This window comes from Ruditapes philippinarum, unplaced genomic scaffold (genome assembly GCF_026571515.1).
Source record: "Ruditapes philippinarum isolate M1 unplaced genomic scaffold, ASM2657151v2 ctg6172_1_1_1_1, whole genome shotgun sequence".
Taxonomy (NCBI): Eukaryota; Metazoa; Mollusca; class Bivalvia; order Venerida; family Veneridae; genus Ruditapes; species Ruditapes philippinarum.
The window spans coordinates 454-72,542 of record NW_026861442.1 but is presented as its reverse complement, the minus strand read 5'-3'; the positions used below and the strand labels follow the sequence as shown (position 1 = coordinate 72,542).

At 32.0% G+C, this 72,089-nt stretch overlaps 2 protein-coding genes across 2 annotated transcripts; both read left to right on the top strand.

Moving 5' to 3' along the window:
* Nucleotides 1–17,737: 17,737 nt before the first annotated feature.
* LOC132715630 (vitellogenin receptor-like) lies at nucleotides 17,738–22,821 on the top strand. The gene is made up of 6 exons (XM_060698663.1): nucleotides 17,738–17,813; nucleotides 18,796–18,978; nucleotides 19,475–19,579; nucleotides 20,133–20,249; nucleotides 21,296–21,469; nucleotides 22,817–22,821. The coding sequence occupies exons 1-6, from the start codon at nucleotides 17,738–17,740 to the stop codon at nucleotides 22,819–22,821; spliced, it is 660 nt and encodes a 219-aa protein (XP_060554646.1).
* Nucleotides 22,822–37,036: 14,215 nt separating this feature from the next.
* Nucleotides 37,037–58,346, top strand: LOC132715629 (G-protein coupled receptor GRL101-like). The gene is made up of 8 exons (XM_060698662.1): nucleotides 37,037–37,158; nucleotides 45,196–45,714; nucleotides 46,647–47,688; nucleotides 51,061–51,590; nucleotides 51,900–52,027; nucleotides 53,759–53,807; nucleotides 54,145–54,392; nucleotides 55,027–58,346. The coding sequence occupies exons 2-8, from the start codon at nucleotides 45,348–45,350 to the stop codon at nucleotides 55,162–55,164; spliced, it is 2,502 nt and encodes an 833-aa protein (XP_060554645.1). The 5' UTR covers nucleotides 37,037–37,158; nucleotides 45,196–45,347; the 3' UTR covers nucleotides 55,165–58,346.
* The last annotated feature ends 13,743 nt before the right edge of the window (nucleotides 58,347–72,089 follow it).

Genomic DNA, 72,089 nt, shown 5'->3' with positions numbered 1-72,089 from the left:
CAAGAAAGCAATGTCTGACCTCATATACCAGCTATAATCATGTGCTGAGTGAATAATAGAATATCCAAAACTTCAGCATTTGTTGCTGACATATTGTATATCATGTTAAAAATCAAAACACCCATGGCAAGCTTTTATCTGAATTAAATCACGTCATGTGCATTCTGTCCGGACACATGGTACTGTCGTGTAGGCAATTTAGGTAATTTTGATACCGTCCTTGTCTCAGATATAATTAATCGTCAATAAAAACATAAATAAACAAACTAGTTTGTTAGTTAAGAGAAGAACCTAGCTGAACTGCATCAAATTGTAGAGCGGTATAGATGGATACAGTAAATAAATTTCGCGAAAATAAGATCAAGCTACGAAAATAAGATTAATTTTTGAAATAGCTAGTGCATTTATCTGTTTAAATAATTATGTTAATTATATATTTATGCATTCTTTGGATGATGTTACGGCAAATTAAAATTTCAGAACCAAAAATAGCTTAAAAAAGTGCAGTTTGAGCCGAAAATACATATGTACGAAAATAGCTCAGTGTCGTGTGAGCGAAAATAAAATCGGGTTTACGAAATACAGACATTATTTTCATACAGATTTTATTTTAGTATAGATTAATTTTCAATAGGATCTTATTTTCGTACATATAGTATTTCCATACAGGTTTTATTTTCAAATGAATATCAATTCATACAGGTTTTAATTGTTTTTACAGACCTTATTCTTGTGGAGATTATTTAATACATAATACATGTAGATCTTATTTCCGTTATCTTATATTTGTATAAACATTATTTTCATACAGCTTTTTGGCTCAATAGTTCATTGTTTAGATCAGCATGTACTGTGCAATTGATGAAATAGCTGTAATGTTTAAACCTAGATTAATTCAATGTTGTATCCTGCTAATGGTATTGTCGTGTCAAAAATGCTAGCACATTTGACACCTCCCTAGGACCATTAATGTTCGATTCTGATGATAAATGCTATCTAAAATAACTGTTGTTTGGACATTAGTTAATGAACGAAACATGCCGATTTGATGTAAATCACCAGATAATAGACGCCGTGCAGAATCTTAGGTCAATTTCAGGTCATTCATGTTTTATTTTGTTGGGGCAGAAAGCTCTGTACTGATAAGCCCCTAGAACAAGTTTAAGGAGAAATTATTTCACAATAATCATACATTAAAAGTTAAATTAAGCAGTAGTTATTAGCAAAATACATCTATCATGTTATGTATATTTGTGAATTATTTTGCCGTTGTTGTTGTTGGTGGTTTGTGTGTAAAAATAAAGGATAATTATGACCTATACTGTGTCGGTGTGACGACTAAAACCCAATCAAAAACAGTATGCATGACACGTTTTATAACGTGACTAATTGTTTTGCCTCATGATCATTACTATGTTTCATGACATAATTGATTATGAAGTAACTGGTGGGTCCGGTAATTTTGTCATACCACATAGTAAATTAATTCTTGGCAAAAAATTTGAAGTGAGGCTAATAATATCTGTCATATTTTGCGGTTCGGATCGGAATATCCGTCCCGAGGTGACCCGCCCATTACGAGGCTTGCCGAGTTACCGCCCATGGGCGGGTGACCGAGGGACGGATATTCCGATCCGAACCGCAAACATATGTCAGATATTTTTTCTTGCATATTCTACCATATTCCATTATATTTTAAATTCTTTATCTTTATTTTCAATGAAAATTTATATCATTACAACCGTTACTACTTTCATATAACAGCGTATGAATTACAAAATCATTCATAACGGTAAAATGACGTCATCTTTATCGTGCCGTTGTACAGCACGCGACTCATCTGGAACCCCCCATGCCAGATGAAATTTCCGGCATGGGTAAAACTAACGGAAACGCCAGTCTGATATGCAAGAAATTAATTTCTTGACAGGCTTTTCTACAGGAGTCCAATTAATAATATTAAATGACTATGCAATGCATTTCCGAAATCAGAGAATTTGTTTGGATAGGTGTTTGAGTTGCAGTTGTAAAAAGTTGCCCCGTACTTCACTTTAGTGTTGCTATATTTTTTTGTCCTTCGCGACCATTGATGCCAGCACTATTAAGTGTTGAGAATTGAGTACCGCTCAGCCGGTGCTAGGGGCGTGAGGGATGTTGCACTTATCCATTATCCGTGTACAGACTCAATCCAACCGAGTCTGCGATTTTCATGTAATTTTGTTGTGATTAATGCTTCCGAGGGATTACTTTGTTTCCAGATTTTCACACAAATATATGTGTTAAAGCCTCTGTTGTTTGCATTTTCTGTATTCGGATACTTTTTAATAATATCTGAAGTTTTGAATTGTACGTACTTATAAAACTGAGTTTATGCCTGAGGTTACATATATTAAAGATAATATAGAGATAAACAATGACAATTTAGGTTGCATGGATTTGATCAAATTTTTATATTGAAAGCCTTGTCAAGTATGTTTCTTGTACACTGGCGTTTGCTTGCCACTACTTTTATGTTTCTCATAACAGGGACTAGCTGCACATGTCTAAGTACGGTACCCAACCTTAGATTTTTATTATATCATTTGAAAATAATGATAATCATTATGATATTGGTATAAAAGTTTAAAGGAGCAAAATAGTGAGACCAGGCCCGGCTTTCACTAACGTTCTCAAACTGAGATATATCTCAATTTAAGATTGTCTCAATATTGACTGAGATTTTATCTCACTTGAGAAAACTCTCAAGTTGGCTTTCACTAAACTTTTTCTCAACAGTTGAGATTTTTCTCAACTGAGACTGTTGTTTTTTTTTTCTCAAGACATAAGCGCTATCTTAATGTACATTGTTGATGGGCTTCTATGACTAAAACATAGAGTGTTCCTTTTTGTTACGTAGTATATCATGTATATATTAATATAGTTGCTGTTTTGATGTAAGATGACGCAACAGGGAAATGTTTTGTATATTTATTACATTAAGAAGATCTATATTTTTTTGTTTTATTTAAAAAGAACAACAACAAGAAACAATGACAAAAAAAAAACAAAAAGCAATTGCAAATGTGTGAATATTTGAATGCTTACATGTATGAAAATGAGTTATCAAGAATGAATGTACATCAAAAGAAAACAAAAACATTTTTAGTATGATTATTGTGACGTCATAATTTCATGACGTCATGAATTAGAGCGCATGATGTCACCCACAATAATCAGTCAATATATTACTAAATATATGAAAATCATAGGAATTTAATTGCCAAAAAGGTCACATTATGTTTATTTATCAAAATAACCATGCAAAAAGTAAAAATACCCATAAAAATAATAATTTAGCTTCACTGAGACATAATCTGAGACAGCCAAACCTTGTCTCAATATATCTGAGAAAAATCTCAAATCTTAAGTTGAGATTTTTCTCAATATTTTTTAGTGAAAGCCAAACTGAGAAAAATCTCAATCTCAATTTCTGATTTGAGAAAAATCTCAGATTTGAGCTGAGATTTTTACTTTGAGAATGTTAGTGAAAGCCGGGCCTGACTTCCTTGTGGCCTACATTAAAATATACATTCATGTATATACAGTTACAAACAAAACATTTATATAAACAAAACAATACTCCATGTATACAGCATAGACACGTATAGTTATTAAAATGCTTGAAGAAAAAGAATACAAACAATTAATGTATAAATTGTAAATTTTATGAGACATAAATGTATGAAATTATATGTGATATTAGAACATACTAGCCCATTAGAGAACCATCATTTTCGATAATTAATTTTCAATGGTAGGGATTTTCTACAGAAATTAATTTTAGGGTTGGGGAGTAATAGAAGTCTTTGTATATATGATACTTAAATGATTTATTGTTTGTATTTGTTAGCAAAAATCAGGGATATGGTTGTTTGGGGACATGCTGTAGACTTAAATGGCCATTTTATAATTTACTCTTTCAGAAAATTTCATCTAGTTAAATTCAGAGAATAACTTATTAGTGGGCACATTGAATAAAAGTTATATATATCTAGGAGGCCAGTATCTGTCTAGAATTTAGGATCGTTTATTCAAGATTTGTATTATCAAATACTATATGGATCAGAAGTGTTTTGTCTGCAGAAATGGCTAGTTTATCCAAGTAAACAACTTTATATACAGACAAAATATACAGAAATGGTCATTTTTAGGAACTGTAGACTACTATTCAAGAATCTTTTTAAGTAATTTCGAAAAAGGTCTATTTAAATGTTTTGATTCCTCACACCATACTGATCTTAAATGTAAGATATCTTAGAATAATGGAACGGTCATTAAGCAAACGGGTTTCGAGCTAATCGTAGAAACAGGACACGATATTGCTCCTCCTTTTGTGGACAGAAGGCATATCCAAATGTTTAGGGTATTATTGAATAGGTATATCGCTTATTTATACAAATATGTATCTTCTAGAATACTATCCATCATGCGTACATCTAGAAAGGTGAAATACGCTATTAAAGTGACATTATGCCCATCTAAAGGAAAAAGTGAGTGAACAGGTAAGAGTCAAAATAAGTTTTCATTTTGTTATAATTTCTTTTGATTTAATAATTTACTTCGCATAAACAATAAGGATTCCAACGAAATTTCAGTAAATATCTTTTAGAATTTACCTGTTACGTTCAATTAATAAAAAGAGAGGGACAGTTTTTCTATATTTAAGGCAGATATTAAATTTTATCCTAAACATTTTCCAATATAATCTATTGGTCAAACATCATTTAAACAGTTTAATCTTTTGACATACATGTATAGTCAATTCAGCTCAACCTGACAATGAAAATATGAGCACAATGTCACTTTAATAAGTTCATAAAATACCTTTTTTGGCATTTTGTACATATACCGGGCTCCAATTGTTGTCGCTTTGTTAAAGGGAACAAGAAATGTCCCGCTTTTAATGATATAATGTATAGGTATGTCATTTATCTACTCCGATATGTAATTTCTAGTATTCTATCACAATCATTTATGTGACAATACTCGTACAGGTAAAATGCGGCTATAAAGGGCTAAATGCACTTGGCCGGACACGGGGCTCGAACGTTTGCTCACTGTTTACGACACATGGCATACCCCGCTGTTTAGGATAGATGTTGTCGGTACATCCTTAACATATACATGTAATATGCCATGCTAAATTAAGGCTAAAGTGGACGGTCTTTAGCTTATGGTAGAAATGGGCTCGATGTTTTATCCCTGCTTTAATGGACATAAGGCTTACCCAATTGCTCCTTTAATGGACATAAGGCTTACCAAATTGTTAAGGGTATCATTGAGTAGATGTATCACTTAGCTAAACAACTATAAAGATTATCCTATGCTATTACCATAATGCGTGCGCCTAGAGATGTTATGTGCGGTGTTAATAGGGCTAAGAATTTTGGACAGACACTGGGCTCAAGGTGTTGTCTGTCAGTTAACGGGAACAATGCATACCGTGCTTTTAATGATATGGTAGTAAAGGTATGTCCCTTATCTTAAAAAAATGCATTGTCTAGCGTGTTATCACCATAAAAAGGGTGACAATATAGGTTCAATGCGGTGTCAAAAGGGCTGATTTGGTTATTTTCGCACTTTGGTCGGACACTGGACTCAAACTTTTGACCCTCTGTTAATGGACACATGGCGTACCTCGCTCTTTAGGATACAATTTTGTAGGTATTACCCTTACCTACGCAAGTATACTATCATCGTTTAGGGGTGGCAAGAAAAGCAAACTGCTCGGTAAATAAGCTTCGAGCTTATGGCAGAAACAAGGCACGATTTTTTGTCCCTCCACAATTGGACATTAGTCACACCCCAGTGTTTAGGTTATTATTGAGTAGATGAAATTACTTAGTTATATAAATATGTAGAATATAGTATGCTATCACCATCATGCGTGCGTCTAGAAAGGTAAAATGCGCTGTTAAGAGGCCTAAAGTGGCCATGTTCTTATTTTAGACAGGCAAGAAACTCACACTGTTGTCGCTTTGTTAATTATTACGGGAACAATGGATATCATGTTTTTTAATGATATGATTGTATAGTTATTTCCCTAATCTACTCGAATATGTTTAACTAGTATCTTATATCCAAAGAAAGGGTGAAAATACCAATATAGATGAAAGGGCTTAATCAGATATTTTTGCACTTTGGCCAGACACGGGGTTCGAACTTTTTTCCCTCTGGTAACTGACGCGGGCATACCCCGCTGTTTATGATAGGATTGTTTATGTAACTCCCTTACCTACACGAATATGTATCATATGCAAATGTAAAATACTATCAATATTTCAGGGATGGCAATAAAGATAAAATGCTAATAAATAAGGCTAAAATGGGTCATTTTCGAAGCTAAGGTAACATGTTCTCTAACATTTGTTCCTCTGTTACCGGATACAAACTATACTCATGCACAGTTAAAATTTGATTTTTGTCGGATATTTGTAATTTCACGGTTTTTGCGAGGGTTTTCTCATGTTGTTACAAAAGATCATAAGAGTATACCAAATTGTATGGAATCTAACTCCCTATACGATCAGTGTACAATTAAATGTTTTCTGGCTCGTTTAAGTATACTTTTTTATACATTTTCCCTTACCCCTAGCCTACCTTTTTAAAAGCCTTTCTGTTAAGTTATATCAATGCGTTTGCCACCAAAACGAAGCATTTTTCAATACCAAAAGAATGATGTATACATAGCAATATATAATTATATGATACGATAAAAATCTATAAGCAGATTACGGCGGATTCAATGGCGGTGTCGCGTAATTTACGATTTTCGTCTGCCGTGTTATATTTTAAAAATTAATAACTGACGCAGTTTTGATAATAGATAAACGAATTTTTACTGGTAATATGTCTAAGCTAATTTCTATCGTCAGGAAAAAAATAGTATATTATTAACAAGATTCATGGTTTTATGTCAAACGCTTTGGGACAAATGACAAACATGTCAGATTCTAAAATTTTGCTTTCCTTTCATCGTCGGGAATATTTTGTGCGAAAATACTTTTTGTTGAAGAATTGTTAGTTTCATTCCGAAACAAGGGAAAACAAATAATAAAATTCGTTTCTAAGCCTTGAAACATGCGACAAGAGTGGATGTCCAATCTAAAGACAAGCTGGTTAGGTTAACTCGCCGTTACATGACTGGAATACTGTTGAGAAACGTTTACGGCGCTTATCCAAAACTAAACAAACAAAAGAAACACGGAAAATCACACCAATACATTTGATACGTTTGCCAACCATAAAACAATTTCCCTCAAAATCCGTCAGGTAATTGGCTAGTGTAACAAGCCAATCGAAGAACTGGAATAAAAAAAACTTTGAAACATAGAAATGAGGGTTAGTATGGCAGTCTGCCAATCACGTAGGCTATTAGTGGTCTTCAAGTCGTAATAAAATGAATCTAGTCATTAATCCAGCCATTAAATGAACAGATGTGATGATAGGTTAAATCACTGTTACCTGCTCGATCATAATATGTTTGGTATCCATAGGGACAAAGATCTAGTAATCTGAAATGAAACTTGCTTAAAAATGTTGTTATTATATCATCCTACAAACAATTTAAAGGATTTTTTGGCTATTCTATAAAAGAGGAAAGATATATAAGATGAGGAAGATTCAGGTTAACGTAATACCCGATTACAATTCAATTTGATGTATGGTCTAAATCAGTTTCTATCTCATGCCACTAAGAATAGAAAATACAGTATCTGAGATCACAATCAACTTCAAATTTGCATTTACCAAATAAAAGATGTTGACAATAAAATAATACAAATACAATTACAGTTTGTATTGAACTTCAGCTCAGCGTTTGAGTGATGTTTAGGTCCCGACTTACATTCACCCTGAGAACTCCATAATTATGAAACAATTTAAATAAGTAGTGCGCACGAGATGCTATGTCGTGGCCACGAGTAACTAAGTCGTGCGCATGAGATAATTAAGAGGTGCGCACGAGGTACAATGTCGTGGCCACGAGTTACTTAGTCGTGCACAGGAGATATGTGATGCGCACGAGATGCTATGTTGTGGCCACGAGTTACTAAGTCGTGCGCAAGAGATAATTAAGAGGTGCACATGAGATATTATATCGTGGCCACGAGTTACTTAGTCGTGCACAGGAGATATGTGATGCGCACGAGATGCTATGTCGTGGCCACGAGTCACTACGTCGTGCGCAAGAGATAATTAAGAGGTGCACATGAGATACTATATCGTGGCCACGAGTTACTTAGTCGAACTGTACTGACATCAGACTGTCAAGTCCTAGCACTATCCTCTAAGTGCAGAGCGCAAATCCAGGAGGCTAATAAATCGCAATAGTACGATTTTGTTTCTTAACTTACAGGCTTTATAACTTCGTGAACAAATATAACGTGTTACCGTTATTATTTCATGGCAGTGATTGATTATTTGCTGCACTTGTACCTTTCATGCTTTTTTGTTTCTTGCCGAGGTTTGCGTCTGTTATGGAAAAAAACGCATCCAAGTGTGACAATTTTAAAATCTAAATGTCAACAAATATTTATAAACTGTTTATCTGTATACCATATATCTTTAAATATTTCTTAAGCTTTAAATAAACATCCGTCATTAATTGTTTACAAAAAGATCTTTGGCAGCGGAAAATAACTATGAGAAGTAATAAAATACGAGTGTTATATAACTTGTTGCCGTTACTTAATGAAATGGAAGTGATTCCTCGTATGTTAATAACAAATGCAATAAAAAAAACCATACGTTATGATTGGTGAAATGGAACCATTGAATAGTATTTTGGACACTGTGACAATTACTATGTTCATAAATTTTACTTGACATTGGATATTTCTTGACTAGTATAATATATCACATGAATTTGGTTTTCTTTTTCCATCTAAACAAAACAAGAGCTATCGACTTTTTGCAGCGTGTTATAACTTGATGAACAAATATTGTATAACGTGTTGCCGTTATCATTGAAACAGCCGTGGTTGATTCTTGCTGCACTTTTACCTTTGTGTTTCTTGTCGTGGTTTTTCGCCTTTTATGAAAAACTAGCATACAAAAATCACATTCATTATAACAAATGTAATCAAATTAAAATATCATTATATGTCCATCAAAAATATATGATATAAAATCGAAGGGGTGCGTTTGAAATATTTGTGGTATAATAAATGAGGACAAATCTATATGCTAGAAAATAACTTGATCACGTTATTGTTAGCGAAAATGTAAACGAAGAACGGTGTTTTGGACACTGACAATTTTAATTTTCAAACATTTTAATAAACATAAGATATTTGCAGACTAGTATAATAGCACCTTATATCTGATTAACAATTTAATTGAACATTCTTCATCAATTGTTTACAAAAAGATCTCAGCGGAAAATAACGCTGAGAAGATACAAATGAGAGTGGAAGATAACTTGTTGCCGTTTCTTAATGAAATGGAAAATATTCCTCGTGTATATAAATTACACTCATTACAACAAATGCAATGAAATAAAATATAATCAATTATTCATCGAAAATAAATAATATAAAATCGAATATATAAAATCGAAGGGCTGCCTTTTACATATGTTTTTCATTATACTATAATAGATGAAGACAAATCTATAGTTGCATGTAAATAACTTTGTCACGTTAATTTGGCGAAAAATGAAAATGATAAAAGGTATTTTGGACACTGCAATTTCTATGTTAGAACATTTTAATAAACATTAGATTTGTAGACTAGAAAAGTATATCACGTAAACATTCGTTTCTGCTTTATACAAATAGATTTTGAACAGTGAAAATAACGTTGATAAGATACAAATTTGAGTGTAAGATAACTTGTTGCTGTTACTTAATGAAATGCAAAACCAATAACAACATTTATAAACCGTTTGCTTATTTGTTTACGATATAAAATTAAAATATCTTATTAACACTTCAAATAAACATCTGTCTTCTAACTTTGAGATCGGAAAATAACGCTATGCAGTTACAAATTAGAGTGTAATATAACTTGTTTCCGTTACTTCATGCAATGGAAATGATTCCTCGTGTGTTTCAATTATACACATTATAACAAATACAATCAAATAAAAATTATCAATTCTCCATCAAAAATGAATAACTCATATAATACCGAAGAGATGCATTTATATATGTTTGTGAAATAGTATATGAAGACAAATCTAGTTGTAAGAAAATAACTTGGTCCCAGTTTTTTTGCGATAAATGAAAACGATGAACGGTATTTTTGACAAATTCCTATGTTCAAATTGTTTAATAAACATTGGATTTTTAAAGACTAGTAAAACATAATATAATAACGTAAACAAGTATCTTATTAGAACTTAAAATGAACATTCGTCTTTTTTTCAATTAGAATTTTGACGACGGAAAATAACGCTGAGAAGTTATAAATTCGAGACAGTGTAATATAACTTGTTTTCGTTACTTAATGCAATGAGAATGATTCCTCGTGTGTATAAAACATACTTATTATAACAAATACAATCAAATAAAATATCACTAAGCCCCAATCAAACATGAATGATACCAAACCGTAGGGATACCTTTATATATGTTTGTGAGATAATATACAAAGAGAAATAAGTTGTAAGAAAATAACTCGGTCACGTTATTTTTGGCAAAAAATGACAACGATGAGCCGTATTTTGGACACTGACAGAAATACTTTGTTTAAATATTTTAAAGAAACATTGGATTATTGAAGACTAGACATATTACGTCAATATCTTATTAGTACTTAAAAATGAACATGTGTCTTCTTTATTTTGCATTACATCTTTAACAACAACAAAATAACGCTGAGAAGCTACAATTCGAGTATAAGATAACTTGTTTCCGTTACTTAATAAAATGCAAAACATTAACAATTTATTGTTTATTTGTATACGATATAACATTTAAATATCTGATTTACACTTTAAATAAATATTTTGTCTTTTAATTTTTACAATTAGATATTTGACTGCGGAGAATAACGCCGAGAAGTTACAAATTCGAGTGTAATATAACTTGTTTTCGTTACTAAGTGCAATTGAAATGATTCCTCGTGTGTATAAATTACACTTATTATAAGAAATGCGATCAAATAAAACTATTATCAAGTCACAATCAAATATGAATGATATCAAACTGAAGGGAAGACTCAATATATTTTTGAGATAATATATGAAGACAAATGTAGTTGTAAGAAAACAACTTGATCACGTTTTTTAGGCGAAAAATTGAAACGATGAACGGTATTTTGGACACTGACAAAATTCTGTGTTTAAATATTTAAATAAACATTGGATTTTGAAGACTAGAAAAATATATCACGTTTATATCTTATTAGTACTTTAAATGAACACTTGTCTTCCTCTTTTTGCAATTAGATGTTTGGCAGAAGAAAATAACGCTGAAAAGTTACAAATTTGAGTTTTAGATACATTGTTGCCGTTACCTCATACAATGGGAATGACTCGTCCTATGTATAAGAAACACTCATTATAACGAAATGCAATCAAATAAAATATTATCAATTCTCCATCAAAAATGAATGATACAAAATGGAAGGGATGCCTTTGAATATTTTTGTGAGATAATAAATGAAAACAATTCTAGTTGTAAGAAAATAACTTGGTCACGTTATTTTTGGTGAAGAAAAAATGAAACGATGAACGACACTGTGACAATTTCTATCATAAAAGTTATCAAGAAAATGCTGAACTTTTTTTTCTAAAACACGATAAATCGTCTTTTGCAGCGTAGTATAACATGTTGCCGATGTCATTGAACGGCCGTGGTCGATTATTTGCTGGACTTGTACCTTTGCGTTTCTTGCCGGTGTGCTGCGTCTTTTATGTTAACCACGCAGCCCAAGTGTGATACTTTTAAAATGCAAATTATTAATAATCATTTATAAAATGTTTTTTATGTGTATACGATAAAGCAGTATTTAATTTAATTAGCACTTTAGATGTAAATAGCATATGTCTTCTTATTTTTACAAAATAGATCTTTGCCAGAGGAAAATAACGCTGAGAAGTTACAAATTCGAGTGTTAGATAGATAACTTGTTTCCGTTACTTAATGAAAAAGAAATGATTTTTCCTAATTATAACAAATTTGGTCACGTCATGTTTCATGAAAAATAGAATCTTTGAAAAGAGAAACAATGGACACTATTTTGGACACTGTGATAATTTTCTAATTTCAAATATTTAAATAATTTTTAGATATTTGTCGACTGGTATAACATATAAGGTTAGAATAACCATATACACTTCTTTCCATGAAGTACTTTTTCTGAAAAGAACAACCGCTTTTAACATGTTTAAAGATGCTGCACTCACTGATGGACTACTGACGGTAAAAAATATAGTTAAAATGATTTTCATTTTTAATTTCAGGGCCATAGAAATATGATCAAAGACACTTTTTCGAAACAAAAGTAACTAAGAAATGTTTGTTTTGCTATTTTTTATTGTAGAAAAAAAATTACCCAGTGACTTACGCTATGAATTCATTGGTATATAAACATTTTCAACTCGCAGTGTAGCACATTTTTGTAAGCACAAAGATCCTTCCTAGTTTGAATTTTTTAAATAATTTATTTTCCCTTACACTGTTGGCTCCTACACAAAGAAAATGATTTTGACACTCATACATTTAATATACATTGATTTTAACAAAAGTTAAAATGTACTAATATATTGGAATGCAGTCAGTAAGATAACCTGTTTCCGTTAGTATTTAAACGGCATGGCTCATTGGCTTCACTCAGCCAGCCCGCATAGCTCAATCGGTTAAAGCGCGAGACTTGTAATCTCGAAATTGTGGGTTCGATTCCCGGGCTGGCCAACTAAATTTACTAATCAGTCTTTCGGATGAGACTTTAAATCGAGGTCCCGTGTATGAGTGCTTCAACACTTGGCACGTTAAAGAACCAGGAGAAGGTTCTGGAACTGGGGCATCTTTCTGTATCTTGCACTATCCTCCAAAATCTAAAATGACCAATACTCTTCTGGAGGACTCGACCATATGTGCAACCGGTGGCGGGTATTTATAAACGCAAATACACACACAAAAAGATTGGCTTCACTTGTACCTTGCCGGTCTTGTCAGTTTTTACGCCTTTTATGAAAAACACGCATCAGTGTAAAACTAATTAGTTAACACTTTTGTCTTCTCGATTGAATAGACCGAATTAATGTCTTTGAAGTAAATTTGTGGAAAATAACTTTGTGATCGGTCTTATATTTAGTGAATATGGAACAATGAACCGTTACAATATTTTGCACACTGTATTACTACGGACATTCAAACAGTTTTCAAACAATTTTATAAACATTAAATATTTGTCGAATGGTATAATATATTGTGTAAAATGTTTGAGTACTCGTTCTGTAAATATTTGTTGTTCTCAATAGAACAATTGCTTTTGCAGAGTATGATAACTTATACGCGTTAACACATAGTGGGCCAATATTACGTGCTGCCGTTGGCTGTCATTTGCTGATTTTAGTACATGTTGTAGAAAAAAACTTCATCATTACATACACACTGGACGAAGACGTGCCGCGACTGTGTTAATCTATCAAATTGGACGTTGTTTTTATTAAAGTTTTTTTTGCGTAAATTATGCCTTGGTGATACAATATCATAGTCTTGAAGCTCTAATGGTTTTATTAAATATAGTTAATGGCATATACATTTGCAACTACATTAAAATATGGAGTAAATGTTTATTCAAACATGTTATAATAAATAATTCTTGCGGCGAGAGACTTTTTTCCACGGACGCTGCTTTTTACCTATATTGGTGGAACGGATAAAACTACTTAGTTGCTGCCGTCTAGAAATTAAAAAAAATACCTCTACAAAAAATAAGTTTTTAATGATAAGTTTGATAAGTTTATTTTTTTTCAAATTCCATAAGGCCACATGGCCCGTGTGGATACACAATACAATATATATATATGGCAAGACAGTGTACAAAAATAAATTTCAAACAAGTTTTAAACAACAACGGAGAAGGTTTACATTCATTTGCATGTTGAAATATCTTAGTATATTAATAATCCATTTCTAATAATATCTAAATGTTTACAAAATTATGTATGTGTTGTATTCTATAAACTACCCCTGCACTTCCTTGTCACAAAATAACTATGTGTGTTAGATATATGAGTCCTTACATACTAGTCATATCCTGATCTTGTCAAAACGAAACACAAGACCAACATAAATTATGAGTCTTTAATATTAGTTTAGATAGGAATTTGCATACTGTAAGTATCCTGATCTTATCGAAAACGAAACACAAGATCAACATACAGCTTGAAGAGAGATATTCTTTAAATGCTCGAAAACTAATGCTGAGTTAAAAAGAATGCAACAATATTACTCTGTAAAGTATAGTCGTATGAATTACATCGTGACACTAAATTATTATTCTGAAGAAGAGTCGTGGAGTAATTTTTTGAAAACTTTAAAATTTGCTATCATGTATATATGTAATCATATACATATACACATACATATACATACATACACATATATACATACAAAATAAATATACTATAAAAGTTACACTTATTGACATCACGAAGATTGATTACGATTTGTATACAACTTCTCTTTTCTAATTTCAAAAGCGCTATGCACATATTTACCAAACTTACGTGCTACACAAATGTTTTCCGTATTTAATAAGTCTATGAGTTTTAACATATTTGGTCTTTTCCAATAGTAAGTAGGTAAAACCTTCCGACCAACTATCTGGGAAGTACCCGTGTTCAAAATTTTTATTAAATAAACATGTTAAGGGTGAAACAAGTATATTTTTACCATGAATAAAAAATTCATTTAAAAGAAAATCCGGACCACCACTTTTACCCGATTTAAGCTGGTGTATAGCCTTAATAATATCATCTTCGGTAAATTTTACATTTAACTCATCAAACATAACGCTAAATTCATTTTTCTCATATCTATCAATAAAATACAAAATATCATCATCAGGCGTATAAAATTGGCTTTGTGGGTTGTTTACATATTTATTTCGTACATAAATAATTATTCCACCAGACGCCCTTTTACTGTTTTGTTTAATCTCATTTCTATTTAAAACGAAAAATTCGAAATTGTCAACATTTAAGTCAGATGACTCATCTGTCCATGTTTCACTGAATAAAACAATGTCATTATTTTCAAAGATATTTCTAACTTCCGGCGAATTTAATTTATTTGTCCTTTTTGTAGCGATACCCTGTATATTAAGTAGCACAAACCGTAGTGGTACCTTCTCCTGCACATACTATTGACCTAATTGTTTATCGTTCTTGCTCGTGCTGTCATTTCTATTAATAGAAACTGGGGAAATCCTGTTTTGTCTTCTGTATGGACTGGCCGACTCGACACGCTTTTCTGACCTAGACGCCGCACGAATATTTCGTGCACGCCCCCTCTCAGGTAAAACTCGTTTATCGCCGCTATTTACTGGCGTGTTATTGTTTGTTATTGATGACCTAGATGTAACAGCTCCATATTTGGGTGATGTGACACTGGCGTATGTTTCTACGGATTGTGTATCTAGGTTAAAGTACACTGCAGGCATATCTGACTGATTTTGAGCAGAATTTTCACTGTTTTTATTGTTCGTAGTTTGATGTGATTGTGATTTGTTATTGTTTTGATTTGTGTGTGATTCAGATTGGTGAACATTTGGATTACCGTGACTATACATTGGTTGGCTGTGTATTGTGTTCGGACATGTAGAATTGTTTACAGTGTTACCGCATGTGCTATTCATTTGAGAAATAGGATTTTGTTCTTTTTGTGAGGATAATGGGATACTATACTGAGGGCCATTAAATGAGTCATTTAATGCAGGTAAGTCGCATGTATTGTATTGTCTTTGCATGACGTCACCAGTTTGTTGTTGGCTAAATGCGATTGTATCCATGTGTTCCGGTCCTTTTCCATTTTGGGGATCATGCTGACTCTGATACGATGGCTCGGCTAACTGACTTGTTATTTGGTCGTTCAGTCTACCAATGTGTTCGATACTTGACAACCTACTAGCATTTATATATCGTTGCCATTCAGGCATTTCATCATGCACAAGCCTACCATCCTGTATTAATTTAGCTGGGTAAACGATTGTTACTTTTGACCTAGGATTTTCCTGTTTGCACTGTTTATATCTAGGCCACAGGCGAGATCGGGCCTGCTGGATCTCTCTTGGTAGGTCAACACTGATTGAAAATTGGGTATCTTTCAACAATTTCGCTTTACTCAAGATGTACTCAGTATCACAATAGTCTCTAAAATTTACCACTATTGGTCTGCTTTGATATCTTTTCATGCGATCTTTTGCACCGATCCTGTGCGCTCTTGAAATATACACATCTCTTGAGTCAATATCGAGATTATTTTCCAGGAAGTTTCGTATAATGTTCGGACAGTTCTCACCTACATTTTCAACAATACCTCGAAAAATCAAATTATTCCTCCTAGATCTTGCTTCTATATCTATTGACTTGTAGGCTAGGGTTTTCATGAATTCTGTTTGATTGTTTGTGTTATCAATAACTTGGTTAACTTTTATGCCAATATTTTCTACTGACCTGTGTAATGCCATAATACCTCTGCAACTTTCAGCCTGTTCATTTCTCACAAAACGTAACTCGTCAAATATATGTATTAACTTATCGTCATATGAACTTTCCACAAAATTTTGTCTTGTGATATCTGATGAGCGATCCATTTTCAAATTTTCACTTTCCCGCTCTTGCAAAAATTCAAATCGATTCTGAACAGATACACCATATAACTCATTTGTTGTCATATTTCACAACGAAAACATCTATTATATACTCCACTTTAGAAACAACATATATTCCGGTAAATAAGCAACTAAAATACTCTGAATTCCGTCTAAAATTTCAAATAATCAGCTTTTTTTTTAACAGCTCAAAATATCCGTCAACACTGTCCGCCATATTTAATTACATTTAATACGGGTTTTAGACACATTAATTTTTTTTAAAATAAACGTTTAAAAAGCCATGTCGAAAACAATGTATTTAACATTATTTAAGCTGTATATGAAATATTAATATTGATTTCAGTATCGTTTAACTCACTATAAACCCACATTTTATAATTACATTGCAGACAAGAATTTTATTATGTTAAGTAGTAAGAATGGTAGACAATCGGGAATAAAGCCTGATAGGGTAGCAAGAGTTATTTTTCTTGCTTCCCCTTCTTTCCGGAAATAACGCAAAAGAGTTAGAAAGGATTTTGTACTATATTTTTTCAAATGTCCTGCGCACAACTTTATCAGCTTTGCTCACCAAGTCAAAGACAGACATGTGGAAGCTTATTGTTTATACTTTCATAAAAAAATTATCAGAACAATAGGAAAATTTTGAGATTCGCGCAACAGCGATCTCAAAATTAGAAAAAAATGGTCATTTTTGAGCTAAAAATAGCACAAATTTCAAATTAATTTGACCGTGACCTGATTATGAGACGCATTAACCTGTTCATTTATCGGTACTGTACAAAATACGTGTACTTACAGTCACTTTTTGATGTAAACGGAGAACATATACGAATAAAATAAACATTTACAAAGTTGATCCTGTTAGTAAACGGATAAAATTTTATAACGGCTATGGGTTATAAAAATGATAACGTGTTTAAGTTACACCCCTGACTGTACTAGAAAGCGTAGTATTAACGACCTTCAAACTATTGCCCTAAGTTTGAAATTGGCGCGTTCTTTACTTATATCCTCTACAACCACAATAGCTAGATACATGTATATTGTGCATCAAACATAATCAATTTGAACTCAACCAGGTTTGTACATATTCAAGCTAAATGTTACAATTGGTCAAAACACCAGGGTATAATTGTTATAACTTTACGTTTATTATTTATTTATTTATTAAGTTATTCTCAACCCTGAACCAGTAAAGATATTTTGCATGTAACTTCGGATTGACTGCTACAATGGTTACTCAAAATATAGCATTTTTGTAAAATTAATCCCCTCCTGGCGTCACTGGTTTTTCTAAAAAAAAATGTTGTACAAATATCGGCTCTGATCCCGCTCAAGGTAGAGCTTTGATATTTAGCACGAAACAGTTTCGGAAGACCTTTACCAAGTTTGCTCATTCCATAGCGGTTTGATAACCCTGCGTAAGGAGATTCATTTGTTTTCCATTAACATTGAATATATAATGTAGTGAACCATGATAATCTTCACCTCTAAACCCAGAAATAGTAGTTCTTAGATATTTGGTATGAAATATCGTCTAATGGATCTCTATTAAGCTTGTTGAAAATTTGGCCACTGAGAAACTGATGTTTTGGAAGAAAGATTATCATATCAACCGTTGATTTTCTATGGCAATCATTGACTTCTGTAGTAGCAATATTATTTCTATCGCAAACATTACTTTTAAATAACCATTCACTACCCATTGCAGTCAGGGAATTTGGCAGTGGCTGTTGACTATTCTAAGTTAACAAACAATTTGTGACCTTTCTTGGTATCTAGCGACGTAACTGACTAACCAATAACTTCCGTAGCTACAATTGTCATTTCAAATTCAGTACCAACAATTGTTTTTTTTAACAACCAGTTTTCATACATTACATGTATTTAGAGCCGAAAAAGGTGAGTGATATTTGAGGTATCATGAATCGGTTATTGATTTTCATGATTTTTTGTTTAAAGATCACAATCTCACGATTATTGGCAAACCAATGATGCAATCAAATTTGCCTGAACGACTTATTCGCGAAGCATATTTCACCTGTGAACATAGCAAAGAGTGGATATCTACATTAGCTAAATGTGATAACGTCATAGATTGTCTCGATGCTTCAGACGAAGTCAATTGTTCTCACGACAAAATTGGTATTTTGTCTTTTAAATTTACACTTTTACATTAAATTTCCCGTTTACTTTCTGAATTTTGCAAACGAACAGTTTGTTTATGCGATGTTACTTTTACGCACAAACTTAAAATAAATGAATATGTTTAAAAACAAATAATTGGTAGACAGGTGCATTGTAGTTAATCTGTTTTGTTGTATGCTATCTTTTAAACAGAGTTAATTATTTAATTTATTCCGATATAAACTATATTTATAAATATAATTGTTTGATTTTGTTTGACTTAAGGGTTTTTTAACTTTTTGGTATTTAAGTAGTGACTTGGTGTTTATTTCTTTATTTACACAACCTCTGCTTCGTAAGGAATATTAAAATATTATGAAGTTAAACATGTCTGCTTATCAAGAAAAATGCGCTGCTATCAGAGGATGACATTTTTATGTGAACATGTATTTATTCTCATATGAATTATGTTGTACTATAACAATATTATCAATGAATACTATATATTAATCAGGATGTGATAAGAACGAATTCTCTTGTGATGACGGACATTGTATTAAATTAAGTCACGTGTGCGATTTTATATCTGACTGTGCGGACGGTACAGATGAAATATGTGGTAATTAGTAAAAATATAATTCAGAAAAATACTATTTTGAAATATTTTTTTACCTTGGCGTCCGATTGTAAATCGTTCATTTTACTTTTTTCTAAAACATTCAAGCTAGCATATGACAAATTTCTAGGGAGTTTATAACACATTTCTAGGGACACAGTAAATGGTTTTTATATTTGAAATTCGTATGTATATAATGTATATTGTTAAAGTTATTGATATTATTATTTTAAATACAAATGCTATATGACGAACATCATGATAACTAACGTTTTAAAAAATGAAGTGCGATCGATAATAATGATATTTTGGATAAGTCAAAAACTTACATTTCCTTTAGGGGTACATCGACAATGATAATTTTATTTAACAAATTGCGAAAGCAAAAACTATTCGAGAAACACGTAGTGAAATATTATTTCAAGAAAAGGTTAAAAACGAAAATTTATTTGTGTAACTAACTTACGAGTACAAATTCAGAATTCAAAACTTTACCTATTTGATTCTTTCATGTTTTACTTTTACAGTATATTGATCGTTTTAAAAACATTTGTAGAATACCAAAACTGTGATGAAAATGAATTTCTTTGTGATAATAAACAGTGCATTCAATCAAAAAAACACTGCAATGCTATACCTGACTGTTTGGATAATAGCGATGAAAAAAACTGTGGTTGGTATACGTATTATATAACTATACTAATTAACTTAAATATATATTAAACTCACCTTCGAATGAAATGTTTTTCATTGCAGATATTTATTGAAATCTTAAGAATTCCTACATAAGCTGTCTTATTAAAATAAAAGAACGTATTAACTGTGCATTGGAATCTGCATTTGTTACTACGAATAAGCTGGTTCTTTTATTATAAAAAATACCAGATTTTAAATGACACTATATTGTTCTAGTGTGTCCACTTACAGTGTGTAGGACATACACCGTTAAAGAGCTACTTTATGTGAAGTCAAAACAGGTTTGTTTTGTAATCACAAACAAATACCGCGCAGCAATAACCAATATTTTCAATTATCAATTTGAGCATAGTACTCTCATTGAAATACGATTTTTTTCTATTTAAAATGTATACCGATATCAATTACAACTGACACTGAATAATTAAGAATAACTCACCTGACTTAATTTCAATTAAACTGATAAAAAATCAAAAGGATGTGAACAGAGTAAAATGGAGAAAGATAACACCAAGGAAATATCTACTAAATTCAAATTTTTAAATTTTTACAAAACCATTATTCTACTGATAATTCCTGTAAATCATACGTATGTAAATCACTATTTATACTTGTTTGTTCATAAAAAAGGTAATGGTTGTTTAAATTTACATGATCCGTTCTTGTGGTTGAAGAGCTTAAGTGCCAGTCATTGGATTATTTTTGACACGAACAGGCACCTGAGAAGGACCACCGACGTTCCGTAAATTAGCTGGAAAGCTTACTGACATGAAGGAACCGAAAGTCCTTGTCGGGATGATTCGAACCCATAGAGGTGCGGGGAAAAACAGTTGTTGCAAATTAAAACATGAAGTAGCAGCAAACATAATGTTATACTTACTTATATTGTGTTTCATAGTCAAAATTCATTGAAATTGTTCATTTTAATACATGTATAATATATGTCACGAATACGATTATTACAAAAATGTGAATATTTTATTTGATCAAAGTTCAGAAACACATGTTATTTTACCATTAAAGAGTCTTGCAAGAATTCATTTTTGTGTTCTGGTGATACCAAATGTATTCCTCTTCGTCTGAAGTGTGATCAATACCCTGACTGTACGGACAGGAGTGATGAATTTGCTTGCCATTTAGAAATTCCAAAATCTGCTGATTTAAGCGATGAATATATTTCTCTGACAAGATGGAAAGGTGAGCAAATTTCTTATGACAAGTTATTGTATTCTCAAAGTTTTGAGTTATTATGAGACACTGTTTAAAGCAAAGATGACAAAAGCATGAGTGAACTTTACGAGCTACGAATGTCCTTTCAAATGCAATTTTGATAACTTAACCTTCCTTTCTGTCCCTTTTCTACATAACGCATTGTACAGCTTATGTATTGTAATTCATCCTTCTACGGATTGACCTTTCTTCTAATATCTTTCAAACTGAAAATTGTTTTAATTCGGTTGCGAAGCAATCAATTCTTAAATTATTTCGAATAAGACGCATGATTTACTGAAGAATACACAATTTATATTGTATTTTTTGTCCTAAATAAAAACAAAAGTAAATGTAAACATTCACGTACATAAGCTTAACACTTCGTGGCCCATTTTAATTCATTGCTTTATTCTAAAATATCTTTATTTACAATTTCTTTGAATGGACAAACAATGTTTTTTTATCTCTGTATGTAAATAAGGGACTACATTATTGTCTGATTTCCGGAACAAAAAATCATGAATCAGGTTTAAATTAGCTTGTGCCTCCATCTTAATGGGCACTGTTTTGCATCAATTTCAACAAAGCGCATCGATGTAAGTGTTCTTGCACTGCATTGTCATGAAACGTCTTTAGTGAAATTAATTCTCTACTTTAGAAACTATAACAAGTTCGTTTTGGAAAAAAAGTTTCTTTAAAAACAACTTTTATATATTGTTGATAAGACATGAAAGTCGATAAACCTGTTACAAATCTGACAAAAATAAAAAGCACACGTGTAACCTCGTTATACTTGACCAATAGATAAACCATGTTTATTTATGGATTTATAAATAATTTTTACATCATTTTTAAATGATAAAAAAAGCAAATCACTTTGCCTGTTTCCCGCATAGAGCATAAAACCACATTTTCACCACCACTACTCGTAAAAACTTAGGAAATAATACATGCAAACTTTTGACTTTTAAAAGTATGTTTCTTCTTTTTGAAATGAAAAAAGATAATAACTCAAACTGAAACCTTTCATCTAAGATTCCTGGTACAATTTTCGGTAACTTTCCTCTCGGCAATGGCTTAAGCCGTCCTATCGCAGCATCTTACGAGTATTAGTGCGGTTGTTATGGAATCGTCTTGACGTAACGTTTCCCTTTTATTTTAACGCGGGAAATCGTCAAAGAAACATTTTATTCGGCCCTTATCAAGGTATGAATTACACAGATATGTTGTTGTGTTTCACCATTCCTTTTCAGCAATTTCGCTATTGCGTTAACCTAACTAGCTCTTTGTCAGTTGTAGCGCTGTGTTCTTTCATTTTTTTTTCCATTTCAGTCTAATTAAAAGATAGTATGATTGTTGTCATAAATAAATGAGCAGTTTGATCTTTCTAACATTTCTTGTTTAGTCTTTTTCATTCCAATGTTTTTGACTATAAAGTAATTGTAGTGAAAAACGTTCTGATCAATATTATTTCTACTCACACACTAAAAATGTCAATAAATATAAACATTTCTTTGTTCGTATTAAAAACCCTCTATCTGAAGTACATAGTATGTCTTTAAACTGAATTTGGTTCACATTCATTATAAATAACCTTAATTTTATCCTGATGAAAGATTTGTTCCAGCAGGCAAAACATATCACACAAAAATCCTCATGAATAATTTAACAATAAATATTTCTTTATGAAGGCCTCTGTCATTTACTGTTAAGCTCTTTACTTTGATCATATAGTTTACAAAGCCTTTTAAAGCAACAATACAAACGCATTTTATTGATATTTTCATTTCTTATAATGTTTTCTTTTCATGAAATACTGAAATAATATCTCACATACACTAACGCTACAGATTTTATCCATATGAGTTAATAAATATTTTGACGAAACGGCACCAATCCGAAAGCAGCGTAATTATGTCATCCTAAATATATAACTCATTCGTAAACGCGCTACAAAGACGCCATGTCAAATATACAACATTTTTTCTTATTATTTCTTTTGTTTAATAATTCATATATCTTAGCAACAGTAGGGTGCACAATCTTAAAGCGTGATACAAAAATCTGCACCTGAAATATTTTCCACTTGAAAAAAATACATAAGTGATCTCCCTTGTTTAATCTTGTTAGAATCGAAATGATATTGGTCTTAGCGGTGTTTATCGGCTATTTAACACCAGTTTTGTCGTTTTGATTAAAAAAGTTAACCATTCAGGCCAACTTATTGTATTGGAAACATTACATAATGATTTGTAAGTAATGGTTTTCAAGTGCTCAAGGTGGGCCTTTGTGATACAATTTGTCGGACGTCCATCGTCTGTTAATGCATATGTGCGTCCGCTGTCAACTTATTTTACAAACGACCTCTTTTCAGTAACCAATTGGCCAAATCTATAAAAAACAAGAAATGTCAAACGACACATATGCCCCCCCCCCTCAAGCCTTCTAGTCCTTGACTCACATTATTGGTAATTTTGTTAGAGATACTTGTTTATTCCATGTGTTCAATTATGGAAAAAAGAAAAATAATGAAGACTTTGTGATAAATAGTTTATAATAATTATGAGACATTTAAATCCCCTGTGACCTAGACCTTTGACCAATCAGTATTAGAAATAGGAAGACTTTGTGCTAAATAGCTTTCAAGATAATGAGCGGAAACCATACTTACATTCAAGGCCCCTGTGACCTTAACCTTTGATCTAGTGACCCCAACATCAACAAGGATCATTTACTACTTATTTCAAATCACCATGTGAAATATGATGACTTTGTGATGAATACTTTTCAAAATAATCAGCGAAACCATGTGGTCTACTGACGAACAGACCGACAGACCGACATTAGCACAACAATATACCTCCTCTTCTTCAAAGGGGGGGGGGCGGGAGCATAAAAACTGCTGGGTTGTTTCTAGCATAAATTTCTACTTCTATTGTTCAAATGATTTTGCTCGACAATAGGTTTAAAAATAAATTTGTGAATAAATTCTTTAAAAATCTCTTCTCTGAGAGTGCAAGGCCTAAAGCTAACATATCGTATGTAGCATAATTTAATGAAATTCTACACACATTTATTACTTCTAGATCTGCAATCAAAATTTGCCCGGCCCCAGGTGTTATTGATTTCCGTTATATGTATAAAGTAAAAACTTTAAAATTACCTTATCCGAATTGACAAAGGGGCGAGAGGTTAGACTATTGACATTAAACATTGTATAGTGGACCACTACCAAATTTGTTCAAATTATAGCCCTGAGGTCAAAATTGGCTCCACCGCGAGGGTAATTGGTAATCATGATGTACATATATAGAAAAACCTTTAAAAGTCCTCTTTTCTCAAAATGTTGACATAGACTTTACATTTGTGTGTAACATCCTCGAATGAAACTCTACAAAAGATGTTGAACTTTTAGCCCTGTGGTCAAATAAAAATTGGCTCCACGCGGTCAATGATTTTCCTGGAGTACAGTTGGCCAGTCCCGCTGGTCATTGATTATTATTATGAACATATAGTGAAAGCTTTAAATGTCTTATTTTCTAAAAGTACTAGGCGTCGTTTTGTTGTGTTATTTCTCTTCTTTGAGAAAATCTACTGTTACCATGACCTATGTTTGGCCTTCAATTCGTCGGATGTCTTTCAAGAATTTTCTAGAATGTACTATAATAATTTGTGTTGAAAATGGATCTATTGTCAGTTAAATCTCCTGTAATATGACAAACATTGACAAAATATTGTCCAACACCGGTATATATATGTTTGTTGGAATACTTTCATTTTTTTCTACTATTGGATATCTTGAATACTCGTCTACTGCAATAAGTAAATAGTCCCAATTTACGAGCGGATCGCAAATGTCGGCCAAGGTATCGAAAGCTATTCACTCATACTTTAGCGCGGTTTTGTTTTGTTTTTTTAAATTCACTGACATGTTAAACACTATGAATATGTAACCGGCAATGTATTATTTTTACACATGTCTTATCTTTTGTTTTGTTCTATATCCCCTGTATATTTTTCAATTCGTTTCATCACATTTGTACATATTTTTCATCATATTTCTGTCCTACTTATTTCCATATTTTCCAATGTTATGCTATACCTGACTTTTTGGATGATAGCGATGAAGATATCTGTGGTTGGTATGCGATATTATATAACTATACTTATCAACTTAAAGATATACTATATACTATGTATGGGTATTTGCATTCGCTACTAAAAGTAAAGCTGGTTCTTTCTTTCATTAAAATCTGCCAGATTTTAAATGACACTATATTGTTCTTTTGTGTACACTTACAGTGTGTAGGATTTAAAACGTAACATATCTTCTGTGTTTGAAGTCAAAACAGGTTTGTTTTATACATGTATTAATAAAAAAGCCTCGTAGATATAACCAATATTTTCAATTATCTATTTGACTATAGTACATCTTCAGGAAATACGATATTTATTTTATAATATATACCAACATAATTACAAATCAAGACGAATTATTGAGACCTGACTTAATTTCAATTAAACTAATAAGAGAACTTTCAAACTTGCATCACTTTCAAAAATATTGAGAAAAGAAATATGGCATAAAACATTATGTTCTGGATGTGGAAAAATAATGGTTAAAGCACTTAACCATTTTGGTAGCCATATGTCACAGTGTTTTAAGCTATGGAATGTGTCCAAGACTCAAAGTCTAGGCCTACTGAAGCTCTACGGTTGAGTCCTGAGGTCCATTTCACACTTTCTCTCCTAAAAATGAACAATTCCATATCATTGCATTTAATCAGTCAGTAGTTTATAAAGAATTTAAAGACTGTTCAAAGTCGAAAGAAATTTTTTAAAGAAAAAAAGAGATACTGAAATCAGCAAAGTTGAAAACTTCATTACGTTATCTGGTTTTATCACCAATGATTCTAAAGATGACAAAGCAAATTGAATCGACATTCACAATAATGTTTCTGTTTGTTTTTTTTTTCTTTGTTTGTGTCTTCTTCTTCTTCTTCTTCTTCAGCACCCCGATTATTAATTCAGCGGTCCACTTTTTTAAAGATTTTACTCTTCTCTTTCAAATGCTGTTACTGTACCGACAAAGACATGGTTTATGGCAATGTTTGATGATACCATTATTATTTTTTTTGAAAGGAAATAAATAAAGTCAAATATGTGTTTAAGAATACTATTCGTACGCATTGTATGCCTTAGTAATTGTGATTGGATATTTTATGGATTACTCTTCTTTCTAAAATTTTTTAACTTAAAAAATTTTATTTCGTTGTGAAGCAATCGAGTCTTAAATGATTTTGAATTAAACGCATTATTTACTTCAGAATGACACAATTTATTTTCTAAATTTTAGTCCTGAATAAAAAAAACATGGACGTACAGCAGCTTAACACTACGTGGCCCATTTTAGATTTATGTTTTGTTGCAAAATATCCTTTTTCTTACATTTTGTTTAAATGGAAATACAACGTGTTCATGTCTTTCTATATAATACTAAATATAACACAAACGTTCTTCATCACCTCAAAACATTTCTATATAGAATAGAAAAAAATAGTTTTTAAGTACCATACAGTATGTTTTGAATCGTAGTAACCACCTTTTGCACTAGCCTTTGAACTATAAGTATAGTATCGGTCTTCATTTATTTCTTTTTTAATGGGAGAAACATTTTCCCGTACCCTATGGAGAAGATTTGTATATATATTTGTAGCCGAATAAGATTTCAAAAAGTAAAAAATCATGAGTTGAAGTAAGCAGGTCGTATGAACAATATATTTTATCTAAATGAACTTTAACAACTGATTTCATTTAACTGTTAACGTTTTTAAGGTCATTTAGATATGCAGAGACAGAGCATGTGTTATACATAGGAGTTGGGCGTATAACTGACAGGAACATACTACTTGGGTTGTTAATAGTGGGAATTAAGTAAAATATATCCGTCAGTTTTAACTAAGAAAAAAAAACATACCCGAGTACAAAATAATATTCAAAAAATAATTTCTTCTTTCAGATTATGGTATCAGTTTTGACTTTAAACCAATAGGAAAGGAATCGGGAAGAATGGCTGTTTCAATTGGTTATATTATAGTCAATATGGGACTTTCTTAAGAGGGGTTATTCATGTTTTTTTCGGGTAAGTTGAAGTTGGCATGAACTATAACTCTCCAATTTATCCCACGAACTGTGGTCTTGATGCTTGCATGGTGGATATGACTTTTAACGAAACGAATCAATTTAAATTTGCAGAAAAACATTGATTATTTGAATACTGTTAGGGTCTGATACTCGTCTATGCACTTGGAACTGTTCATAGTTGTACAATCGTTTTGCTTTAAATACCAAATGTCAACGTAATAGGAAAAATAGTATCAGATCATACATCACAATTAAAATCACAATCTTAGTCTTTTATCACATCATTTAAATAATACTGTATTTGATATAAAGTCCAACTGCAAACAATCAAAATACATGTACAAAGACTTGTTTATTATTTGACAAGCTTGGATTGTAATTTGTTTGTCCAATATAACATCATTCTCCTCCCTTTTTACTGCATTCAATGGTGATGTCATCAAAAGAATTTGTTCTATAACTTTTTTCTCTGCAAGTTCTACCCACCGTTTATTCGACAGATTATATATCGCAATATATCTGTATTACACAGAATAATAAGATACGCAAATATGTAAAATAAAAGAGCCACAAATAAAGTATTGTTAATCCCTGTATTTAGTTTGTATCATGAGGTTGTGTTGATATATCATAAACAAATAGATATTTTAATTGAACTCGATTAAACTCAGGTGACTTTCTGCTTTCCGCTTTTGTCCGTTGCCGTGCGTTATGCGTTAACATTTTAACATTTAAGCTTCTTCTCTGAAGCCACTGAATCAATTTAAATAATTTTTGGCATAAAATATTTATGGATGAATGGGACTCTGATGTTTGGAGCTTAAATCATAAAAATTAATACACCTTTAAAAATGTTCATTACTGCTTGACATCAAGCAGTCAAACTGTTAAAATTATTGTAATAAGCATTGAGCCTTCTGGAAAAAGTTCTGTAAAATTAAATAAAAAAAAATTCTTCTCTGCTCCTGGTTAATTCGAAAACACAGTATATGCATATTTAATTATTAGAGAGGATAATTTTTTTTTCAAAATGGTGAATTCCACGGCCCCAGGGTTCCGAGGTTCTGAAGTCTGTTGTTGTTGATTTTATGTCTCTTTGTTGTTGGTGTTTTTTTTGCTGGTGTCTCTAATGATTATGTAGTAAATTCTTTGAAAATATTCTCTTGTACTTCTGAATATGAGTAAATAGTTGTACGTATGAGGAAGAGTTCCTCTTTCAAAACTGTGAAATCTAGGGCCCCTTGTGTCTAAGTTCAGGTCACAGGATGGGGCTAGCTTGGGTAAAAAAATAGTTAAAGGAAATGTGTTCTTTTATAACTTCATAACAATGAAATAGTTAAGGCGTTTGCATATTTTTACCCCACAAAGAAAACTTAGGGGCTATATAGGAATCAGCTTGTTCTTTTTGGCGGGTCCATTCGTCGGTAGGTCGGTCTCCTTTATGGTTTCCGGACGATAACTAAAATGTGGAATGTGACATTGTTATCAAACCGTCTGTAAAGCAATCTTATGAGGAAACCCAGTTGATATTGATTTTTTGCTCCCCTTAGCACAAGGTCAAGGTCACTGTTACTTGAAATAGAAAAATGATTTCCGGACAAGGACTTTTGTTATGAATGAGATATTGTAACCAAATTTAGTATTTAGCAATCTTATATGTAGATCTTCGTTTGTATTGCATTATATTCTGAGGGATCAAGATCAAGGTCACCGTTTTTGAGGATAGAAAAATGGTTGCCGGGCTATAAAAAGATTCAAAAATGAGATTTTGTAATCAACCTTGGTATTTATGAAGCTTAAATAAAGGCCTGAGTTGGTTGTGCATTTGGACCTCCTGCGGTGAAGGTCAAGATAAGAAAAATGGTTTCAGGGCTATAACTAGATTAAAGCATGAAATATTGTAAACAAACTTGTCATTTAGCAAGTTGATATAAGGACCTAGGTTAGTATTGCATCGAATTCATTCTGGGGTCAAGGTCAAGATGACTGTAACTAAATTAGGGAAATAGTTTCTGGACAATAACTAGAATAAAAAATGTGATATTGTAATCATACTTTGTATTTCGCAAGCTAAAACAAAGGTCTAACTAAGTATTGCATTCAGAACCCTTCTGGTCAAGATTCCCGCTCATAAAAATAGGAAAAAATGGCTTTTAGACAATAACAAGAGTTATAGCTATGAATGAGATATTGTTATTAAATTCGGTACGCAGGGCCTATATAGGAACAATGTTTTTTTTATTTTTTAAGTTTTTTTTTTTTTTTTGCATTTGGACCCCTTTTGGGTGTAGGTCACCGTTACTTTCAAACAATCCTGACTGTAACTACCGTTTTAAGGTTGAGAAATTGCACTAAACTTGGTATTAAGCAATGTTATATGAAGATCCCCGGCTTGATTTGCTTTTTTACCCAAAGGTATCAAATGTCACTGTTACTTTTAATAGAATAATGATTTTTGGAGGATAACATTAAATAAAAATTATTTTTGCACAGTTGATAAGTTAAGAATTATAGTTTGAGTTCAAAGTATGCTTCAGGACACTTTTAAATCATTTCTAAATCAATTGAGAATTCATGACCCTTTTGGTTTACGGTTTAGACCTTAGGAAGAGAATATCAGTTGCACAATATAATATTATACATAACATTATATAAAAACAATGTATTGAAATTAAAATATTAAAGTGAAGTTTGATTTTTTAAAGATTTATTTAAGTTATTTATGCAAAAAAGAAAACAAACAATTCACATAAGCTTTTGTATAAATTCAAGGTGACCTTTAAGGACCATCAACTTCTTGATCAAATGGTAGCACATTTTGTGTTACTTTTATCTCTCCTGAAAGCAATCATGTTTTTACTTTTATATGCTTTATGAATTCAATATGTGTATAAATATGGACTATCTCTTAGAATTGAATTATATGTGGCGTGATATATCTTTTAAAAAATAACACTTTTTTATGAATTGGCTGTTGATGTTTGTTTTTTGTTTTGTTTTGTTTTTTTGTTATATATACTTCATTATCTATTTTTTTTCTCCAACAACTATTAATAAGATGTAATAAAACTTAGGTATGCGCATTGCGTACTTATTCTTGGACTTATGAAATATTATTCCTATCACAACTGAATTTATTAAAATAAAGAAACATGTAAAAAATATATATATGAATTAAATATCATCTTAAAGTAATATGTTTGTTTCAGGAAAAAACGTATTGTCAACTTAAATTCCGTGAAGCGGCTGTTGTTGACAATTTTAATGATAACTTTGCATATCCGTTTTGTAACTGCACAGAAGTAAATTCCGGGTAAGTGATCAAATGAATTTACCCAACAATTTGATTTATCAATATAAGATCAAATATGCCTATTATTAATATGGTTTCATCTCTTTAGTTGACAGAATCTACATTTTGTGTTAAAACAGAAATACATTGTATGTTCTTGAAATTTGACAAATGTGTCACTTTGATATTGACAATAATATGGTTACAAAGTAAAATACAGTCGACTCTCGTTATCTCGAAGTCATTGGGACCGTCCAAAAAATATCGAGATAACGAAATGTCGAGATAAACATATTAGGGTTAGAACAAGGCGAAACTGATTTTTACATAAGACATGTGCATACCTTATGTCAAATCAACTATAGTATCCCAATGTCTTGTTTTCATAGGCCTAGTCAATATTTAACAAAGTAACATAAGCGGATGTTTACCAGCGGAAATACGGGTGTCTGTGTTAAAAACACATAGTGAGGTTTACTCAATAATACACCAATATAGTGAATAGGATATCGGATATGGTTGACCCGGATATCTTCCCGGGTTATTTATCGGGTCTTTCTCGAGATTGTTCCAACGCTGATTGATTTGATGGTGATGTTGTGAAACAATATTGCAACGATAGCGTTTCTATACTTTCACTTTTTCATTTACATGTAAAGTCATAATGAATTGATACAGTTTTCGAATATTTAAAAAGAATGTAAAATTCACTCATTTTGGACATAACTCAATCAACACGCTAAATAGATTAACTTTTATAAAAACAGCTAAACTTGTTACAAACATAATCGTCATTATGACGCTCGCTATTAATTGGGCAATTATCGTCTAGATTGCGTTTTTCACACGTCTGAAAGGAACAGACGAAGTCGAGATAAACAAAGGATAATAGTGTGAAAATAACTGTTGGGGCTGAAATTTTACATCGAGATACTGAAAATATCAAAATAAAAATATCGAGATAAACAAATATTTCCAATATAGATAAAGAAGGAAGAAAATCGGGACTTTCAAAATTTCATCGAGATAACGAAATATCGAGAAAAGCGATGTCGAGATAACGATAGTTGACTGTATATACAAAGCTCATAGTTAACTGTAATTGTATAAATTTATTGAAATTTAGGAACTTCATATTTAATGAGTATAAATCGATTAAAATCTTTATCTATATAAGATCTATTTCTTGGGATCTGCATTCCCAATTACTCTTCAAGTTGATCTGGTTCCTCCTTTCAAAGACTGACAGTATACGTTAATGTAATGTTAACCTAAAGTGTTTCGATTCTCAAATTCAAATGCCGTGTGAAAAAGAGTATCTATAGCAATTCCCAGATATTTCAAATGCATACATTGATTATAATATATCTTTAATGTAATATAATATTTTTTAAATGCAGCAAATTTTTAACTTACGTTGAGTTTAATAATTTATTTATAGTTCATGTTAAAAATATTACAGTACTTAAAATGTAGTGTTCAGCATTTTCGACAAATTAAATCATGTGACCACAAAATACACGACAAAACGATAATAGAGTAAATAAGCATGACAATTGAAAAGCATTAATTTAAGTCAAAATTCATAATCCAAATACCACAAAGTGAATAAATAAAATAATCAAAAGACTATACAGTGTATATTGAATGACGTAAAATGTCTTTTCTCCCACACTGATTCATCGAATGCAAATTCTTAAGTTTATATGAAGTACATAGACGTATGATTTATGTAGAATGATATTGTAACAATCAAAATTCCATATATAGATTTGTTAAGGGGACAATATGCGATGGAACTGAAATTGACTGGAACATAAACATACAAAACGAGTATGGCATCTATGGGTTTTACGATCAAGTGCGCTCTCGTCATTTCGAGACAAGACCTTTAATGATACCCATAATTACTCCTTATTGCACATACGGTATGGAAGCTAAATATAGTAGCATGTTTTACAGACTTATAATATTCCGATTCAATTAAAGACATTCTATAACTTAATATATTTCGTTCCAGAATAAAATTCAAACATTTTTACAAACCTACAAAAAGCTGTATAATAAATTACCAGAATTAATTCGACTATTATATCGTATTTCGTGCAATTGTTAACATGCAAACTTTCTGAAGTATAGTATTATAATATGCAAATAAAATTCTTTAAACAACTTTGTCAGAATTGTTTCTAGATTCTTTTTTAAATTAACTTGTGAAATATGTTTAAAAGTTGAAAAGAATGATTTTTTAAGAATACAATATGACCGAGTATGTAGAGTTGTTTCATTGTAAAAGAGACGACAAAGCCATACCAAAATCGATGATGTGTATATATGCCGTAGATGCCAGCGGTTACATGACTGGATGCAGATCTGGAGATCACTTACAACATTGCGGTAACGAGTATAATTATCTAAGTTATTAGTTTATTGTGTGTAACTTAACATGACTTGTAAAATATTTATATTTTACAGCAGATATATTGAATACTTCTTACTGTTTGACAAGTAGTAATATCATTTTGAATACATTCCTTTCATTAGACAATAAAATTATCAAGCTATGTTTTTATTGATTTAATTGTATCAAAATTTTACAAAAATGATTTTAAAACTATATCATAATTGAAAGATTTTTTGTCAAAAAAATACTTTCCTAAGTGAGTCATAAATGCATGAGTATGCGAAGTATATATTACATATTTACATGCACATGTTCAATTGATAATAGATAAAAAACAAAATGTAGAATTTTTGTGGATACACCAGCTTAACACTTCCAATTGAAATGTCTTGCTTTGTTGTAAAACATTTTTTTAGTTTGTGTCATATAAAAAGACAATATTTTCTTATCTCCATATGCAAATAATGAACTGTGCAACTGTCTGATTTCATGTAATGAGGGTCGTTAACAGAGAACTGGGCTAAAATTTAATTCTGCATAAAAACCTTATTGTCATTTAAAGGGACACTTTTTTGTATGTGTATTAATGCATAAACTTCTTTAAGTATTTTGTATCACTGTAAGTATTAAAATAGTAATATGGCAGAAAATTCTGCCCATTTCTCCTCCATAAAACTTAACCTCGCCAGATCACACGACCCGCTTTGAAAATTCAACATGAACATTTGTGTGTTTTATAATTGTTCTTCTTTTTTCCACTTTAAATTCGAGAAAAAAAACTTTTGTTATAATTTTGCTGCAATTTCACAACTGCGCATATCGAAACAAGTGTTCTTCATTTCGGCCTTTCTCTCGGTATATAGTTCATAGCTGTGTTGTAACTTCTTTTATTTGCAGACATTTACCTTACTTGTAAGTCCTGAACCTAAATTAAATATATAAGCGCTTCACAATAAGAAAAGTAGGAAGGATAGTAAGCGAATGAACAGTTTTACAGCCAGTACATTTTCATACTGTCTGTCAGTATGGTAATTGTTTTACTAGTTTACGGAGACGTGCCAACCAAGAGATCATAGAAGTTTACTCATATTTCAAATTCGCTGTTTAAATAAAAAAGAACAGTTGAAGAAAATCGAAATATCGCTTAAGGTAGACCACCCCTAATGCATAACCTCCACTTTGAAAAGTATTCAAATAGGCTAGAAACACTGTCAACTGTATTGAAATTCAGATTCGAAGCCCCAGAAAGGGATTTTTATCTGTCTTTCTTTTTTTTTCATTTTAACAATATGTATCTCTCAGATTCCTTATGCAAAGGAAAAGTGTTAGATTTTAATTATATAATTATTGTAGGTATTTATTTGCTAAATAATGCCAAATATAATAGCAATTGTGATACCAGATATTTTTTAAGTTAAATAATTGAAAAATAGAAACTACACGTAAAAGTATTTTATATTTTGCAAGATCAACCCATAAACGTTTAAAAAGATTGAGGCAAATTTTAAAATGAGCCCCTCATTGTGGTAAATTTTAAGGATATTTTGAATAATGCTTTTTACATAGGGAAATGGTCAAATAAATGCTTAAAATGGGTGGGATCGTTAATATTTTCATACATATTAAAAACATTTTGTTTAGATACAATCATTTTGCTCATGTCATTTGTATCTGATTGGTATTAATTATGTCTTAACAATAAGCAATAGGAAAACATATTTCTTCATGTTTATATTTTAGATTATTTAGAGTTTCCTCATTTCTGAAAAAGAGCCCTTCTAGATGCAAAGTTTTAGTTCAAAATAATGTTCATAACTCATAAACAACAAGCAAATTTTGTTCAAATTTTGCATGCATAAGACATAGAAATTTTAGGCATATAACTCACCTATTTTGTCAACTTTATGATTCTTTATATTCTTTTTATTTCTTAAAAGCATGCATATTTTAATATTTTTGCTTTGAAATGATATACATTTTAGAAAAACATACTACGAAATCCTTCATCTAGGCTATAAATAGTATAACGTAACAGTGTGATAAAAATTGAGAAACAAAAAATACTGCTTTTGTTTTAACATAAGTCGTTATTTGGGGCAATAAAAATATTTATTATATGATCTAAATATAGCTGCAGTCTCATTGGTCCAAACAGTAGTCAACAGAAGTTTTCATAAAAATCATATTCATTGGGTGTAGTATCATATTCACTGGCTGAATTGGATTTTCCAAGTTTTAAGACTCATATTCAATGACCATGTACACCGATGGCTGTAAATTACACGTTTTGATTAAAAAAATAATAGTTGCGTTTTGTTCTTTATGACAAATTTTTCGATTTGTTTTTTTCGATTAAATATCATTACTTTATTAGTATACTTAAAGGCTACTCCGCAATGATGAGTATAAACTTGAATTACTTTTGTATGTGCAGGGTTCGCGTAGTCGCTGCACGCCTAACACGTGCGTCTTTTTCCCGCGCTTCAACGAGGCATTTTTTTACATGTTTATAAAGTTGTAATTTTTGTGATTTTTTTAAAATTCTTAGCCTATTCATATAGTAAAACAATTATTCCCTAGTGAGCCATTGAATATGATGTAATATTCACCGACAAAAAGTCATTTTGACCTCGGCTATCGCCTCCGTCAATATGTCATCTGCTGGTGAAATCACACCATATTCAATGGCTCACTAGTCAATAATTGTATAATAATATATGATTGTTATACATTATTAAGTTTTATTGGACGAGTACACAGCTTTCAAAATTATATTGGATGGGAACTAACCGAGTCTGATACAGGTTTTGCAGTACAACTCCAATAGAATCAATTGATCTGTACAATATATAATTACACCATTATTTCACACCATCATTTTTTTTAACATTTAAACAAATTTGTATTCCTTCAACTGCAATAAAGATTTCATATGATTATTTTCACTCTGATAAAGAGTTTGTTTTGAACTCTTAAATTCAAACGAGGCTATATGGGTATGATATGCATTTAGATTTAATACAGTATGTTTGGACTCTTGAACATAAAACGAGATTCAGTTGATAAGATTTGATATAAGAAAGACTGATATAATAATGATTGATATTAGAACATCACATGGTGCAAACGCTGACAGTTTATTGGATACATTTTATGAGGTGTTACATAAATGTTTTTTATTACATCAAAACATTACATTGATTTTAAGTTAGGTTGAAAATGATGAGAGCTATACCATCATTCACATATGTTAAACCATTAAAGTGTAATGTTAACTTTTACACTAAATAATAATAACATAATTTTTGCTTAATAATGTTTGGTTGTTTTTTTTAATTTGAAGTGTACAAGTGTGAAATGAAAATACTTGTTTAAAAAGTGTATAATTAAAATATGTAAATATACATGATATGTTATTTGTTTGACAGTGTGTATTTATTAAAAGTGCTGGTAATGATACCTAAACTTTCTTAAAACTGCAGTACCGAGCAAAAATCTAGTACTGGTACTGGTAATGGTACTAAACCGTAAGTCCTGAGACAGCTCTGCATGCTACATACCTTATGTCTGGAATTCTTTAACATTTTATTCTACTTCAACAAAGTAAAACAGTTACTTTTCAGTAATTCATCACTGAAGAATATGATATTAATTTTAATAATTCACAATGAATTGCTCAATATTGTCCGAGTCATTGGAAAAGCATTTGATTTTCAGAAAATTTCACCTGTCCAGCAAATACAGTCAAATGTCCAGGAAGTTACTGTATTGAACAACGATTTCTTTGTGACGGACATTCTGAATGTCCTGGAGGAGAAGATGAACAAGACTGTAGTAAGCTATTAAAAATCTATAATTTGTTTAACTCGTTCTTTTGATATTTTTCTTCGTTTAATGAATGTCAATTTAACAGTTTACTAGTCGTGGATTGTTATGTTAATAAAGGGACAATTATATATGGATAATTTTTACATTCTATCAGTAAGATTGTCGCTTACACATACCGTCCGGATAACTATGTTGAATGCAACAGAATCAGCTACAGTAAATGTTGCACTAAACAGGTAAATAGCCCATTGCCATAAATACAAATCAGTCCATTGCTTTACCTACAGATTGGTAAATTGTCACACAAACAGATTATCCCATTGTAAAACCTACGTATTATCCCATTGTCATATCTACTGAGTATTCCATTGTCATATCTACAGAGTATCCCATTATCATATCTACAGATTATCCTATTACCATATCTATAAATGATCCCATTGCCATATATACAGATTATCCCATTGTCATATGTACATAATATCCTATTGTCATATATGCAGACTATCCCATTGTCATACATACAGATTATCTCATTGTGATATCTACAGATTATCCCATTTTCATTTTATCCGATTGTGATAAAAACAGATCATCTCATTGTTATATCTTCAGATTTTCTCATTGTCATATATATAGATTATCGCATTGTCATAAAAACACATTATCCCATTACCATATCAACAAATTATTCCATTGCTATATCTACAGATTACCACATTGTCAAACATACATTGTATCTCATTGCCATATCTACAGATTATCTCATTGTCATATCTACAGTTTATCCCAGTGTCATATCTACATATTATCCCGTTGTCATATCTTCAGATTACCCCTTTGTTATATCTACAGATTATCCCATTGTCATATCTACAGATTATCCCATTGTCATAACTACAGATTTTCTCATTGTCATATATAGGGATTATCGCATTGTCATAAATAAAGATTATCCCATTATCATATCAACAGATTATTCCATTGCTATATCTACTGATTATCACATTGTCATACATACATAATATCTCATTGTCATATCTACAGATTATCTCATTGCCATATCTACAGATTATCTCATTGTCATATCTACAGTTTATCCCATTGTCAAATCTACAGATTATCCTATAATTGTCATATCTGCAGATCATCCCTTTGTCATATCTAAAGATTATCCCATTTCATTCTACAGATTATCCCATTTATATATCAACAACTTATCCCATTGTCATATATACAGATTATCCCATTGTTTTATCTACAGATTATCTCATTGTCATATCTTCATATTATTCCATTATCATAACTACATATTATCCAATTTATATATTTTACAGTAATCAAACCAACAGATTAGTCCTTGGCCATGCAATTGTTCACCTTCACATTAGACCATTGTTATACCTGCTGAAAAATCATTAATTTTATGTTTGGCAATGATATCGGTCATTTGGTTTAGACTTGCCTCATGATATGTTCGTATATATATATTGTTTTTTAATCTAAATCATACTTTTAAATTACTTCATTGATATGATAGATTTATACACAAAGAATATTGAAAGAGTGTAGATTTAATACTAAATTTATTGGACTTGTAAAATATAATCTTCATATGCGAGTCTCTGGCGAGAATTTAATTTTTTATTTAAGAAATTCCATAAATTTCTTATTGAATCTTCACGACTTTAATATTCTTTTTATCACATAACCAAAAAAAAGATTGATTTGCAGTTAAAATGTGTAATTTGTCACGGACGCGCCTAAAATGTAACGCTCACTAACTATATGTTTGAATTCAACGCAAATTACGTCACAAAAGAGTGTGATTACACAAGAGTTACATCGTTTTGATTACTACATGGCTTAATTAATCTCCTACGTTGCGGTTTATGTGACAATTTACTTTACTTTGTTGGGATCTAAGTACTTTGTATTCTAAAATTGAAAAAAAATGATGTAACAAGTAGTTTAGTTAAACATGCAAATTATAGCATTTTAAAATTCTAGACATTTTTAATAAAAGTTGGTATTCCACCTCTATATCTAGGGATAAGTGTTAGAATAATGTTTCTGTTTTTCAATAATAATATAAATAAAACTTCGCCCCACGACCCCGCCACGCGAAAAGCCGTGAAATGACAGGTAGAAATGGTTTGGAAGCGGAGCGAACACACGCTAATAAGCGAATTCACTGGAAAAAAGTTGTATTTATTTAATATAATATTGAATTCTGAAATCTCGCTGTGCGCCACCGCGGGCGAAGTTTTATTTAATTAACTGCGCCCAGCGTCCCCGCTTATAGGCGTGTTTTCGATCGCAATTTTAACTTGCTAGTCCTAGACTTTTTGCATGGCGCGGCCAAGATGAATGGCACCAATCAGCCACCTTAGCAACGTCCAAATCCAGTCAGATCCTTTAGTCAGAATTGAAAAATCGGATCCCAGAAATATATCAAAGCCCCGAAACTTAAAGCTACGTAAAATGATCGAAAAAAAACCCTTTAATCAGTGTTTTTCTTCAGTAATAACTAGAGAAAAAGAATAAAATATAGAAATTACATCGTTAAGTGCTTTAAGGTATTAGCACCCTAATGCATTACTTCCGCTTTGAAGAGTATTCAAATAGGCTAGAACTACTGTTAACTACATTAAAAATGAGGGGCCGTTGGTTCAATCCCCAGAAGGGTCAACTTTTTTTTCTTTCTTTTTTTCTCTTAACATTTTTTTATGTATCTCTCATGTCCCATTTGGAAAGAAAAAATTGTTTGATTTAGATTTTTTAATTTATATAGGTATTTATTGGCTAAATTATGCTAAATCTAGTAATAAATATGGTACCTGATATTTTCAATGTGTAATAAAATCAAAACTAGATGGTAAAAGTATTTCATATTTTACAAGATCAACCAATATACCTTTTTAAAAATTTAGGGAAACTTTGAAAACAGTCACTCATTTTGGTAAATTTTAAGAATTTTTTAAAATAAGGCTTCTTAAGTAAAAAAAATGGTCAGACATGTGGTAAAAATGGGTGGTGTAGGGTTACATTTTAATATAGATTTTATAAATTTTAAGTCGACACCATAATTTTGCTTATGAGGATTGTTAGCTGAATGGTAATATTTGTTTCTTACCAAAAATTAATGGGAAAACATTTTTCATTAGAATGTTATTGCAGATTATTCAAAGGTTCCGCATTTCCAAAAAAGGGCCCTCATAACATCCTAGCACGAGTTCAGAAAAGTTGACATAACTTGATTTCCGTACGTAACTTGATTTCCGTACGGTAAACTTTGTTTAAATTTTGCATACAGGTGTACTTTAAGGTATACATCTGACCTATCATGTCATTTTTTTAATTTCTGATAGTGCCCATTAGGGTCCTTATACCTTAAGTACTTAATTTTATAATGCTTTCTAGATTTTCTGATTTTTTTATTAGATAGCGATGATAAAAGAGTGAATGACTAAACATAATAAAGTAGTTTAGTGTTATTATTTACTTCTTCAAAAGATATAAAAAATGCATTCTATAATAATTCGGAAAATGAAAGAAATTGAAAGTGTTATTTTTTCTGAATAAGAAACAAATGTTGTGGAAGTTATTTACTTACACCTGAAATTTTTATAGATTATTAACAAATTATTTCATCACTTTTTAGTGAACGTTTAAACCGATATATCCAGAAAGTTGGACTACAGGTATTGTGATACATGTACCATATGACCTAATTAATGTTGCTTATTTAAGAGTTATTTGTTATAGAGGTAGAGGTATTACTCCTACTAATATTTTCTTTCCAAAAATGATTTTAATAATTTTAAATAAAACACTTGTCGCAAAATAATTGTAAATAATTCAGTCGAATGAGAATTTGGTTTATGAAAGAAAAACACACTGTTGGTTGGACTTTGTTTTAAAACTGTAATATCAGTAGGATATTATTATGTTATGAAAAGATGAAATGTAAATAGGTAAATTGTTATTGTAGAATTTCAAAAGTCGTTTGACCCCGTATATAGATATAATATATGGCTTATGGTGCATCATAAAAAAACTAATTTCTTACGGTCTTGTATGAGCAAGTAAAAGCATGTGTCAAAGAAAATGGCTATTTATCTAATTATTTTGACATCATTTAGTACAAAGCAGGGAGAAGCATTATCATCTCTATAGTTCCTGGGTTTGTTTGTTTATGCTATGCGTAATCAGGCAGAGACATTTCTATTGTTTTTTGCAAATGGTTTACAGCATTTGATGAACAAACTACAACACCACTATGCTCGATGGTATTTTATAGTTAATACATAAACGGTTGTTATACTTTGCAAAAAAGGTAAAAGGAATGAACATTTGATTCTATAATACTCACAATGAATATTATTAAACTATTTACATCATTAAGGGTTTCTTTGTCTTCAAATGGAACGTTTTATCTATCAAAGCAGTGAGTTTTCACTTTATTCAATAGATGTATGTAAAAGGCCTCTTCCCAATCGATTTTTTTCTTTAAAATCATATAGTTACCAATTTTGCAATTTAAGCAATAATATTTACCCAAACTGAAGAAGCTTAGGCTCCTTCCAAATTAAGTGAAAAATACCATTGCACAGCAAGCGTCATCAAATCAGTTAGACAAACCGCTATATTCACTTAATGCCATGTTTGATAAAGTACCAATGGATATCTCTGAAAAGATCTGTTTGTTTGATGCTATGGCATTATCAATCTAAAAATACCACGAGAAAAATTTAACTGACATAAATAAGTGCAGAAGATTTCTTGAAACAAAAGGTGAAAAAAAGAGAGATTCATCAGATTACTGTTGATCAACTTGATTCATATTTAGCAAACATAATTTTGTCTATAAAGAAAGCAGATGGTACTGAATATGAACCGAGTTCTTTACGTAACATTATCAGTAGCATTGACCGAAAACTTAAGAAAAATAAATATCCATTTCTCATAATGAGAGGAAATTGCCAACAATTTTTGATTATATGCCTTCAAGGCCAAACAAAAATGTCTAAAAAAAGTTGGGAAAAGGTAATAAACCACGGGTTGCATCGTCACTCTCCGACAAAGAAGTCGATCAAATGAATATCAAAGGTGTACTTGGTGCCATGGCACCAACTACATTACTCAACACTGTTTGGTGGAACAATTGCCTTAATTTTGGAATTAGAGGGACAACAGAGCAATATAATCTCAGGTTGGAATGTTTGTTTAATTATCATAATTACTTTAATTCTGGATTAAAAATAGAGCTGTCATTGATTCAGATGATACCGTACATTGACATCTGGTGACAAATATCGGCAAAACAATGATATTTTATTATACTCATTTACGATAATTACTTTGTTATAAATGTCCTTTGCATGTTTTTTTTTCTGAGCATTTTTTTGACATCAACTGATATGAAATGTGTCCATTATGTAACAACAGCTTGGTATAATTGTTATGGCCTCCTGCTTTTTTATATGTTCAGGTGATATTTCATAATTTGCAGACATTTAATAAATAAATTAAAATAATTGATTTTTCAAATACCGTATTATCTCTATTTAACACCTTGGGGTCTTGCTTTTTTTAAAAGGCACTAATGGGAACTATAAAAATGTGCTATAGCTTGAAACAATATGTTAGTTAATATCAATTACTGATTGACAGAAAAAATATCAACGCCAATTTCGATGACAGCTCTATAAACCAAAGAAAATATAATATTACCAATTTTATAGTCAAATATTTAAAAAAAAAATATTATTAATTTGCTAAAACATAGTCCAGATCAAAATAAATATATTCCAATTCATACTAAAATACTCAATAATAACAACAGGCTTCAAAAGCATTAATTATATGTAACATATTTTCGTATTACTAACATTGAGTTTCGCAATAAAATCTTCTATTTCCGTCCAAAAAATACATTATAATGAATGTCTAAACACTTATTATTTGACCGTTTCCAAACAAAATGTCTCGTGTATGACCAGAATCTGTCCCAAAATTGTAAAAAAATTGCCATTGCATTAAATGTTTATATTTTATAAATAAATTTTCATGTCCCGTCCATTCGTATCTAATCTTAATTTAACATACTAAGTAAATATTGGCTTAAAGAAGGCATCTGAAGTTTAATCTTATTATAATAAAATTTTTCAAATTCTAAAAAATACCTAAATAAAATATAACTTTCAATTAGTTCCATGTCATATTATTTTCAGATGGGGAGATATCAAACTTCAGAGGGTCTAGAGTATTTTTAAATTCAATAAACGCCAAACTAAAACCAGGAATGGCGAAAATGTATGTGATGTAAGGAAAGTCAGTCCCTGAATGTAATTAATTCCAGGTGATGATAGGGACCCTATTGAAATAGACAAAAGATACGCTGAAAAGCGCCCAGCAGCATGCATTTTTGATGAATCTCCATTTTATATTGCACCGATAATAATCCCTATCAACAGTAAACCTGATAGTCAATGCCAGTCGTTTGTCAACCAGAAAGTTGGTGTGAAGAAACTAGGAGGTCTTCTAAAAAAAGTGGCTAAAGATGCCGAGTTAAACCCAGATAAGAATATAACAAATCACTCTGCAAGAAAACATCTCGTTCAAAAGTTGAGAAATTCCAATATTGCACACACAGATATTATGACAATTAGTGGGCACTAACATGTTCAATCTATTTTAAATTATAGTGAAATTTCAGAAGAAAGGCAAATTGAGCGTCCTCAGTCCCCAATCCAACCTCTGGACCATCAGCTACAATTACACGATCAGATTCTCCATCGCCTTTAAAAGATCAAACTGGCACTGTTACAAATAGGTCATTTGAGTCCATTTCAATATCTCATTCTGCAATTTCAACGGAGTGACATGGCCAAATGAATCCTGTCCAAATCAGTTACCCAACCCACTCATCACAGCAGATTGCTTTATCCAGCAACAACCCGAATTCCATAATTTATGGCGCAGTATTGCATGTCAACAACCTGAATGTTAATTGAAGCCGGTAAATTCACTTTAAAAAATATAAACACTTGACAATGAACTGGTAAACTTTAAATTTCCAGTTTCCGTGAAATGAGCTGTTCAACGACATTTTCAAATCTTGTTTACTTTATGTTTTCTCATATCCTGTTCATTAATGTAACACTGATATGTCTCATGAAACGCTTGAACTTAAAACATGGCATAAGTCCGTCTTCATAAATTAGCAGACGCATTTTTGCCCACCCTCCTCAGAGATTGTTTAAAGATTCATTATATTTGCAAAAAGAGAGCAACAATAAACCTTAATTTCAGTCTACAATATGAAGTGATTAAAATTAATCGATGTGCTTGTTTCTATTGTATTGATAAATATGCAGAGGGCAACAACTTAGTAAATAATTAAAATAGTTAAGCTAGGACAGATCGCAAAAAAAAACTACACACAACTACAGACATCATGTGCATGTATGTTATATAATGTTGAGAAGGTGTATTTAGGAACTACGCGTAAAACCACTTGGATCTATTGGAACAAGAAATAAAAAAAATCAAAGCTTGTAGTAAGGGTCGTATTTTGGCAGCAAAAATAAGTCGACAGTATAAAAAATGAAATTTGTAATGAATCGTCCGACCGTGGTGTAACAACTGACCCGATTTTTCGTGAATCTGTGTTAATTTCAAATGCAATCAGAAATTAAATAGAATATGTGATCTTAATTAGTATTATTTTTTACTATCTGCTTAAAGAATGTGACATTCTGAAGTATTTGGTTTACTTTTATTTCTGTTTCATGAAATCTACTGTTGAGGCTTAGATATTAATACTTATTGTAAACAAATAGATCTGACTCTTCCGTTCTCAAAATCGTCTTACAGAGTATCAGAAAAACTCAGCAAATTATTTCCTTCAAGTGTATGTGTAACTACCTCAGAGTCTTTCTTATGATACTTTGTCAAATAACAATATTGTTGATATTTAAACAGGGATTAATGGCTGACGGGGAATACAGTGCATTTTGATTTTGATTCTAATTTCAGCGTGTGGAGACTCGGATAGAGAAGTAATCTTATTTGTGGAAAATGATGACTCTGAGAGCAGGGAAGCAGCAACGCTTTTAGCTAAACAATTTTTCACAAACCGTGAAAATAACATCGTAAGGTTGTTTTATTTTAAGATTCTGCATAGAGAAATGAAGTTTGACATAGATTATAGGTTATTGGAAATAAACATAGAACGTGTTACCGGAGAACACAAAACTAAGGAAACTGGATGCACATTTAAAACAATGGCAAGAGACTTTCTTAAAAAACTGCAGTTTTCCAAGCCAGAAAAAAGAGCGATTATTGTATTGGAAAACAGTATTGAATCATCAGTTGTCGCTAGCCTAGCATTATCCAATATTTCAGAGCCATCATTTTCAATATATCGGTTGATAAAAGATTTCAGTTCTTCACTTCATAAAGATAACAGATACAAATATGTAAAAGATATACACATCAGTAAATGGAGTTCTCTATTTTCGATTGGATTCAGACGATTTCCAGAAATATGTACAGGTAACAGCACCGTCAGCTTGATTCGTTCCTAAATACATTTAAGTTAAATCTATATAAATTATTACACCGTTTTACATTTTGAAAGATGCTTTTTTCGTTGATTTTAAAGAATATGAGGACATTTTTCGTTAGAATGAAATATGGAAAATATTTTCGCGAAACATGACAAAATGCCACATTTTTTACGAGTCGAGCATGAGTGAAAATATATACCATATTTCACAAAAAAATGAACAAAAATAACCTTTTTATTTTAATGTCATTATCAATGAAAAATTACGAATGGTTGCAAATGTACAGCGCGCAGTAATATATTGATATTTGTATTCATAGATGCGGATGCGGTTAACGTTTCAATACACATAAAATGTTGTGTGTTTATTCTATTTCATATTATATTTTTCATGAAAGTATTTATGGTAAAATAAATGTGAAATTTATTTAGTTTGCGGTCTTGAAATAGCGGTATTACTTTGAAGTTTCGTGCATGCGCTGTTTGGCGCTACGCTGTGACGTCAAATAACGACTCTTTAAAACGTCTGTATAGCGTTAATGACATAATTAAATATATTGGTGTTTGGATTTATTTTCATTGTTAGACCATTTTCAATCATTCTTGAATTTTTCAAAACAAAATTCAACAAACAATTGTTTTTTTTTTTTTTGTCAACCATATTTTTTCAAACAAAATGGCTTAAAGAGTACCATAAAATAAATATGAGTTTTGACTCCGCCCATTTTCATTCTATATTTCATATTTAGCTCTATCAAATAATTAAATCGGTAATACCTGACCATATCATAAATTTAACAACTAAGGAAAACATAGAAACTGTAATATAACTATAGTAACAACGATAATGTAGTCTTTGATGGCGATTTGTTTTAAAACACATGTGTAAAAATATATGTTCTTAATATGCCCGTTTCAGAGACTACAATCGTACCATGTGCTGGGAAGTACAGATGTTCGTCTAGTAAGCAATGTATACCACTTGAACAAGTATGTGATGATGTCATTCATTGCAAAAATGGTGATGATGAACGACTCGGTGATTATATATGTCCAGAGAAATGTAATTGTACGGGTGTTGTTATCAATTGTAATGCAACCAACATATCAATGTCTGATATTCGATTATTGAATGTACAGGCTATAAGTCTTGAGCTAAGTAAAAATCCAAAAATTAAAGAAATACATGAACGTACTTTAAGATTTCCCTACATGCTACGACTTAATATTTCATCATGTGGCATTCATAATATTCATGAAAGGGCTTTTTTTGAATTGAAACAATTGTTATCGTTAGATCTTAGCAACAATAGGATACTGCAATTACCTGATCTGGTATTTAGCAAGCTTCGCTATCTAGCCTTTTTGAATCTGGACAGAAATATAGAATTAGCAATAATTTCATCGACTGCTTTTAAAGATTTGAAATCTGTAAGAAGCTTAAACATTTCCGGCACAAACCTGAAAAAGATAAGTTCATTTACATTCTCTGGCTTGCAGTTGGACAGTATCGACATTTCTTACAACAGAATTGAGGAAATTGAAGATTTTGCCTTCAATGATACGCTTGTTCATAAAATTAACTTTGAAGGCAATAAAGTTATAAAATTCGGAGAATATATGTTAAACGGCGTAAGATCACTTCGGGAGCTTCATACACCTGCATTTAAATTCTGCTGTATCCGACCTTGTTATCTTCCTGAAAAATACTGCAAACCATCGGATGTATTTTCTTCATGTGCAGACCTGATGAAAAACTGTGTACTTCGAGCTGTCCTTTGGATAGTTGGGGTAGCTTCATTGCTCGGGAACCTCTCGTCAATTATCTACCGTCTCGTGTATGATCGTGAAAGGCTAAAAATAGGTTATGGCATATTTGTAACCAACCTAGCAGTTGCAGATTTCCTGATGGGTGTTTACCTCAGCATGATAGCAGTTGCTGATTCATTCTATAGAAACAGGTATTGATAAAGAACTTATTCACTATACAAACAAATATATTGATCACGTATACTATCGTGAAAGGCTAAATATATGTAAAGGCATATTTGTAACTAACCCTGTTAATACAGAATTACTAATAAGCGTTTACCTTATCATGATAACAATTGCTGATTCATTCTATAGACTATTTCATTTAAGACTGAATTCAAGTTGTCGACCTTGGATGACGTCATTTGGGGATACGGCGGACATTTTCCGGTACGATTAAGTACATTAAGAGAAGCATATCTTACTTTTGTAAGATGCGCAGATTGAAATTGCTAACATTATGTTAAATTGAATAAGATATTAAATAAAAAGATGAATAAAAATGTTTACCATGATAAGGTAAAACCCATTTTGTTAATTTTTTATAGGGCCAAAATGGCCTTTAGTTTCCAGATCAAGGGTTTACCCTTTTTTGGTTTTGATTTTTTAATAATGAAAAATTGGGGGTTTTGCCAAATTTGTTTTTTAAGCCGGCAGGGGGAAAATCGTTTCTAAATTGCTAATACAGGGGATGTAGAAATGTATCTTTGGAAAAGTAAACAAAGGGGATTTTTTTGTTAAAAAATTGTAAAAAATTCTGGTTAAATTTTTGGAAAAAAAACGGCTGCGTAATAATTAATTGTAAGATACTGGTTGAAAAGATATTATTTTTATTTTAGCATTACTGAGACAAAGAAAAACAATAATATAAATTTATTGAATTTAAGAAAAAATGTTAAAGCATGAAAGTGACAATTCTTTTGAATGTACATGAATGTATAATATTTGTGTCGGCAAAAAGGGCACTCTCAAAAAGTCGTACATCATGCCAAATGAATGCACTTCATCATATATATTAAAGCTGGTAAAGTAATATTTTCAACTTGATATTTTTATTTTATTCATATTCTGCTGATTTTTTTTAATCACCAACATAAAAACCAAGTAGTGAAACGCGTACACAAAAAAAATCATTTTTAACTGAATTCAAATTTCACGTTTTTTTTTTACTGTGCAAGTTGGTAGTCATTCTGGAGTAACAAGTCCTAACCAAATACGGATGCCGGGATGACACCTAACAAAAGTGATGTAATCTGAAGTAATGTTATATCGAAAATATGCCCCTGGTGATTTATGATATCACAGCCAAGTGCCGCTTGTAAATATAACATATGCACCCTGTTAATTAACATGTTACTGCCGAATGGCGCTTATATATAGAATTCTATTTACTTATAAAATAAGTATTTTATTTTCATAATTATAAGAATATAATTGTAATATCAAAATCATCTTATTATCGTCTGTTGCGAATCTTAGCCACGTGGGTTTCGTTCATTCAGGAATGTATATAAAATTTTATCCTTCATTGGTTCTTCGAAAGAAAATATATGGTATTATGAATTTTATAAATGACAAAAAATCATACAGAAAACTAGAGAATGACCATTTAAATTTGTATAAGGTAATTTAACAGTGTATGGGTGTTGATAAAATATAAAAATTTGATTTAGTAACTAGCTTTTTGCCCTGGCATTAGAGAAAAGCTTATAGATATATTCAATTTGAAATTCCGTCGTTTTACCCATAGCGAAAATTAATCTTAATCTTTGTTTTTGCAAATAAAAAATTCTTAATATGAAATTTTTGTATGCATGAGTCAAATTGTTCATACTATAATCGTTATTAAACGATCAGTAATTACTATTAAACTTTCAATAAGCTAACATTCTAAGCTGTTTTGAAGAGTACAATCCCCCATTTACCCCAAACCGGTAAGGAAGAAATTTCCGACGTTATCGCTTAAATAAAAGGGTCTATAGAAACGGGGTTTGATAAATATGTTAATAACAAAAAAAGCTACTGTTTTATAACGTTTCCTCAGTAACATTTCAGTGACAAGTGCTGATTTATCGACAAGATTATCTACTGTTCAAACCAGTGCTAGAAAAATTTGTCATACACCTCATGTTAGCCAATCTGCGCGTTTTATATGACGTCATTCTCACGAACCTTTTATCAATCAATTGCGTTCTAAGCATGACGTCATTGTGCTGATATGAATAAGTTTATCTATTGTTTACACTGGTGCTAGAAAAATCTGTCATACACCCCATATAAGTCAAACTACGTGTTTTATATGACGTCATTCTCACGCTCATTTTATCCATCAATTGCGTTCTAAGCATGACGTCATTGTGCAGGTATGAATAAGTTTTATTTCATACTTCGCTACTATTAGAAGTGGTTAAGGTCGTTGACTTCAAACCACTTGCCCTATCACCGCTGTAGGTTCGAATCCCGAGAGCGACTTTGGATTATTTCATGTGATGAAGCTATCCGGCTAGCTTACAAAACGTCGGTGGTTCTACTTAGGTGCCGTTCATGCCTGAAATAATGCACGGAAGGGCACCTGAGGTCTTCCTCCACCAGTAAAGCTGGAACGTCGCCATATGACCTATACTTTGTCGATGTGACGTAAACCCAAATCAAACAAACAAAATTAGAACAAAAGTGCTAAATGGAAATATTAGTTTTTAATAATTTCTTTTCGAAATATCATTGATTTGTAATATGCAAGAAAATGAATTTAACACCAGCTGTCTTCCCAAACGGGAATATCTTGTTCTTGGTGGAAATTCGACAGGGCCTCGAGCTAGGTATTTCGGCCTGTAACGGCAATTGGTAAAGACCCTTCCCTTTACAGAAACAGATACTGACTGTTTCACCGTTCAGATATGTAACATTTTAACTGATTTAATTTAAAAACAAAGTCAAATTAATTTTCTCTTAATAGCAACAGGTACTCAGTCCAAAATAGTCATTAACAAAACTGCCGAGCCATGTTGCAGTGAAAAGTTATTAATCATCATTTATTATAAAGATAAAATTTCTACAAATACACGAATTAATTATACCACACAAAAGAAGATATGGTACATGTACACTTTACCTTTGCTTCATAGTTGTAGCTGTATACATTTTACGACTAAATAAAGCTATATGTTTCTTTAAGCTATATTCATAACAATAAACGTTCATACCATTCACCACACAAACGAGTCGATATAACATATAAATTGTTCACACATAATTTGATCAAAATATCTTTTTTTCAAAAAGAATTTAAGCAATTAAATTAAATCAATTATTGCGTAATTGTCATTTACATTTATTTCTAACACATCAGAATGGGATCACATTATTAAAATCTGTTTCCATTACCTATCCATGTAAAAAGAAACAGATAATAATAAAAAATATAAAAATAGTTATTTACATAGACGACGCACCTATTGGTACATATTAAAAAAAAAAAACACTAATTCTTAAATTCAAATAATTTATTCTCATTTTTACAGATATATCTTTGTGGACGATCAATGGAGAAACAGTAATTGGTGTATTACTGCCGGAGTTTTGTCTACAATTTCATCTGAAGCCAGCGTCCTCTTTCTTTGCTTGATTACATTGGATAGACTTTTAGTGATCAAGTTTCCGTTTGGCACAGTGCGGTTTGGACCTATGAAGGCCTATATCTCTTGTGGATTGTGCTGGTTCATTTCCATCATCCTATCGGTCATCCCAATTCTTTACACAAGTCACTTCCAAAACAAATTCTACTCTAGAACAGGGGTTTGTATTGCATTGCCTTTAACACGAGATAAACCTCCAGGGTGGATTTATTCTGTGTCAATCTTTGTGGGCCTGAATTTTTGTACTCTCATTCTTGTTGCTATAGGACAAATCTCAATATTCATAGAACTTCGACGATCATCATCGGTGATGAAGAAGACACAAATGTCAAGAAGACGTGACTTGAAAGTTGCTAGAAATCTTATACTCGTTGCAACAACTGATTTCCTGTGTTGGTTTCCGATAGGTGTGATGGGTAAGATCACGCATACATATGGTATATGTGTTTGAATGTTCTGCATTAGGATTCATTAATTAAACTGGATTACACACGTCTTACTTCAACGATATTGCACGATTTATATGTAACACCTAATGTAAAAGCATTATATTTTTCTTTTTAATCGTAAGGATATGACTTTTCCATTTTCTAGTACACGTTTTTTCGAAATATATACATAAACATGATTTATATATTATTTTTATAAAAACTTTAAAAAACCAAAATAAATGCGCTGTTGAATCTAATATAACAGTGTCAAAAAACTGCTTTTCCTTTTTTCAGGTATTTTAGCCTTGAACGGATTTCCGATTCCTATTGATGTTTATGCATGGTCAGTTGTTTTCATTTTACCAATAAACTCTGCTCTTAACCCGTTCTTGTATACAGTGACAGCAATAGTCGGGAAGAAGGTAAAACAATGGGTTGTTTTAATCCTAATTGATTTATTGGATATCAGAAAGGATTGTTTACTGTTAAAACTTGTGCTAGAAAAAAAACGCTTGTCTCACACCCCTACTCATTTAAGACAAGTCGTGTGTTCTAAATGACGTATCCCGAGCGTCATGTATAAATGAATTGCGTTTTATTCATGGCGCCATATTGCCGTCTGAAGTTCATCCGCTTCTCACCGAAAAAGGGCTAAATGGAAATATTAGCTTTTGATTTTTTTTCTTTTCGAGATAATAATTTATATCAAATAAGCACGAAAAATAATCAAACACCGACTGTCGTAACTAAAGGGAAATATTTGCTTTCGAGTTACAACTGTTCAGCGGAAACCAAGCATCGTAAACAGGTATCCTCGAGCTAAATGTTCCCGTAAGTATGTAAGATTCTAATAACCTATTCATGATATAAGAAATTCGTTATGATGGTAATTTATTATGCCTTAAATTTATTAAATATTGAGGACAAAGACTTTGGTTTGAATCACAGTACCATTTGTGTATCTAACATATAGAAAAGCCTCTGGCGAGTGTATTATTATTTTTAAAGTCAATAAAATCAGTAATGAACATACACGAGTATACTATCTTATCACATACCTAAAATACAGACTGTTTAAAGTGAAAAAGGAAAACTTTTCATTGACGCGCCTAAAGTGTAACGCTAACATTTTGCGCGTCTTAACGCAATGTTTGTGAAATGTTAATGATGTCACATCAAAATATATACACGATTGTGCAATACCGTGTTTGCGTAGTCGCAAAAGTGGCATGGGTATTTGAAAATAGCAATAAAGAATTTGTGAGATAATAAGCCAATAAGTTATGTTGGTAAAAGTGTCACAAAATGAAAACAGTTTAATCATTAAATTTTTCAATCGTCTCGTACATTATATAACGAAACACGGTATTAAGTGTGCTGCAGCACATGGAATAAAAATGTCGAAAGAAACACATGTATTGATATGATACCTATGTCGAACGAATTTGGTTAAATCTTAATTAAATATACCTGTTATTTACTATATCTGTAACTTGTATCATAGTTTGGGGACCTTTCTGTTGAAAATGTGTCCGAGTTAAATCGTATTATATTAGGTAAACATGCACAGTGGGTTAACTGGAGTACATGTATTAGTTACCCACACAGCGGAGCATGCCCATAGATTGGTTAATTTTTCCTGGGGTTTACTATTTTTTCAGCAGAGAAAGGAAAAGCGACAGAAATATTATATTCAGACTCGTTAATTGGTAACTGTTTTCCGGGGTTTCATATTGCGACAACAGGGATTGTGTTTTTTATGTTTTACTATGATACAAAGGAGAAAGAACATCAACACACTGGGCAATCTGATTAACACTCGGGGGCTGTGCCCCCTCGAACAAAACAGATAGCTTCGTGTTTCGATGCTCTTTCTATTACTAAATACAGTCTCACTTTTCAATGCGACCACGTGCATTTAGCGACTTTAGTCTTATGCGACCTTTTTAAATTCTCACCGATCATTTTATCAAACTAATGTATAATTAAATGATTATTGTAATTCATTATATCAGTATTGAAGTTTTAGACTTTAAATATAATACTATTCATAGTGATAGTAGTGTTCTATGGAGTACGGACGTTAAAGGTATAATGTTTTTGCAGTTGAGCAACAGTATTATTTGAAATCAGTGCTTCACTTTGTATTTTAGAGTTTCAATCCAAGTCTTGATGAGCAGAGTCGAACAGCGGTCCAGAAAGGTAAATACTTACTTGCAATCAGATTCACTTCTATAATTCTTTTATTGTTTTTTTCTGGGACGATTTTTTTTAACTTCCATATATCCTACGTAATATCAAGACAATATGCAATATAAAGGTAAACGGTTTAAACAGCTGACAAGGAGCGACGTAGGATGTAGGACTGTGACCATTTAATCTGATCTTAGGAGAACAACAGACTGTTGTTCAAACTGTTTGAAATGCAAAGAACCAGTTAAAATATAATGCTTGTATAGATGACGTGATTTACAGAAGTTTCCGGCACAAATAAGATTCAATAATGTATAGATCAATACAACGTGTAATTTTTTTTCAGAAATTGGCACCGCCATTTTAGAATATCAGCAATTTAGCAGATCTGTGCGGATGATAAGTGAACTTGTACCAGTCGGGACGAAACGTAGTATTCAAGAAATTCTTGATGATGACAGTTGCTTGTCAGTCAATATTGTTGCGGCTCTGTGCAAAGAACTTGCCGATTATCTACGTCTGTTGCATGAGAATTATATTGCTATAGATCAGATATGTGAGAAAAACATTTACATTCAAGTGTATAAAACAAAGGTAACTACACAGTTTTTATAAACAATTTCAATTCCATTTTTTTCTGCAATAACACTAAATATGCATTATTTACAAAAATATTAACAAATTAGATATGCAAAAATATAAAGAAAGTGGTCACTGTGAAGCTTAGGTTTTGACAAAAACACAAAACAATAATAATACATAGAGGACAACAATATAGATTTATGTTTTTAAATTGATAATTATATTGCTTGTATATTGTATGCCAGTTTTTTTTTATTTTAAAATATTTGAGAATAAATATTTAGTATCGTTTGATTGAAAAAAAAATACAATCGTTTAAACCCAGGAAGAACCATTGATATTGTCTACCGCACTACTTCTTTTCAAATTCCATACAGTAAAACTCAGTTATTGAAATAGTGTAATTGATAATTACGTGAAGTATGCCTTATAACGTTCCTACATGTTAAAATCATTGCAGAAATCCTTGCTTGGTGTAAAGTAAAATTATTGTAATGTTTATAAATTTAAAAAAGAATAGTCATTAGTTATATTAAAAACATCCCTTTAAATCCTCAATCTTTTACCTCATATCCTTTTAACATTATTCATTTTAACGCACAGCTTCCATGGTTTAATAAGTAACAATGTCCCCTTCTGTCAATAGGTACACAAACCAATTGTTGTTATCGATGCCAAAGCGTCACTAGCTGCCGATGAAAAAGCTCTACAGGAAAATATACGCCAATTTGGTAACATTCTTCGAAAACTTATTTTAAAATGTGAAAAGGGTTTAAAGAAATGATGTGTATGCAATGAATACAAGTCATCTCTATTACGAGGTTTATGATCTTAGTAATATACGTGAATGAGACAAAAATAAGTGCTGGCGCACCATTATATAACCCGTATTCGGTATATATTTGTGAACATGAACTCTGAAATCGTCTAGAGATACTGTGCTTCAACACTGTATAGTTAAATCAAAAATGCGTTGCATTGGTACAGGATGACGTGAATAGGAAATTGAAAATACTTGACTTGTTATTTTCCCGTGTAGATATTTTGAATTTCAAGTGGTGTAACGTCTTTTTGTTGTTTTTTTTTTGTACAAAACGTTCATTGTACCTTCATTATGTCATTAATCTTTCATATTTTGTCAAATCATAATCGCATCAACTCGGTTTTTATTTAAGATAATCTCGGACTAAATACGGATTTTAAATACACAAATGTATTTCTATCACATGGTTTAAGGTATTATAAAAACAGAGGGTGCAATCTGTAATAATGTGTCACAAATGTTTATATTTAACATCAAAAGAAATATAAATTATATTTAGGTAAAATAATGATTGAAAATATTTCTTACCTTCATAATCAAATACAAAATGCCAACTGATGACCAAATCAAAATTTATGTCAAAGGTCTTTACAGCCATCATAATAAGGTAATAAATAATGTACTGCTTACTTGTATATATATGAATAAACTTACTTTAGGTGAACTTCTGCTCGATATATTTGAAAAAAAAAATCAAAATTCTTAGCATGAAATTACTATTCATTTACATGTTTGGTTACTTAGCGTAGGTTAGACCAAAAAACCTTATCCGTTCTGTGTATTCTTACTAATGTGTTCGAGATTCTTATCAGAAGTCTGATTAAAAGGGCCTAGAAGTTGCGATTGTGTCAAATCATTGTTGTTTTCATGTTGGTAAATTAAATGCGTTTGGTCTGCTATTGGTTGTTGTTATTTTGTCAATTAAAATAGAATTTTTACTTATTCAATATTCATAAAATCGTTAAAGAATCAATGAACATGGGATTTGTCACCGCTGTAAAAAGATATTCATTAAATGTTGTTTTTGTTTTCGACGATGTTTTAAACTTTTAATCAGTGTTTTTCAATAACTGTGTGACTGATGTTGTTAAAATTTAATCATTTGGTATTTTATTAATATTATTAAACTAATTATGTAAAATGTTGTAATCACAGTATCAATGTTGTTTACAGTGATAGAATTGTGTATCTTACCGCTGTGTTTGGGGTTATTATCCGACATTTGAAAGGTGCAATTGTATCAAATCATTGTTTTACATGTTCTTAGTAGAGTTGTATCTGTTGTTGTATATGAATTATTTGTCAGAGTGGTAGTTATTGTGGTAAAGATTACAATCCTGGCAACATTGGTTCGAGTCCTACTCAGGTGATTTCAATGTATCCCTTGTGACACCAGCACAAGTTAGTGAGTTCAAGGAGGATAATTCGAAAGCTTCAAGGAAGAACCGTTTCCTTATGTTGTAAGAAATTGTGGTTCAACCCTTTTGCTATATTGTGTTTATATTATGAGAACATAATGTTATAAATGTGTAAAAAAGGAGAATAAATATGTTTAAATCAAATTCGAAAGCTGACGCAGAATGAGCTTTATAAACATAATGAGGAAAATATCCGATAATTATGAAACTTTCCTGGGAAAGTAATTTCGTAATGTGAAAAGGATTATTTGTGTACACACAAATTTACAAAACAAAATGTAGATTTATAAACACATATATTGGTTATATATATCATAAATACATGTGGTGTTTTGGTGTTTCTTTCATTGTCAACATCTTTATATATATATATATATATACATTCAAGTTATTGTCAAGATATTATTGATATTTTACTCAGTGTCTAATCATATTTTTGATGTTTGTGGATAAAACGCATTTACTGCTGTTTCTTTTGTGTGCTATAGTTTATTATAAACAATTTTAACTTTATATGTTTAGATTATAGATATTGTTGCTTTCATAGATATTCGTTATTGTAGCTTTTAGTGTTATAAATTGTTATAAATAAGCTTTTTTCTAGATGTGTTTTTTAGTAATTTGTCATTCTGATTACAGTTTAAAATGGAAAACGTACTTTTATGGACATTCTTTAAAGGCCCAGTATGCCTCACAAATGCTTTAATTTTTTTATTTCACAAAAGCCTTTTAATGTTGGTGCACTTTAATAAAAGTATCTCAAAGTTACTCATTAGCCAATTATATGAACCATTTTTGTCATCTGTTGCTTGTTGGCAGTGAGCACAGTTAGAGTAAATAAGTTTCTTGTGTTGAAGTAAAAATTCTGCTATGTTTACATTTGGTACTTTTATGACAAATTATTTCACGTTTATGGCAAATATTCTCTGAAACCATTATCTAAATAACATTAAATTCATTTTTGCCCTTTCTAAAGAATAAAATAAATTGTTTCTTTGGCATAATGTGCCTTAAATAAAGTTTATCGATTTAATACTGCATAATGAAAAGCACAGCATGTTAAATAATGAATTTAAAGACGTTTTACTCTACACTATCTGATATAGGAAGAGAACAATAAATTCGAATAGTGGTAAGACTGATTGCAGCAGCTCCTTTGCTTGAGAGTTTTAATCCATGACTCTATTTGCTTTTGTTTTGTTCACAACAGCGAATGTTGTGAATGGGGAGATCGGGTATATGTCTCCGGTCTTTTCAATTTTTTTTATTTCAAGGCGATTGAGTGTATTTTGCATTTGTGCAAATAGGGTAGGCGTTGCAATAAGGATATTTTTTCGCATCTTTCTTTTGGAATAATAATTATCTTGATATAACAGTTGGGACAGAATTTTATATTATTTTTTTAATGTCAGATATTAATATTAGTTTTTAATAACGTGTCTTATAGTGTTTTAACCGGAGTTCAAAGTCCCGTGTGTTGTATCTTTCAGTCAAAAATTAACATAACACATAAATTTATTAATAATTCAAGACCGTTGATTGAGACAGACCCAGACAGTAATTATAGTAAAATACATGTAGTTCTTGAAAGGCACAGAAATCAAAAAAGTGTAATTAAAGATTAAAGAGTGTTTAATAATGGATTGATAATAGATTCAGAGCATATTAGATGTTAAAGAACTTTAAAAAGTAGCGTTAAACGTGCAGTAATATTCCGAAAATATAGCAGAATACAAACAAAGTAGTATTCTGACTTCTGTAAAGAAATGTTATTCACTATAATTGTATAGATTACCAAAAAAACAAGTTTTTGAAATTGTAAAAAAAATATCCTTATATAAAATGTTTTTGAGAGAAAAAAAAGGATAGTTTTTCGGACAAATGGACCTTTTTTTGTATTGGTATGAACAACAGATATCCAACGGGAAATCTTCGCACCCGAATACAATTATATGTTAATTTCTTCTGGGGTTAATAATTGTGAAAAAATATGGTGGTTTAACTTGAACCGTATCGTGACCGTAAAATTAATTTTATAGAAACAATACAAAACCGGTGCGATAAAATCTTAACTCAAGAGTTTCTTGGTAACCATGTTTACACAAACTAAGTTAAAAATACATATACAAAACAAACTGTAGTTATATCATGTGTATTGCTATGAATCTATGTAGTCTTTTTAGTGTATTAAATATTGTACGCAAACTGCCTTTGTTATGTTTTGCTTGAAACTGTCACCAGCCGTTTTATATACGGCTTGAAATCATCAACTGGGTATGAATAAAATAATTTATCAGCATTTATATACATATAGATATACAAAGTGTGTTCAAATATGAATGCAACTAGGCCAATAATTCGCTTTTAACCACGTCTTGCACAAACTATATGTACATGTATCGCATAGATGGCTGTGCAAGCTCTCACTTGAGACTTATACATGTGTAACTCAGTTCAGTCTAGCTGTGACAAAAACACTATCTACTCGTGTACACTAAAGCAAAAATGGTTGGAAATGGTCTCCTTTCACCGACCAAATACGGTCCTATATCTAGAACAGCTTTATTCTTGGTATACAGGCGATAGACATATTTATATATTTTATATGAAATTTGTCGTGCTTATAGGAACAACGAACTTTTTTTCATCTGTCACACACTGGTGTAAGAAATTTAAAAGTGATATGGATGCAGTAAAAGATGCACCTCATGCAACTTTTCAAAAAATGGTTATAAAAGTAAAAGATCTGATAGCTACTGATGTAAGATTTACAACTAGGTAAGAATCTCCGAACAGTTGTTAAAACAGTTACCTAAATACAACAATCGTCCTCAAAGACCTTGCATAGCAGAACGTACCATGATCGTCAGAAAGGTCATGTGTGTAATTTTCTTTACCAGTCAAGGTCATGTCATTCAATTTGTCATACCAAAGGGTAAATCTGAAAATGCCAAGTTTTACAACGGCAAAGTCCTTCATAAATAAAAGAAATATTCTAACAACAGTGCCATAATGGCCCTTGATCTCTCATCTGACCCATCGAACTCATCGGAACAATTACCTAGACAAGCATTCTGACCAAGTTTCATGACAGTCAAAAATGTGACAACTAGAGTGTTAACAAGGATTATCCATATTTGAGCAGTATGACCTAGCTTTTACCCAGGGGACCCATATTCCAACTTACCTAGAAATCATCAAAACAAACTGTCAGACCAATTTCCAGGATACTTTATTCCAGGATAAAAACAGTAGCCACTAGAGTGTTAAAAATATTTTTTTTTTATTTTTAGCTCCGGTGACCTTATTTTTCATGCGAGACGACCTATGTTCAAACTCATCTAAGCAAATACATTGAAAAGCATTCTGACCAAGTTTGATGATAATTGAATCAAAATTGTGACCACTTGAGTGTTAATAAGGTTTTTCCATATTTGGGCGGTGTGGCCTAGTTTTTCAACTGAGATGACCCATGTTCGAACTTGACCTAGAAATCATCAAAACAAACTTTCAGACCAATTTACAGGATATTTGGATCAAAACAAAAGCCACTAAAGTGTTAATGAGATTTTTCTATTTTTAGCTCAGGTGACCTAGATTTTTTATCCGAGATGACCAATGTTCGAAGTTATCCATGCAATGACCTAGACAAACATCCTGATCAAGTTTGATGACAATTGAGGAGTCAAAAATGTAACCAATAGAATGTTAACAAGGTTTTTACATATTTGGGCAGTGTGACCTAGTTTTTCTTCCGAGATGACCCATTATAGAACTTGACCTAGATATAATCAAAACAAACTTTTAGACCAATTTAAAGGATATTTGGTTCAAACAGTAGCCACTAGAGTGTAAACATTTTTTTTTCTATTTTTAGCTCCTGTTACCTCGTTTTTAATCGAAATATGTCAGAGCTAATTTGAGCTAACACCTAGACCAGCAGCCTGACAAAGTTTGATGATGATTGAGTCAAAAATGTGTTCACAAGGTTTTTCTATTTTTAGCTCCGGTGACCTAGTTTTTCATCCGGGATAACTCATGTTTAAACTCATCCGAGCTATCACCAAGACAAGCATCCTGACCAAGTTTGATGGTCAGTCAGCAAACATGTGACCGCTAGAGTGTTACCGGTATTTCTATTTTTTAGCTCCTGTGACCTAGTTTTTATCCGAGATAACCCATGTTCCAATTTATTCGAGCTATCACATAGAAAAGCATCCTGACAAAGTTTGATGATGATTGAGGCAAACATGAGACCGCCAAAGTGTTAACAAGGTTATTCTTTTTTTTAGCTTCGGTGACCTAGCTTTTCATCCAAGATAACCCATGTTCGAACTCATCCGAGCTATCAACTAGATAAGCATCCTGACCAAAGTTGATGATGTTTTAGACATGAATTTGACCGCTACAGTGTTAACAATGTTTTTTTCTATTTTAAGCTCCGGTTACCTATTTGTTTTTATCCGGGATGACCCATGTTCAAACTCATCCGAGCTATCACCTAGATAAGCATCCTTAACAAGTTTGATGATGATTCAGGCAAAAATATGACCGGTAGAGTGTTAACAATGTTTTCCTATTTTTAGCTCCGGTGACCTCGTTTTTCATCCCTGATGACCCATTTTCGAGCTCATCTGAGCTACCACCTAGACAAGCATCCTGAGAAAAGTTGATGCTTGAGGCAAAAATTTTGCCGCTAGATTGTTAACAAGTTTTTTCTATTTTTTAACTCATGTGACCTAGTTTTTCATCCGATGTGACCCATGTTCGAACTCATCCGAGTTTTCAACTAGATAAGCATCCTGACAAAGTGTGATGATGATTGAGGCAACAATGTGACCGCTAGAGTGTTAACGAACAAGTGTGGATGGAAAACGGACGACAGACGACGGACATTCAACGGTCCTAAAAAATCCGGCGACCAGCAACTGGTCTCGGTGTCGTTGCATGGCAATGCTACATCACACAGAGCGGTGATTGTACGAACATATCTGAAACAGGAAAAGGTTGTCGAGCTTCCACAACGTTCTTTTTTGCCAGATCTTTTCTCTTGTAACTTTTCAATATTTCCGGAGCTCAAAAATCACTTTGACGGAAGAAAATATCAAACACAAAAAAATCTCAGCTGTCTATAAAACTGTTGAAGTTAGAAATGTAAGTCGTGCACCGCTGTCTATAAAACTGATCAAGTAAGAAATGTAAGTCGTGAACAGCTGTCTATAACACTATTGAAGTAAGAAATATAAGACATGCACAGCTGTCTATTAAACTGTTATAGTAAGAAATGTCCACACACTTGTCTATAACAGTGGTGAAGTAAGAAATGTAATTCATGCACATCTGTCTATAAAACTTTTGAAAAAAGAAATGTGAGTCGTGTGCAGCTGTCTTTACAACTGTTGAAGTAAAAAATGTTCGTCGTGCAAAGCTGCCTATAAGACTTTTGAAGTTTGAAATGTAAGTCGTGCACCGCTGCCTATAAGACTTTTGAAGTTTGAAATGTAAGTCGTGCACCGCTGTCTATAAAACTGTTGAAGTAAGAAATGTATGTCGTGCACAGCTGTCTATAAAACTGTTGAAGTAAGAAATATAAGTCGTGCACATCTGTCTATAAAACTGTTGAAGTAAGAAATGTCAGTCGTGTGCAGCTGTTTATAAATCTGTTGATGTAAGAAATGCAAGTCGTGCACAGCTGTCTATAAAACTGATGAAGTTTGAAATGTAAGTCGTGCACCGCTGTCTATAAAACTGATGAAGTAAGAAATATAAGTCGCGCACAGCTGTCTATAACACTGTTGAAGTAAAAAATGTAAGTCATGCACAGCTGTCTATAACACTGTTGAAGTAAGACATATAAGTCGTGCACTGCTGTCTATTAAATTGTTATAGTAAGAAATGTAAGTCCTCCCAGCTGTCTTTAACACTGTTGAAGTAAGAAATGTAAGTCGTGCACAGCTGTCTATAAAACTGTTGAAGGAAAAATTGTAAGTCGTGCACAGCAGTCTATAAAACTGATGAAGTTTGAAATGTATGTCGTGCACGGCTGTCTATAAAACTGATGAAGTAAGAAATGTAAGTCGTGCACAGCTGTCTATAACACTGTTGATATAAGTTGTGCACAGATGTCTATAATACTGTTGAAGTAAGACATATAAGTCGTTCACAGCTGTCTATTAAATTGTTATAGTAAGAAATGTCAGTCCTCACAGCTGTCTTTAACACTGTTGAAGTAAGAAAAATAAGACATGCACAGCTGTCTATTAAACTGTTATAGTAAGAAATGTACGTCCATACAGCTGTCTATAACACTGGTGAAGTAAGAAATGTAAATCCTGCACAGCTGTCTATAACACTTTTGAAGGAAAAAATGTAAGTCGTTGACAACTGTCTATAAAACTGTTGAAGTATGAAATGTAAGTCGTGCTCAGCTGTCTATAACACTGTTGAAGAAAAACTTGTAAGTCGTGCACAGCGGTCTATTAAACTGTTATAGTAAGAAATGTAAATCGTGGACAGCTGCGTATAAAAATGTTGAAGTAAGAAATGTAAGTCATGCACAGCTGTCTATAATACTCTTGAAGGAAAACTTGTAAGTCGGGCACAGCTGTCTATTAAAAACTGATGAAGTTTGAAATATAAGTCGTGCACCGCGATCTAAAAAACTGTTGACGTAAGAAATGTAAGTCGTGCACAGCTGTCTATAAAACTGTTGAAGTAAAGAAATGTAAGTCGTGCACAGTTGTCTATTAAACTGTGGAAGTAAGAAATGTAACTCATGCACAGCTGTCGATTACACTGTTGAAGTAAGATATATAAGTCGTGCACACCTGTCTGTAACACTGTTGAAGTAAGAAATGTTAGTCGTGCACAGTTGTCTATAACACTGTTGAAGTAATGTGAGTTTTGCAGCTGTCTATTAAACTGTTGAAGTAAGAAATGTAAGTCGTCGCAGCTGATTATAACATCGTTGAAGTAAGAAATGTAAGTCGTGCGCAGCTGTCTATAAAACTGTTAAAGTAAGAAATGTAAGTCATGCACAGTTGTCTGTAAAACTGTTGAAGTTGGAAATGTAAGTCGTGCACAGCTGTCTATAAAATTGTAGAAGCAAGAAATGTAAGTCGCAAACAGATGTCTAAAATACTGTTGAGGTCAGAAATGTAAGTCGTACACAGCTGTTTATAACACTGTTAAAGTAAGAAATGAAAATCGGCACAGCTGCCTATAACACTTATAAAGTAAGAAATGTAATTCGTGCACAGCAGTCTATCAAACTGTTGAAGTAAGAAATATAAGTCGTGCACAGTTGTCTACAAAATTGTTGCAGTTAGAAATGTAAGTCATGCACAGCTGTCTATAAAACTGTTGAAGAAAGTCATGTAAGTAGTGCACAGATGTGTTTAACAATGTTGAAGTAAGAAATGAAAGTCGTGCACAGCTGTCTATCAAAATGTTGAAGTTAGAAATGTAAGTCGTGGACAGCTGTCTACAAAAATGTTCAAGTTACAAATTTAAGTCATGCACAGCTGTCTATAAAAATGTTGAAGTAAGTAATGTTAGTCTCGCATAGTTGTCTATAAGACTGTTGAAGTAAGAAATGAATGTCGGCACAGCTGTTTATTACACTAATATAAGGAATGTAATTCGTGCACAGTTGTCTATAAAACTGTTGAAGTAAAGAAATGTAAGTCATGCAAAGCTGTCTATAACACTGTTGAAGTAAGTAATGAAAGTCGGCACTGCTGCCTATTACACTACTATAAGAAATGTAATTCGTGCAGAGTTGTCTATAAAACTGTTGAAGTAAAAAATGTTAGTCCTGCACAGCTGTCTTTAAAACTGTTGAAGTAAGAAATATAAGTCGTGCACAGCTGCCTATAACACTATTGAAGTAAGAAATGTAGATCCTGCACAGCTGTCTATAAAACTGTTGAAGTAAGATATGTAAGTCGTGTAGAATTGTCTATAAAAACTTTTGAGGTAAGAAATGTAAGTCATGCACAGCTGTCTATATAATTGTAGAAGTAAGAAATGTAAGTCGCACACAGATGTCTATAACACTGTTGAAGTCAGAAATGTAAGTCGTACACAGCTGTTTATAACACTATTTTATAACAGTCTTAAAGTAAGAAATGAAAATCGGCACAGCTGTCTATAACATTTATAAAGTAAGAAATGTAATTCGTGCACAGCAGTCTATCAAACTGTTAAAGTAAGAAATATAAGTCGTGCACAGTTGTCTACAAAACTGTTGCAGTTAGAAATGTAAGTCATGCACAGCTGTCTATAAAACTGTTGAAGGAAGAAATGTAAGTAGTGCACAGGTGTCTTTAACAATGTTGAAGTAAGAAATGAAAGTCGTGCACAGCTGTCTATAAAAATGTTGAAGTTAGAAATGTAAGTCGTGGACAGCTGTCTATAAAAATGTTCAAGTTACAAATGTAAGATATGCACAGCTGTCTATAAAAATGTTGAAGTAAGTAATGTTAGTCGTGCACAGCTGTCTATAAAACTGTTGAAGTAAGACATGTAAGTCGTGCACAGCAGTCTATAACACTGTTGAAGTAATAAATTAAAGTCGCGCATAACTGTCTATAACACTGTTGAATTAAGAAATTTAACTCGTGCACAGCTGTCTATAAAACTGTTGAAGTAAGATATATAAGTATTGCACACCTGTCTATTAAACTGTTGAAGTAAGAAATGTATGTCGACGCAGCTGACTATTACATCGTTCAAGTAAAAATGTAAGTCGTGCGCAGCTGTCTATAAAACTGTTAAAGTAAGAATGGTAAGTGATGCACAGTTGTTTGTAAAACTGTTGAAGTAGGAAATGTAAGTCGTGCCCAGTTGTCTATAAAATTGTTGAAGTAAGAACTGTTAGTCGTGCAAAGCTGTCTATTAAACTGTTAAAGTAAGAATGTAAGTCATGCACAGTAGTCTGTAAAACTGTTGAAGTAGGAAATGTAAGTCGTGCACAGCAGTCTATAACACTGTTAAAGTAATAAATTAAAGTCGCACACAACTGTTTATAACACTGTTGAACTAAGAAATGTAAGTCGTGCACATCTGTCTATAATACTGTTGAAGTTAGAAATGTAAGTCGTGCATAGCTGTCTATAAAACCGTTGAAGTAAGATAAATAAGTCGTGCACACCTGTCTATTAAGCTGTTGAAGTAGGAAATGTATGTCGACGCAGCTGACTATAACATCGTTGAAGTAAGAAATGTATGTCGTGCGCAGCTGTCTATTAAACTGTTAAAGTAGGAAATGTACTAAGTGATGCACAGTTGTCTGAAAAACTTTTGAAGTAGGAAATGTTAGTCGTGCACAGCTGTCTATAAAATTGTTAAAGTAAGAAATGTTAGTCGTGCACAGCTGTCTATAAAACTATTAAAGTAAGAACATGTAAGTCATCGCAGCTGACTTTAACATCGTTGAAGTAAGAAATGTAAGTCTTGCGCAGCTGTCTATAAAACTGTTAAAGTTAGAAATGTAAGTGATGCACAGTTGTCTGTAAAATTGTTGAAGTAGGAAATGTAAGTCGTGCACAGCTGTCTATAAAATTGTTGAAGTAAGAAATGTTATTCGTGCACAGCTGTCTATAAAACTGTTAAAGTAAGAAATGTAAGTCGTCGCAGCTGACTATAACATCGTTGAAGTAAAAAATGTAAGTCGTTTGTAGCTCTCTATAAAACTGTTAAAGTAAGAAATGTAAGTGATGCACAGTTGTCTGTAAAACTGTTGAAATAAGAAATGTAAGTGTTGCACAGTTGTCTATAACACTGTTGAAGTAAGAAATGTAAGTCGTGCAAAGCTGTCTATAATACTGTTAAAGTTAGAAATGTAAGTCGTGCAAAGCTGTCTATAAAATTGTTGAAGTAAGAAATGTTAGTCGTGCATAGTTGTCTATAAAACTGTTAAAGTAAGAAATGTAAGTCGTCGCAGTTGACTATAACATCATTGAAGTAAAAAATGTAAGTCGTGTGCAGCTGTCTATAAAACTGTTAAAGTAAAAAAATCTACTAAGTGATGCACAGTTGTCTGTAAAACTGTTGAAGTAGGAAATGTAAGTCGTGCACAGCTGTCTATAAAATTGTTAAAGTAAGAAATGTTAGTCGTGCACAGCTGTGAATAAAACTGTTAAAGTAAGAAATGTTAGTCGTGCGCAGCTGTCTATAAAACTGTTAAAGTAAGAAATGTAAGTGATGCACAGTTGTCTGTAAAACTGTTGAAGTAGGAAATGTAAGTCATGCACAGCTGTCTATAAAACTGTTAAAGTAAGAAATGTAAGTCGTCGCAGCTGACTATAACATCGTTGAAGTAAAAAATGTAAGTCGTGTGCAGCTGTCTATAAAACTGTTAAAGTAAGAAATGTAAGTGATGCACAGTTGTCTGTAAAACTGTTGAAGTAAGAAATGTAAGTCATGCACAATTGTCTAGAACACTGTTGAAGTAAGAAATGTAAGTCGTGCATAGCTGTCTATAATACTGTTGAAGTAAGAAATGTAAGTCATGCACAGCTGTCTAAAAAAACTGTTGAAGTAAGATATATAAGTCGTGCACCTGTCTATTAAACTGTTGAAGTAAGATATGTAAGTCCACGCAGCTGACTATAACATTGTTGAAGTAAGAAATGTAAGTCGTGCACAGCTGTCTATAAAACTGTTAAAGTAAGAAATGTAAGTCATGCACAGGTGTCTCTAAATCTGTTGAAGTAGGAAATGTAAGTCGTGCACAGCTGTCTATAAAATTGTTGAAGTAAGAAATGTAAGTCATGCACAGCTGTCTATAACACTGTTGAAGTAAGAAACGAACGTCGGCACAGCTGTCTATTACACTAATATAAGAAGAGTTATTCGTGCACAGCTGTCTATAAAACTGTTGAAGTAAGATATGTAAGGCGCGTACAGTTGTCTTTAAAACTGTTGAAGTAAGAAATGTAAGTCATGCACAGCTGTCTATTTAATTGTAGAAGTGAGAAGTGTATCCCGCACACAGATGTCTATAACACTGTTGAAGTAAGAAATGTAAGTCGTACACAGCTGTCTATAACACTGTTAAGGTAAGAAATGAAAGTCTGCACAACTGCCAATAACACTTATAAAGTAAGAAATGTAATTCGTGCAGAGCAGTCTATCAAACTGTTGAAGTAAAAAATATAAGTCGTGCACAGTTGTCTACAAAACTGTTGCAGTTAGAAATGTAAGTCATGCACAGCTGTCTATAAAACTAACTGTTGAAGTAAGAAATGAAAGTCGTGCACAGCTGTCTATAAAAATGTTGAAGTTAGAAATGTAAGTCGTGCACAGCTTTCCATAATTTTTTTGAAGTAAGAAATGTAAGTCTTGCACAGCTGTCTATAACACTGTTGAAGAAAGAAATGTAAGCCGTGCCAAGCTGTCTATTAAACTGTTGAAGTAAGAAATGTAAGTTCACACAGTTGTCTATAACACTGTTGAAGTGAGAAATATAAGTCGTGCACAGCTGTCTATAAAACTGTTGAAGTAAGAAATGTAACTCGTGCAGAGCTGTCCATAAAACTGTTGAAGAAATAAATGTAAGTCTTGCACAGCTGTCTTTAAAACTATTGAAGTAAGAAATGTAAGTCGTGCACAGCTGCGTATAACACTGTTGAATTAAGAAATGTAAGCCGTGCACAGCTGCCTATAACAATGTTGAAATGTAAGTCGTGCACAGATGTCTATAAAACTGTTGAAGTTTGAAATGTAAGTCGTGCACAGCTGTCTTTAAACTGTTGAAGTAAGAAATGTAAGTCTCGCACAGCTGTCTATAAAATTGTAGAAGTAAGAAATATAAGTCGTGCACAGTTGTCTATAACACTGTTGAAGTACGAAATGAAAGTCATGCACAGCAGTCTATCAAACTGTTAAAGTTAGAACTGTAAGTCGTGCACAGCTGTCTAAATAACTGTTGAAGTTAGAAATGTAAGTCGTACATAGCTGTCTATAAAACTGTTGAAGTAAGAAATGTAAGGCGTGCACAACTGTCTATAACACTGTTAAAGTGTTGCATGTTAATGTAAATTGCTTTAAGCAGCATGCCTCCAGGTTCATGTTTTAAATTAAATTAAAATTTTCACATTTTATGAGCAAAAGTTTATGCCCGATAAATTAGGGTTGTTATGCACCTTTTATAAATATCATTGAAAACAGTCCCTCCCTTTGATCTGTAAACATGTATAAGGATTTAAAATGACTTAGTCTGATTTTGTCAATTTGCTGAGAAAGGCCGAACCTATGACAAGCATATCGTCCAATTATGATTATTTTTAACAAAATAATATATGACCCGCGCCATGACAAAACCAACACAATGGGTTTTTGCGACCAGCATGGATCCAGACCAGCCTGCGCATCCACGCAGACTGATCAGGATCCATGATGTTTCCTATCGCTTTCTTTACTTTTCTTACTTGTTATAGTGTTTGTATCGAACAGCATGGATCCTGATCAGTCTGCGCGGATGTGCAGGCTGGTCTGGATCCATGCTGGTCTCAAAACCCATTATATATTGGTTTTGTCATGGCACGGCTCATATTTGTCCTTCAATCAGTTCCAAAGATTTGCTAACCAAAGAATGGACAGACAGACGACAAGATGCTTGATATTACACTCCCAATTTGTTACTTATTTATTTCTTTTATTTAAAACTTTGATATTTCTGTTACAACGTATAAAAATTAGTTATCACAATTCACAGTAAATACAGTGACTATGCTTTAATGAGTGAAAATAAGAGAAATAAAAGCGGTGATAATTCTCACAGCTTGATAGTCGAATAACAGACATACTGAGACATCATTAAAATTTATAGATGTAGATGTAAAGCTGATGTTAAAGTGTTTCCAACCTTAGTTATCTAAAATCATTATCATAAATGCAAATTTGTGATTAATGCTAAATAGAATAAGTACTTGCGGAGACAATACTAGTGTGCGAAAATTTATAAACAGTATTTGTATATTTATGTATGTATGCATTGTAGGGTTAATTAGGACCATCTGTCTTATTTTAAAACAGACTACATATCAGGCCTTTGACAGGGCTATAAAAAAAGATAAATGCAGTTGTTAAATTGCTTATACACATTTCTATAAAGATGCATTAATGCGTTCCAGAATAAAAAAGGAAATTCCAGATGTCCTTTTTCCGGGGGTCTACCTAAAGACACTTTTTCAGCAACAAATTTACATGCAGAGAAGAGCGAATGAGTGTTGCCAAACTTAGAGGAATAATTCCCCTATCTTTTAAACCTCAAACGCATTGTACCTGTCCGTTTGCATATGATATCCCTTCATCTTTTTTCGAAGGATAATGTTGGAAATCGTTGTTCGGAGTTATTTGATGAACACATATACGTATACATAGAAAATGCATTTCTAATACTTTTAAAAGGATAAGTAATACTGTCATTAATGCAGTTAATTCTCAGTAATTGGTATAGTGCGGGCATAAGGACTAATACTGTTCAATTAAATTAATATACATGATACATTTTTCATCGCATTCCTCATACGTTAGTATGATCTTTGCCTTTGATTGTTATTTATTGAGATGAAAATGTTGCATGATATATGGTTTACCCCTGTTTTATTGAAGAGGATATGATCAACGACAAAATGGATAGTAATAATATAACTCAAACATTTGTTTTATTTTTGTGACAATTCGTTACTTTATTTAACATTTTCCATCATACATCATATCGAGGGGTGAAAGCGAAAAGGTTCTAACTCACTTTTTTTACAAAATTCACTTTTTTATATATTTGTAACATAAACACCCATATACATCTTATGTCAAAATATATAAGATTTAGTTTACTTATAAAAGGGTGAAATGAAAAATTGTCCAAAGGTTCTAAGTGAAATGAACCTTTTTTGTGAAAAGCGAAAAGGTTCTAACTGCAAATGGCAGTTAGAACCTTTTCGCTTTCATTGAGTATAAAATGTACAAGATTAAACAAAAACAACTTAAACTGCATTAAAATAAGAGCAATCAAAGCAATTTTGAAAGCTAAACCTTTTATTGTACATTATTAAATAATATCACATAAGAAATTCATTAGTTTCAGAGTAGATGTCTTGATTTTGGAAGAAAACTTAAGTACTTAGAACTGTTTCGCAGTTAACTCAACTCATGAAATAATTGTTTTTTTAAAAGGGAAACAGTTCTAAGTGTACATGAAAAGTAATGATCATGCACTATCTTAAAGGGTTTTGTGTGATGATATTAAAGGAAGGGCTATAGATGACGGTAAGAAATCTGATAATGTTACTGAAAGTGATGCTTTAGCTGGTTTGTACTTAATCCAGGGACATAATTGAAGAAAATTTTAGCTTTAAGCTGTGGTCTCACACCCTGGCAGAGCCCTGGTAGACATCTGGGGATGATCAAGGAACAAGCGGGATTACATTCATAACTCTGCCTGCAACCTCCGGGATGATCCGGAACATTCGGCATTCGACCCTAGATGGGATAAAATATTTAATATCACCGGGTGATCCGGGAAGTATAGCTTTACCAGCTTCATCCTTAGCCCTGCCGGGAATGACAGAATGACCGGGTTACGCCAGGGAAGCACTGTAGCTCTGCTGACACAAACTAGGGATGAGTCGGGGTATGATATAGCCGGTAGAGCTACAGTAAAGCCCCGGTGAATGCCAGCAGAGCCCCGGTGAATGCGGCAGAGCCCCTGTGAAAGCCGCAGAGCCCCGGAGGATGACGATGGAGCTACTGTTGATTCCTGTAGAGCCCCGGCAAAGTCCGGTTCATTTCAAAAGAATTACGGCAATTTGCAATGATTTCACTTGTTTGTAATAAAACCCTTTCCCCATTTCCCTTCTGTCCAGTCTTGCATAAGGATTATTCTGAAAATCATCATGAATTACTTATTGGATAGGAGAAAATATTACAGTAGAACTTCCATGAGTCGAACTTCGATTAGTCCATTTTCTCGATGTGTCGAAGAAAAATGAAAGTCCCGACTTTTTCCCCTATATATTCCTTATAAAAACCTATTTATGAGTCGAGATTTTATGTGTCGAATTTTTCGATGTGTCGAACTTTTTCCGTGGTCCGTATAAAGTAAATCTAGTGCCATTTACCACAAATAAGTCGAAGTCGTTCGATTATTTTGACACCTTCCATCTCGAGACATTTTTCACACCTTATCTGGCTGCGAAGACGATTTCCAATCACTTTGTTTGACAGGTGTTAATTTCACAGCCGTGTGTTCAAACCGCCTTTGTTTGCGATAAAATGTGTGATAAAATGCTTTAATCGTTACTATTTTAATTGCCGTAGTGGTAAGTAAAAACCGCCTTTGTTTGCGATAAAATGTGTGATAAAATGCTTTATTCGTTACTATTTTAATTGCCGTAGTGGTAAGTGAAAGTAAACAGTAAGAACTACTTTCATTTGAAAAAATCCTTGACCCGGTGCCGC

Bases quoted from the DNA above. Each gene is read 5' to 3' on its own strand.
- LOC132715630 (XM_060698663.1), top strand. From the start codon at position 17,738: ATGATAACGTGTTTAAGTTACACCCCTGACTGTACTAGAAAGCGTAGT. The intron at 19,580-20,132 runs GTAATTAGTAAA...AAACATTTGTAG, and splicing joins CGGTACAGATGAAATATGTG to AATACCAAAACTGTGATGAA. The intron at 20,250-21,295 runs GTTGGTATACGT...TTACCATTAAAG, and splicing joins TAGCGATGAAAAAAACTGTG to AGTCTTGCAAGAATTCATTT.
- LOC132715629 (XM_060698662.1), top strand. From the start codon at position 45,348: ATGAAGTTTGACATAGATTATAGGTTATTGGAAATAAACATAGAACGT. The intron at 51,591-51,899 runs GTAAGATCACGC...TCCTTTTTTCAG, and splicing joins GTTTCCGATAGGTGTGATGG to GTATTTTAGCCTTGAACGGA. The intron at 53,808-54,144 runs GTAAATACTTAC...ATTTTTTTTCAG, and splicing joins TCGAACAGCGGTCCAGAAAG to AAATTGGCACCGCCATTTTA.